Here is a 72089-nt window from a genome sequence, read left to right on the forward strand (position 1 = left end):
GTGTTAGATTTTTACTGCACTGTTATGAATGCCTCTCTGTCATTCACCTTGCAGCACAAGCAGCCAACAATCTAGCAAACCAAGGACTTGAGCATTAAATACGTACATGAATGGTGAGATCACATAAATGAAGGCAAATCATCCAAGGCTTGAAGAGCATAAAGACACTTGCAGTATTTCCTGTTGCTGGAGTGTGGCTGTAAGGTCCAAAAAACCGACAGCTGTGTCAGTCTGGCATTGTGCCTATCCTAGCAAGCATCCCAAAAGGTGACATGCCGGTGTTGTCTCTAGAAGTCTGCTAGAGGTCTGCATGGAGTGACACAGCTTTGCACAGAGTTGGCTATCTGGCTGTCATGTCTGATAACCTGGAGATCTCCACATCAAATACCAGTGTAAGCAGCAGTGTAATCACAGCTGCTTGGCTGAAAACAGTCACATCCAATGTAGTGTGGTTCTTCTAGTGAAATAAGAATTATCAAAAGTGCCCATTGCCTTCCCATTTAATTTTAATGCCAACAGCTGAAAAATGTTGTCATAATCAAAACTTTTGAAAAGCTTTAAAGAGTGTCATGTAGTTCTTCACTATATTTGGAGATTTAAGCAGAAAGTATTATTATAGCTCAAGAATGCATAGTGTTTTAAGAATGTTTTCTCATGGTTTAAGCAGCATAAACATTTGTTTGCCTGACTTTCTCTACTTTACTCATGTTTTTTCATCTTTTTTTTTTTGTCAGCAACCTCTCTACATGTTGCAGTTACTCTCTCTGTCCCAGTTGGATGGGCAGTACTATACTCCTAATGTTATTCCTTTCCTGTACAGACATCGAATTTTAATCCACTGGAATTTGTTATTACCAAGCTGACATATGTAGCATGTTTCTTAGCACAATGGAAGGCAGCTGCTCCAAGGTACAGTCTCCTGACTCTGGGCAGCCTAGGACCTAGCTTTATGGTTTCATCATGGCTCCACTCTGTACTCAGAGTTTCTGAGAACCCAGTTTTGTCCACATCCTCTTCTAAAACTACGGACTGTGCTTCACCAAGAAGAGAACTAACAGATGAGGTGGCAGATAAAGCAGAAAAAAATGAGAAAGTTATAATAGACCACTTACTGACTGATTTACTTTAACAGTAGGATACTTCAGTTTTTCCTGTGCCACTGTACGAACAATGGAAATATCACATTGGATTATGACACAGGTCCTGAAATTTTAGACGCTGTAAATAGTTGCCTCTTGAATCAACTTGTCAGAGAACTCATACAATGAGAAACAAAGTTGAGTTAGCTATAAGAAAGCCATGCATCCTGACTCAAAATATAACCCTTAGATTCCCATAGAACTTACCACAAGATGCTCAAGTGAACTTTTCTTACAGGAGGGGAAAAGATCTGCTGAATTAACATTTTATTTAAATGGTCTGGGTGTGGGTGCATTGATAAACATAAAAATAATGAAACTTGTTAGATGGAAATTGTAAATAACAGGTCGAAATATAAAACATTCGCAAGCATCATGGATATATGTTGTTTAATAAGCCAAATAAATGTGTATGGCAGATCAAGAAGGACTGCAAAGACCATGCATGCAGGCATACACAAAAGCAGCTGGGTTCAATGGCCAAAAGATGGTTATCAGATGTACGACAAGGAATTTTTTAACACAGGAATCAAGCCCAAATGAGAGTCAGAGTCATCATAGGGTGTTATCTCTTGTTCTCAAAATAAACCTAAGCAATGACTGTGTTAACTGTGAAAAATAAAGGTTTCTAACTGCATGAAGAAAACTGACATATTTTCAGTCAAACCAGCACACTGCTGAAGGGCAAGTTTCTTAATTTTCATTTTGATACTGTGATCTAATCAGGCTTACCAAAAGTACTTCACCAAATGAAACAGGCATAAGCATGAACTCATTTATGTGTTGGTTCTACGTAGCCTTGATAACACTAACTTCATAGTGAGTGCTTAAAAAACTCAGTCCTTGACACAACTATATGCATTGTGACGATGTTATTTCAAGTAGCCAACAGAGTTAGGCTAAATCCAGCTCAGGAACACTGCTGCCTTCTGCAGCCACCCCAGGAGCTGCAGTATTATTCCCTTTTAAACCAGTGCCATAGCTCTATCCTCAGCTATGTTATAGGGGCAAAGTCAACTTTAGAGACTTTTAGGGCTTGGTTTCTCATTTTTTGGTGGTAAAGAACAAAAATAAAATAAAACACAAGGTGACTAGGTTTGACTGTGCAATACCTGGGCTGATAGGCTGCAGTTACACTGAGATAACTACAGTCTGGACAGCTATACCCAAGTTAAACATAAATTAAGAGATTAAATACTGCTTATGTAGCAGCACTGCAAGCAACACTGAATACAATCACTTTTCAGCCTGCAAGTACAATCATCTCACATGTTGCATATGTATGCGTTGGACATGGCATACGTAAGTGTCTTCCAGAAGATGTTATGGCAGTTCAAGTGTCCCATAAGGGCCACAGTCTGTGATCTTTTAGCTTCTTCCAGCTGTTTATGGAAAGTTTCATCCAACACTACTTGATGCGATAGTCTGTAAGGGATACCTATCATGTTGTGCTTCCCTCAGGTTCTGACTTCTAAGCTCTCAGCCAGGCACTTGTAGCAAAGCTTCTTGTGTTTGAGCCCTTCACCTTTACACAGAGTACATATCCATCCATACACACCAAGTATAATAACATACTGCTCTAATAGTTAAACACAACTGAAAATTAACATATTAACCCTAGAAAATAAGTCATGAGGGAGGGGGAATGGCTTGTATATACTTCCTTATGCTATTACTTCTGTTGATTTCCACTGGATAAAAAGTAAGCCTTATTCTGACACTTTCTAAAGTACAATAGCTATTATTAGGATTGGAATAGAGCACTTGCCATTGGTTTCATTCTTACTGGTGACAGAGAATGTGCTATATATTCACATGGCTTTAGCTCATGTGTGGGACACATTCTTTCCTAAATTGAAAAGGTATGGCAGATTGACATAGAAGTAAAGATAAAAAGGAAAATAATGGAGAACCTTTTCAACTAGTCACATATGTATCTTCTGTTGAAAACAACTTTTTGAAGAAATTAATGGATGCCTTCCTAATACCTCTTTAATACAGGTAACATGAGATATTTTATAATCTCAGTGATTTTAGAACCCATTTGGTTTCCACTCCTAAAATACATTAGCGTTCCAATGGCATGGATTCTTTTGCAATTTCTGTGCAACAAGCTTTGGAAGATCTGTAATGAGAGTTATTTAATAATCTGGATTCATTAGGGTCTAGTTTTGTTCCTGTTCCTAAAAAATGATAGCTTGAGAATGGTATGCTTTCTTTTGTAATGCCTTCCAGATAAACTTTTTAAGACCTAACTCTCTTTCCAAATAGCTCATGTATCTGTTGTGCGGTGTTAGCAAGTGAGGTTGAACACAGTCATTTGAGTAGTTTACTAGCTAGGGTGTAAGATACCTTGTGATTTCTATACATAGAGTGTCATCAGCATTTTCTTTCCCTTTCTGTGCAACTACAAATTAATTTGTTATAAAAAGCTTATCTGGAGTTATCTGTAAAAATGTAATTAAGTCCACTTCACTGAAGTACAGTAATTCCCCATTAGATTTGATCCTTAAGAGTAAGAAAGAACAGATCTCCTTCATAAATTGTTAACTCAACATGTAAGATGCAGAATTTAAACATTAGATCTAAGAAGTTCGAACTTCTTTGAAAAACCTCATGAAGCAACATTGTATCATGGACTTCTTAACCTCACAGCTGGACTGTTTTGTCCGAATCCAAGAATTGTGATACTCATAATCTCATTTCTGATAAAAGCACCCATGTCTGCAAACTGATGGAAGACAATGTCTAACCTTTTAAAATTTCTTATTTCTTCCCAACATTTAGCATGATGTACTTGGATGTCTGCCGCAACGCAGGATGAGAGAATGTCTGAATATATAATATGTGCATTCTTTCCAATATAGTAGCATTCAGACCAGTAATTGCTCAGGCACACACGTGATCTTCAGGGTCAAAAACTAAAGGAAGACTCAGAAATTATATTTTCAGTTAGCTGCATTTACTTCTAAAATCTAAGTGGGAAAAGTGTCCTGGAAAATATTTTTCATCCTATCCAGTTGATCCAAAACATTTCTGTGGTTGGTTACATATCAAAATAGTGTAAATTTATTTTTTTCATTTACTATTATAATTAGCATTTTGCTGTATGAACACAACCTGCATACACTTAGAGTGGTTTTGCCAACTTTTCTCAAACTTTACAAAGGATTTACCCAAACCACAACAAATAACTCTGTCAGAAAGGTATAATCTATAATGGAGTCCTTTCTGGAGACCAGCTGAGGTTTTTAACCATTGGAAACAGTTTGAGATCTCTGATACCAAGGATTAATTTTGGTCTCTTGATTTCCTGCTTGTCAGAAACTGAAGATAATTGTGTCTCAAACATTGTGGCAAAAACAGTTACTCCAGCCACAGAAGATGGGACTTTGTCAGAGACTGAAAAGAATCATGTCTCAAACATTGTGGCCTAGTGCAGCAATGAGGAACAATTCATAACAGACACAGAGATGTACAGACACAGAGTTCTTGTTAGCAGCGAGAGCAGAGCCAGGTAGAGCTGAGCCCTCTTTTGTTAATAGTTCTCAATTTCTAGGTTTACAGATGTGGGGCTGGACCAAGAGGTTAGACAGTTTTTTCAAAAAATGTTATTATAAACACACCACACTCATGTTGTGACTGTTTTCAGTCACGTTCCCATGTGTATCTTGTTGCCGGTGTTCAAACCACTCATTCACACACCCAGGTCCAGCATTCACACATCTTACATACGGGGGTGGCTTTCCAACCTGAACTATCATTCTCACTGGCTTGGACTATCACTCCTTACACTCATAAATACATACTTCTGTATAACCTGTCCAAGGCTATTTAGCTGGAACCGCACATCCTGCCATTCCCACAGCCTCGCAGCAGGATATGAGACATTCAGTATAAGGTGAATTGCAATTTACATGCCGACAACATGCTAAGGAGCCACAGGCAAAGGCCGGCTGGCTGACAGTAGGAGGTGGGCTACATACTGAAGGGCACGTAGCTCCATCTTCTGATAGGCCCAGCATGGCACAAAGGGAAAAGCTGAGACCCTTCAAGATGGCCCGAGACTTGTCTATCTTTCACAATCAGCCCCCAGACATTTCTATCTTTCACATTAATACCTTCACAAAAGACAAAAAAATTACACAAGCAGGCAACCCACAGGGCTATAAAAAGGCTCACCTATCTCCTTCTATGACTACCACCTAGTAGCTGAGAGAAAGGCTGTGAATGTTATGCACTCAGACCTCAGTAAGGCCTTTGACACCGTATCCCACAACGTTATCCTGGAGAAACTTGCAGGTCATGACTTCGACAATCACACTCTTCACTGGGTAAAAAATGGGCTGGATGGGTGGGCCCAAAGAACTGTGAATGGAGTCAAATTCAGTTGACAGCTGGTCACAAGTGGTGTTCCCCAGGGCTTGGTATTTGGGCCAGTTCTGTTTAATCTCTTCATCAATGATCTGGACAAGGTGATTGACTGCACCTTCAGTAAGTTTGCAGATGACTCCAAGCCGGGCAGGAGTGTTGATATGCTTGAGGGCAGAAACATTCTACAGAGGGATCTAGACTTGGTGGATCGATGGGCTGAAGCCAATTGTATGAGGTTCAACAAAGCCAAGCGCTGGGTCATACCCTTGGGTCACACCAACCCCGGGCAGCGTTACATGCCTGGGGAAGAGTAGCTGGAAAACTGCCTGGATGAAAAGGACCTGGAGATGTTGATCAACAGCCGCTGAACATGAGCCAACAGTGTGCCCAGGTGGCCAAAACTGCCAACAGCATCCTGGCTTGTATCAGAAATAGTGTGGCCAGCAAGCCTAGAAAAATAAACATCCCCCGTACTCAGTGAGGCACCACCTTGAATACTGTGTTCAGTTTTGGGCCGCTCACTACAAGAAAGACATTGAGGTACTAAAGCATGTTCAAAGAAGGGCGATAATGCTGGTGAAAAGTCTAGAGAACAAGGGAACTGGGGTTGTTTATCCTGGAGAAAAGGAGACTGATAGGAAAACTTTCTAAAACTATCTGAAAGGATGTTGTAGCATGGAGAGTGTTGGTCTCTTCTCTCAAGTAACAAGCGATAGGATCAGAGGAAATGGCCTCAAGTTGTAGCATGGAAGGTTCAGATGGGGTATTGGGAAAAAATTTCTTCACAGAAAGGCTTGTCAGGCATTGGAACAGGCTGCTCAGGGAAGTGGCTGAGTCACCATTCCTGAAGATATTTAAAAGATGTGTAGGTGTGGTGCCTAGGGACATGGTTTAGAGGTGGATTTGGCAGTGTTAGGTTAACGGCTGGAGCTAATAATCTTAACAGTCTTTTTAAACCTTAATTGCTCTGTGATTCTAAGTATGGAGACTCCAAATGCTCTCTGGGCAACCTGTGCAAGTGCTCGCTCACCCTCACAGGAAAAAAGTGTTTCCTGAAGTTCAGAGGGAATCTCCTGTGTTTCAGCATGTGCCAATTGCCTCTGGTCCTGTCACTGGGCACCAATGGAAAGAGCCTGGCTCTGACCTCTTTCCACCCTCCATTCAGGTATTAATATACACCAATCAAGTCCCCCTCCGAGCCTTCTATTGTCCAGGCTGAACAGTCCCAACTCTCTCCTAGTTAAGGGAGAGTCTCCAGTCCATCATTTTTGTGGCCCTTCATGGAACTCTCTCTAGTGTTTCCACACCTGTCTTGTACAGGTGATCCCAGCACTGGACACAGCACTGCAGGTGTGGCCTCACCAGTGCTGAGTAGAGGGGAAGGATCACCTCCCCTGACCTGCTGGCAACACATCTCCTATCGCAGCCCAGGGCAGCATTGTCTGCCTTTGCTACAAGGACTCATTGGTGCTAAAGCATGTTTGACATGCTGCCCTAGCAAGCTAATATCTTTATGCATTTTGTGTCCTAGAAACAGACCAGATAGATATTTCATACCTCCTCAGGAACTTCAAGAAAGCCTACATGAAGATGTTATTTAAACACCGGAGACATCCAGGCAATCAATAGGCATGCTGATGAAGTGGCAAAATTTTAACAAGACTAACCCTGATATTTACATTACGAACATTTGAAGTGTCTTGGGATCCACAAGCCATCTGACTTCTCCACGTGCTAATTGATGAAAGAAGTTAAACTAATTACATATCACAGCCAGGGTATGAGGAAACCTGTGTTTCTTTTTTGTTCCAGATTTCAGCAAATATTTCAAAGAAAATTGTCACTTGCAAAGTATGATGCTGGGATTCTGAGAAAGATCAGTGGCAAAATCCTTTTAGAGAGCTATACGACCTCTCATGAAACATAAAGCTTTTCCTCCCATCAGCCAGGAAGAGAAAGAAGTGCTTTCCAGCGCATGTGATGGAAGACAACTGCTCTGAAACCTGAGAATCCAGGTTTGTGTTCAAAACATGGGATAGAATGGAGAATGTTTCTCTTACCCATGGCCTTGTTGGAGTTTTTTCATTAGATGTGGTTTGGAATCCTGAGAACCATGCAGACATAGGAAGAATAGTTTAGATAAATGCTATGCTGGCCAGAAAAGACCACAAGAAAAGATGAACAAACTTGAGAAGAAGCCAGAATAAAGTGATCTAAACCAAGAACAGAAAACCAAATCATCCAAGTTTGAGAGTAAAACATTTGGCCCCTTTTATTTACATTAGACTTTATTAGTTAAACAGATACCAATTACTGAGAGAGTAGTTATATTTGTAAAATTCATGAGAATTTGTAAAATTCACAAGACTATCATGTACAATCACTTAGGTTAGATATGTCAAAATGGTTTAGAAATTATTTTAAATGGGCAAAAATCAGGTTTTTGAAACTGACCTCCTAGTTGCTTTTATGCAGATATTCCCCCTGAGATGGCATTTGTACCTGTTCATTCTGGGAAATCATGTGCAAAACTTGGCCCTCAATTTGTACAAAATGCCAGAGTTTACATTACTTGTTCTAATGAAAATTTGGACTTAAATGCAGTTAATAGATAATGTATTACATAGCGGAAAAGTGTTTTAGAAATTAAGTTTATGGCTATTTTCTCTGCAAACAAAAGTGAATGAAATAGTTCAAAAGTAGCTGATTCATGGTGAGAAAATTGCTCCAGTGCTGAAGGCAAAGTATTACATCACCAGCACTCAGCAAGGGAGAGGGGTGAAGCATTAAAACCCACTTTGCAATTTCTGTTTGGAGAGCTTTAGTTATAGACATTCTTCTGTACCTGAACCACACTGTCATTAATTTCCTGAGTGTTTCTGACAATTCCAGCAATTGAAATATATTGAGGAGAAAAAAAGGTTATAAAATATTCTATAAGATAAGATAATCAGGGACAGGACTAACAACAGATTTAAATATCTACAGGAACAGTTTCAAAATAAATTCTGCTGTACAAGTACCAAGGAGAAAATGTATGTCTATTAACAAAAAGAATATTGAAGCTGTGCATGATTTACCAATTTTCTGGGCACTCCTGAAACAGGGTTTTTATAGGAGTCCATTCATAATATCTGCTCTTGCTACAAAACATTTCAACAGGGTCTCAATAACCACTTGGACGGCTCAAACTAATTTTGATTCTACCATTTCAAAAACTGAAAACAGTATTGGCGATTACTCTGAGCTTAATATTTTCTTTTCTAAAGGACATTGAGCAGGACTGGATTATTTTCAAAGTTTCAAGTCGGTGGAGTTAGCTTTCCAGGACATTAAATCTAAATCTGCACATAGTTAAGTTGACAAAAAAATTCAGATCTGCAAACCACTGGGAATGTCAACCTTACAGTTTAAAAGGAAAAAAAAAAAAAAGGAAAAAAAAAAGTTGGGATAAGATATGATATTACAATGACTTTATAGTCATTGCTGCGATAGAGTTGGCTCTTAGTACAAAATCAGAGGGAGACCTGCTTCAGCATTTTTCTCTGAGATTCAAGAGAAAAATATGAAGTTCTGAGACAGCTGGAAAACTAACAGGTTCAGAATCCGGCTCTGACCCCTGTCATGAGATAAGAGAACAGACTCCAGCAACTCTGCCCTTCCTTCCACACCTTTCCACAGCCCTCAGGCTGTGACAGCAGAGGATACAGGTTTACTCAGTTGTATGTCACACAGGCGTTTTTGTTACATGTCACCCATCAGGCTGCATGCAGTCAGCCAGTGTTGTGCTGCCGCATGGCTCCCATCATGCTTTCCATGGGTCTTCAGGGATGGTGTTTGTGTCTTCCTGCAGGGAAGAACCTTGTCCCTAGCACCACTTAAGCACAGATCTAAATCCAATTCTCATTTTCCTGTCCTTTCCACTTATTTCATACCCTGCTTTGAATGCCCGGCACCTCCACCCTGCAGCTGTTAAGACTGTGAAGAGACCTGAGATCTTCATTGCCTGAGCTCAAGGTTCAGCTCCTCTGCTAAATTAAGCTTCTCTTGAGTTCAAGCTTCGTTTTGATGCCTCTACCACATGCTGTTTCCTAATCACACAGAACTCATGTGGGAAACATTTTGCTCCAGTCAAGCCATGACTGCAACCAACCCACACCAACAGCAGGTCTGTGGTGGTGCTTCAGGCTTGGGAACAGGTGCAAAAGCCACAGTGTCCCCTACTCTCTGCCCATTCCCCCTGGCTTGTGCTAACAGGTGGCTGGGGCACAGGGGGTAGCTCAGGGACAGCAGGCAGGGACTACACAAAGACGTGGTGCATGCCAGGGGATCAGCATGGATGCGAAATTTCTAACAGCACATAATGCATGAATAAGGTGAAACGGACACATACATTTTACAAGGACTCCAGCTTTGTTAGCCTCACAAAAGCTACAGGTTACTGTATCCAATGTAATACTCCCTTGTCTTTTGGGACAGGTGTATCTTGGAGCATGCTACTAGACCAGCTAGCAAAGGAAGTGCCAGCAGGAAGGGGGGGTCTGGCAGGAGGCAAAAACTCCATTTCCAGGCTTCAGTACCCCCGCGAGCCATGCCAAAGAAGCCAACACGCCTGGAGGTGAGGCAGCGGCTCCTAGCATTGCTGTGCTGAGCTCCAGGGTGGGTGGGAAACACTGTTGCCCTGCTTAGGGGTGAGAGACAGCCTGCCTCTATCTGCTGTTGGGCTGATGAGGGAGGGGGCCATGAATGCAGGAGCAAATAAACCAACTGCTGTGCTTTCAGTGCGGATATTCGTTCAAGTCTCTCAGTATGACATGCAAGGCAGTCCAAACCAGCCTCCTGTAAGGTGGTGCCATGTGCTGTATCTTCCCTGGGCTGCCTTGAGACCACAGGTTATTTGCAGTACCAGGTGCAAATCCAAAGCCATGAGATGCAAGGAGTCTTTGACATTAAGGAAAACTTCTGGGCAGAGAGCTTCCTATAGCGAGTGAGTATCCATGGGATATGCAGTAGCTGAACAGCAGCACTGAGGATTGCAGTTCTAAGTGAAAGTACTTTAAACCAGAAGCAAAGTGAGAGACATCCTCTTGGTCTCATTAGCAGGAATTTCAATTTGCTTTCCCTGAGGCTGTACTACATCTATCCATTACTCTACTTGGCTATCTTTCCTGGCAAAATATAGCTCAGTGTTATTTACATACAGAAGATTTATGGCACATTGCTCTGTTTGAGAACCAGGGGAGAGAAAATACAGCTAAATGCCAGGTTCCTTCAACAAAAAGCAGTGCATACTGTAGCTGGGTACAAAACTGATCAGGTAATTATGAAAAACCTTACTTCTTATCATTTCTGCAGCCCTAGAAATACAAAAGCTTAATCCTGTGTTGATCTGAACCTTCCAAGTAACTGGCTAGACCTGCTCCAAATTTTCACTGAATCAGCATAAAGGCACAAGCTTGTCAACACTGCACTTCAGTCAGGAATGGCAAGATAAGGAACTGTTTTGTAGCATGCTGTTTGTAATATTACGGTTATGTTGCTCCCCATAGTGAATGGATATGTCAGTATTATTACTGCTTAATTTAGGACTTATCTTTTCATTCAGTCATATGTGATTTAAATCATTTACTAGCACCTCTGATAAAAACATATAGATTTTTTTTCTTTACTGTACCCTTTATTTACACTGATAATGTCAAATTCAGAGCAATGTTTGACTGACTACACTCTTGTTCAACAGTGTGCAACTGAAATGTTAAAAAACATTTTATAAAATGGTCATTGAGTAAAGTTAAAGTAAGCAACAAAGTTCATGGGAGAGTAAATACAGGAGAAGGAACAGGCTACTGTTGCTTTTTAAAGATCATCAGTTGTGTATCAGAAAAATGAATGCTATTTGGCAATCAGCGTTTCCACTTGGATATATGTCATTCTTCAGCTTCTTCAGAAGTTGTGGATCTGGTGACTGATCAAAGACTAGGATATCCTTTCAGTTTCAGTGCTTTCAACAGCAGTGAGACTGACTTTCTCAAGAATTCGGAGTTTTTAATTCGCCTTACTGAATAAGAGCCTCAGGGTTTCTCCCTTCACAAACCATGTCAACAATCCAGCTGGGATTCTACTGAAATAATTATTGTATGAGACAAACCTCAGATATTTGGTGAAATATTTCAAAAGTAGGAAACTGATTTTTCCTGATCTTAGCTAGCTGGAAAATCTTTGACCAACCTAGATAAATACAATGGTTTTGAAGCTAGAGTTTGAAGGAAAAAATGATTGAGTAGTAAAAGGTCAGTTGAGTTTCTTAGCCCTGCTTTGGTGACTTTAAAAGTGTTTCTCACATGGTCAGACATATCCAGTTGTAATGACAGCCACTGGATATCCAATCTGGTGCAAGGCAGGTTCATTACACTCCAGCAGCACAATCAGAGTTGTTTTGTTATCAGTTTGGAGTTATGTCTTCCATGTGTTCAGATTTTGCATGCACTTTGGACTTGGTTGAAGCACTTCCATATGCTCCTTTTCAATTTCTCCTTAAATACTCAATTTCAAAGCATAGGGAGAGTTAAGTTGCAGTGCAAGTATATTAAATTGGAGACAGAATAGCAGAGTTAAACTGGAGTACTGCTGAAAGGAAGTGGTAAAAAAATGGCAGCACTGTTGTAATGACCATTCATTAACTCAGTAAGTGCCAGCTATGCTTCAAATGAAGTTAAACATGTTAATAAAGCACATATAAGTCTATAGTGTCTGAACAACTTTAACTCAGATGAGTTGAGAATCCCCGAAATCATGATATAGCAACAATTGTGGTATATTAGCATTTGTGAAACAAAGTACATGCAATGAATGTTGTAAGATGTTTGTTTATAACTTCTCATGGGATCTCAAAAGACAAGGAGTAGGAGAAAGCAAGGGAGGAGTTTGACAGCAAGTAGACTCCTCTCTACCTCGGAAAGATAAAAGCTTAAAAATAATAATTTAAAGGTGAACTTGAAAAATGGTCAGGACTGGATAAGAACAGAAGGGTAAAAGATTCAATGGCGGGCACTGGAGATGCAGAGGCAGAAGATCTGTGGACATATTAAATGGAGATGGCAAAAGAATAGGGAATGGCAGTGGTTAGAACAGTAAGGGACAAATGTGTTTAACACCCAGACCACAATCTCTTACAGGCCTTAATATGAAATACATGCGTGCGGAGTCTTTGGAGTCTTCTTCTGGCAATGAACTGGTGTCACTCTTCCTGGGAATGTGTATTTTCTTCCTTCTAGCAACTGACCTGCACAGACAATAACAGTTCCCCACTGCTGTGATTAGTCAGCCTGGGCAGAATGGACTTTCATCAAGGTACTGCGAAAGTAAGATGGCCATCAGTCTGGCTGCTGGTGCTGAAACTTTTCTTCCTCATTATTGTTTACTTTCCTAAAGAGCCAGGAAGTTAATTTTAGAAACAAATAGTCTTAGAAACAATGTTAAGGTCTGTATGAAGTTCTTAAAAGCTAGGACATGCCAGCTGTTGGTGTTGTGAGACTTAGACACCTTGGTGCTCAAACCTCAGGTTTTCTACATGCTGTGTAGAAGACACCAGCATTGGGAGACTTAGGAGAATGGTATTCTGCATTAATCTCAGGACACACACACCTGAGTTCTGTTGATGTGCTGAGGGTCTAGTTGGCAGCTACCCAAACAAATATCACCACGATAGCCTAATTAAATCAAAAGCGTTAGATTTTGCTTCCAATAATGTGGACATATTGCTGTGTTTTGGTGCCATGTCTTTTGATCTCAGAGAGCAGCTGAAGACTACCAAAGGTAACAGCTGCTATACTCTCTAAAGCTGTTTCATTCATTGCTAGCCATCAGCCAACCCCAGGTGCTCCTGATGGGGATACACACATCTCTTCCAAATGGCACGTGGAGATCATCGTCAGCATTAATCTGCTGCATGTGTTTGAGAAGGTAAACTCATAAACACATGTAGAGACAATCAGACAGGTTTCTGTAACTGGGACCAGGAAGAGCAGTGTCCAGGCATTAGATGGGAACATGGAAAATGTGACCTAAACTTTTAATTTCTGTTATGGTGGAAATGATGATACTTCGAAAAGAAAAGAAAAGAAAAGAAAAAAGAAAAGAAAAGAAAAGAAAAGAAAAGAAAAGAAAAGAAAAGAAAAGAAAAGAAAAGAAAAGAAATATATATACATATAATTTTCTGAAATGAAACTGTTTTAACAAAAACCTATTAAAAAGTGAGCTTTTATCCAAATGCTCTGTGCATGAAAAGTCTCTCTAACATCATCTTAATCTTCTCTTATGTATGTGTTTCTTGATGGTGACGTTCACACACCCAACCTGCTACAGGTAGGGCATTTTTGGTTTGCCAGCTGGGTGCTGTCACCAGTCATTAGACAGTGTGCTGGGCACCACAGAAGTGTGCAGTGCCTTCTGCACCTGCGGAGGGGCTAGCAGGGAACTCCAGCTCAGACAGATCCATGAAATGGAAACCTGAATAGTGTTTGTACAGGCAGATGGAGGATCTCCTGTGCATGTGGTTGACAGGAAGGGTGGGCAGGTCACAGACAGGCTGTGTGCACCTGCCTCACCCTGAAGCAGTCTGTGCTGGGCACTCAGGATGTGACAAACTCTATGCATGTCCTCAATCACTTTCTTCCCAGCTACTCAGCTTCCCTCAGGCAATCATCATCTCCCTCCACCTCTCCTTTCCAAGTACATAATTTCATAATTTAAGAAATTCCAAAATCCTACATATCCACAGTGGAATTATGTTAAACATCCTGGATATGACAGCATTTCCATGGCAGTGATGTATTATAGGCAGGAATATATTCCTCATGTGTACAAAAAAAAAAAAAAAAAAAGCATAAGGTTTGCCTTTCAGCCATATGTACCAAGATGTAACAATCAAAAACTGGCTTGGCAAATATGAGTCAAACTGACAAATTATGCCAGTAATATAGCAATATTGATTAGAAATGTCTACCGAAGTCAGCGACGTGTTGGCTTTGAACTCTTCCTCTCCGAGTGAGGGCTGGCAGCAGTCCCACCCACACAGATACCATCTCGACCTGGAGCAAAATAGCAGAAGCTCTTTCTCAATCCCATCTTTCTGCTGCTCAAGCATCATCAAAATTGTGAGGTCTTCAAGACAGAATAAGGCTGCCAGGTGGTAGGTATTAGGCAATAATGTAGATGTGCTAGAACCATGAAGTTCCATCAGAAAAATGCCTCTGGTCACGAGTTATTTCTCTTAAGGGAAACCACTTCCGAATCCCTCAAATTTGGCCAACTGCTCAGGTCAAAAGCCGATGCCAGAAGTGAGGCCTCAGCATTCTCATGGCTGGAGCAAGCAGAAGTTTTGAATTGCCATCATTATAAAAATGGACAGATTTTTCTGAATTCCTCCTTTTTTTCCCCCTGCCTCTCTGGTACATATGTGAGTATGTATCTCTGTAGAAGTTAAAATAGAAAACAAACTTTAAAATGTATTTATCAAAATTTGCCATTCCTGATGTTGCTGCTGGGTGGAAATTAGAAACCATCAAAGTTGTTGACATATACTATTTATTTGCAGAACTTTCCATTTTGGGAAAAAAGTGATTAAAGACAAAGTAAGTGAATTTATTTTTTCTTAATATTCCATTTGAACTTACTTTCAAGCATGTCTTGAATGTGAGATTGTCTTTTATAGTGGTAGACATTTCTGGTTCCTTTAAAAACATATTTTTCATTTGTTGACCTGATTATATTGCCAGTACCTACTGCAACTTTGCTCTACTGCTAACTTCCAAGACATACTTGAGAAATTAAAGCATTATTTCAGCCCAGTGTCACTTGCATTAAAACAAGTTGTACCCTTTAACTATACACAGGATTACTACATCCTGTTTAGTAAGGACAGATAAATACCTTTATTTAACTGTTCACAGGGTTGTTGTGTCCTGTCCAGTGAAGACAAATAAACAACGGAAAGTAAAAAAAAAATAAATAAAAAAAAAAAATAAAATAAAATCCTGGTCCTGAATTCTTTCATTAGATCAGTATTACACTGAATTCATGGCAGGAGCAGGTTTATCATTGGTTATACTACTGCTTTTCAGGAGTAAAATAAAACTGACCTAAAGTGACTTCCTTTACGCTATGGTGCATCTTTGTTTATGCAGCTGTAAAATGAGAAACACAAAACTACTTAGAATTGTGTTTTTATTAATTTACTAACTTCCATGAAGCCTATTAACAAAAAGCCCTGGAGAAAGCTGAAGGCACACGATTTTGCAAGTTAAGAAAAGCACAACAGCTTCTCGAATATGAGAGCAAGACACCCCTTAGGAAACTGGGATTTTGTTGGTTTGTTTGGCAACACTGGGAGAGTGATGAAGGGAAGCATCTTGATAAAGGTCTACGCTGTGCTGTCTGGCAAAGGACTAGGCATCGTCAGCTTTATGAAAAGCCGATACACACAACATGTACGGTCGGCATCTGGGTCTCAGTACTGTGCCCAAAACCGGTCTATCGGATAGCCAATCTCCGTTTTTAAGGGCTAACGCTCAATGCACCTGCTCTGCAACAACATCTCAATTAGTGCAACAGATTTCAAGGCATCGGTATTAAAAAGTCAGTTTTGACTAGAATTAGATTTATATCCACGCACACACACGGGGTTACAGGACTGATCCACACTTTGAAACACTCAGCGGCGAAGCCAGAGAAGCTCCACGCCTCGCTCTGCGCTCCCCCGGGCGGGACCGGGAGCCTCCCGCCGTGCCGCTCCGGGCCACGGGCAGGGCGGCAGACAGCACCCAATTAGGCTGCGGGCTGAAGGGCGGAAAGCAAAAAAGACAGAGAGAAGGGAGAAATCCGGGCGGCGGGCGGGGAGAGGTACCCACTCAAGCGGACAGGCATGCAGTATTGACTAATCTGCTTTGGCTGGACCCCAGCTCAGCTGGCCAAAAAAGCCCTTTCTCCCGCGGTGGTGGGAGTCTACCTGGGATTCCCTAACGATTCGTGCTGAAGAAGGATTCCCCGAAAACGAGCACGAACTTTCTCTGAAACTGAGCTGAGGCTGGGCTTGAAACTTCGGCAGCCGTGCCTGAGGCGGGACTGGAGGCGCGCCGAGGTGTGGCTCGGCTGGGCTCGGCTCAGCTCAGCTGTGCAAGTGTGAGCCCCATGCCCCTGCCCCGCCGCGCTCCGGGCGCCGCCGCCGTCCCGGCTGGGGCTTCCTCAGAGGCTCCCGGGGCACCTTCTGTGAAACACTTTCGCGGGAGCCGGGAACACCTGATAGGGACCGTGGCAAAGGCGCCGTTGTCGTTCCTCCTCGGAAAAAGGGTTCCGGGGGCTCCTCGGGGCGAGGGAGGCAGCGAGGCCATGCCTCCTCCCACCAGCCTCCCCCAGTACCCCGGGCATCCTGGTCCTCAGTGTCCGGGTTAGCCGGCTGCTCCGTCAGCTAGGCTGTCCCCACGGCAGAGCAAATCACCCTCTGCTGCCCATCTCGCCTGCACTCCCTGCAGCCTGCGCAAGCGAAGGGGCTCCCCGGGGAAAGTGGTTTATTGGGTAAAACGTTCATCTTCGAGAAAACAAACAAAAAAATAACCAAACAAAACCACCACCAACAACAATAACCTCTAGGCGGCATAAGGAAAGGACCACCCGCTCCCGCACTAGCGTGTTAAAATGACGCACTAGAGATGTCCCCTGCCACCTCAGTATGGAAGATATGAGCGTCCAGCTCGGGTAGTCCATCTGCAGGTGCCCTGAAGCATTTTGTCTCGTCTTTGGGAGAAAACTGCGTGTTCCTGCAAAAGTCCACACTGAAGGTGGACCCCACGCAGTTATGGGAAGGGCTATTCACACTTAATTCATGCAAGATTGACTGTTGTGGAGTTTATTGTTTGCTTTTGTTTTGTTTTGGCTTTGGATGCTGCGGTTGATTATTATTCATTATCCCGGGTTTCTTTTTGAATCAGTGACACATCTTCAAGTCTGAATAATTATTATTTACAGTTCTGGAAAGAGGTGCATGAGACGTCCAAATGAGCCCCGGTTATGGAATTGGAAACCTTCATTTCCGTAGGCGTACAGGTACATATATGAAGGCAGCAACGACCTGAAGCCCAGCAGGAGAAAAACGTGTAAAGACACCATGTATAATCACAAGGGTAACCAACCAGTTTTTCTAGTGCTCCCTAAGCACCAGCATCCCTTTCTTCAGACCTGTCCTCCGTGCCTTGCCGGGTCACGTAGCGGTGCAGGAGAATTAACCTTTGGCTTTTTCTTACACAGTCTTTTGTGGTTTGATCATCTTTCTTGAGATCGCCGATTTACCGCGGGGATCCACCTACAATTTCAGCCTCTGTAACCACGACGAGATACAAGAGGATCTCCTAAACGTTTTGGATCCACACATGACCTTTGAAAAAGAGGTTGGTGGTTTCTCTGGTGGCATCGTAGGGAAACTGTCGGGACGGCACTGCCTCCACGATTTTACCCTTGACCGCTGCTAGCTACTTTCTGAAAATCTCGATTAGCAAGCCAGGCGTCGGCTAGTTTAGTAAACCGGTGCCTGTGAAACCGGACGGGGAAGTTCTCTCTTACTCTCCTCCGGCGACCTTCCTAAAATGGGCTTCGCTGGAGCTGGGACTGACAGGGACGGAGAACAAGAGCCCGGGCGGCTGCTGCCAGAGCGCTACCCGACCCTTCCCGGCCCCTTGCAGACCCGCCCGTAGGACTGAGAGTCGCTTATGTAATGCTTCACCGGTGCTGAAGATGGTATCACGGTTGCAAAGGTGATGAGCAGTTTAGAAGCTACGCGGATGGTTCACACGCGCACCGGCGCGCAGCAGAAGGATCAGGCGGCGGCTTCCGGGGCGGCGGACCCTGTGAGCAGCCCGGCCGCGGGCTCAGGCGAAGCAGCGCAGCTCGGCCAGCGCAGCCTGGCACCGGCTGCTCACCGCCGGCGCCGCCGAGTCCCGTCGCCGCGCACAACCTGCGCGGCCCCGGGGGAGAGTGGCAGCGCGCCGGGTCAGTAGGGACGTCCGTTAACAGGATGTCCGAGGCGACCGGGCGACGACGACGCCAGGCGCCGTGGCTTTAACGAGCATTCCCTGTTGTTATTTCTCTCCAGGAGCTACAACTCGATTTTCACACCTGCCAGGACGCGCCTCCCCTGCCGGCGGGCCTGCAGCAGTCCGAGGTTCGCCCGGGTGCACGCGTCCCCCGGCGGTTACGGGGCATTCCCTTTCCATTAAAAAAAGAAAGGGAGAGAAAAAGAGGGAGAACGGGAGGGAGCGGAGAAGAAAGTGGAAAAAAGGGGGAAAAGGGTGGGGAGGGAAAAACGCAAAAAAGGGAGGAAAGACGGGAAAAAGAGAGAGAAGATAAAAAACGGGGGGGGGGGAGAAAAAGGAAGGCGAGCAGGGAGAAGGGGGCGGGGATGGGGAGCGAGCGGGGAGAAAGGGTGGGAAACCTTTTTTTAAGCATGCGTGGGAAGGCGCTGAAGGAAAAGGGGGTTGAGGGCTGACGGCTCCGGCAGGGCTGGGGTCGCGGCCCGGGGCCGTGACCGCCCGTCTGCCCGCAGGACTCCCGGCGGGCGGAGCGGGCGGGCCGACTGCTGCAGTGCGCTCTGGAGCGGGCGTGGGGCTGCGGCCGCCGGCCGGCGCTGTGGCGCAGCACCCTCTCCGTCGTGCAGCGGCACTGCCCCGGCTACCGGCCGCCACAGGTGGGTGCGGGACCCGGGTCGACGGCGGGGCAGCCCTGCCGCGGGGAGCCCGGGACGGTGCCGGGACGCTAACGCGTGTGCGGTGGCAGGGCGCCGCGGCCGGGAAGGCGAGCCGAGTCCCGTGCGACGAGAGCAAGGCCCACGAGCTGATGGCGGTGTGGAGAAGCTACATCAATTTGGGATAGGGGGCTTTTTATATTTTTCCCCTCCGTCGGACTTTGCTGAATATTTATTGCCGCCGTGCAGTCATCGCAACGAAACCATCCTGCGGGTTGTCTTTTGTTATTTTTTTTATATATAACTTATTAAACACAAAACACCTTGGGAAATCCAGAGGTTGTTGGTGCGGGTGGCCGGGGCGCCCCGCGGCCCCGACGGGATGGGCCGCTGGAGGCCGGTTCCGAGCGCTCCGCTCCCGCTGCGGCGGGGCTGGCCCCGCACCCGCAGCCTGAGCCGGGCCTGGTTCTTTGTGAGCGGGGGGCGGCGAAAAAAAAAAGGAGGAAAAACGATCACTAGGTGCTTTAGGGCTCTGCAGACGCGCTGGCGGGTGGAAGCCCCTGCATGCGCTGGCACCGCGCCCGTCGGGCTGGCAGCGCTGACGCTCCCGTGCGCGCCTTGCCGGGCCACCCGCGTCCGAAGCGGGCACCGGGGACAGCGTCTCAGCCACAGAACATGGGGCTGCCGGGCACCGCCGCCCCGGTAGCGGAAGTGGCGCGGCGGCGGGGACAGCTTTCGGCGGAGCGCCGGGGCGGGTGGCCGGAAGCGGGCGGGGGGTGACACGCTTCCTGTGCACGGACGGCGGGCGCGTGCAGGCGCGATGGCGCGTGAGGGTGGCGGGTTGTTCGCAGGTTTCCGCGTGCTCGGCCGGTTCAGCGGCCACGTGCCGCACGTGCTGCGCTACCACGGCCGCCACCGCGAGTTCTACTTGGCCACCGCCGTCGGGCGCAGCGTCCACACCTACAACGTGAGTATGCGGCCTCCCGGCCCTCTCCTTTCCCCTGCCTCCTTTCGTGGCCCGCGTTGGGCCTTGAGGAGACTGGGGCCCAGCGGGCGACCCGTCCGGGCCCCCGCCTCACCCCTTCCCTGCTGCTTCACCTGCCGCCGCCTCGCTGTCGTGAAGCGGGAGCGTGTGCGGAGGGCCGCGGCGCTCGCCGGCAAGCGGGGCTGCTCGCCGGTAGGAGGCGGAGGGGGAAGCTGCTGAGGGAACGGGCCTGTTCCGCAGCGCGCGGCTGCGCGGCCCGGCCTCTGTAGCGCGGCCTGTCCGCCGGGCGAAGGAGCAACCAGGCGCTGAAGCTTTTTCTTCGTCGCTGGATAAACCAGACCTCGCCGGCGGTTTGCCGTTCTGAGAGGCAATCTGTTAGGCTGTGTTAAAACTTCTGCTGTTTGGAAACTGATGAGCCTAATTCACTTCTGCAAGTGAGAGCTTGTGAGATTGATTCACTTATTGCTGTATCACAGAATCACAGAATGTTAGGGATTGGAAGGGACCTTGAAGGATCATCTAGTGCAATCCCCCTGCTGGAGCAGGAACACGTAGATGAGGTTACACAAGAATGTGTCCAGGCAGGTTTTGAATGTCTCCAGAGAAGGAGACTCCACAACCCCCCTGGGCAGCCTGTTCCAGTGTTCTGTCACCCTCACTGAGAAGAAGTTTCTTCTCGAATTTAAATGAAACCTCCTCTGTTCCAGTTTGAACCCATTACCCCTTGTCTTACCATTGCTTGTCACCGAGAGGAGCCTGGCTCCGTCCTCATGACACTCACCCTTTACATATTTACAGACATTAATGAGGTCACCCCTCAGTCTCCTCCAAGCTAAAGAGCCCTAGCTCCCTCAGCCTTTCCTCATAAGGGAGATGTTCCACTCCCTTCATCATCTTTGTTGCCCTGCACTGGACTCTCTCCAGCAGTTCCCTGTCCTTCTTGAACTGAGGGGCCCAGAACTGGACACAATATTCCAGATGCGGTCTCACCAGGGCAAATGTATGATAAAAGAATTTTCAGTGTATGGAAATATCAACAAAGAACTGAATGAAGTGATTATGTTGAACAGCAGACTGCAGACAGCACAGATCTTCCTGTGCCTCTGTGGTGGTCTGTTAAGTGTTCACTCTTGTCAATCTTGTCCACAGATATTGAAATATAATCATCATCACTGGTCAAAGATGAATGTAATTGAAGCAAATTCTGTGTGAACAGAGATAAGATAATAACATAGTGTGATTGTAGTGGAAATAAAGTTGAAGGAAAGATAATGTGAAAATTTACCCAAGCTCTGCAAGGTGTCTAAATTTGTGCTTCATTTCCTGTGCATTAGCGTGAAGTACATCAAGAAGTGCAACTTATTCTTGCTGAGTGGTTCTCTTTTGGCAAATACATTTCCCCATTCCTTTTGACTGTTGTCTGTGGGTTTTCCAGTAGATACTGTTGAAATCAAAGATGAATAGTTTTTCTGTCTTGTGAGGCTTACAAATTGATTTTGTCATCTAGGCTGATTCCTGGAATTTTGAATTTCTGTTTATGGCAAATGCATTGCAACCAATCACTAAAAATGCCTTTTTAACATTATTGTTGCAGGTGAAGAAGCTTGGTATTGTTGCTGTGAGTAAGTATGCGCAGATCATTCATTCTTGATTTTCTTTTTTTAACGTGTCTGACATTTACACTCAATTCTCAACTCAAAAAAAGGAAGATTAATTGTATCAGTATTTGCACTGAAAGATGTTGAAAAGAGTCTCAGAAATATTGAATATCATTTTGGGAGTTGGACTGCTGTTGCAACTGTAGCTTATTTCTAATAGGGATATACCTTGTGAACCTCCTGTGCTTGTCATCTTGTTCTTCCAAGAGCACCCCTAGGCCTTAAGGAGTGAGCAGTGAATAAAGCTGTCAATTCCAGATCCCTCTTTGTTGTTGTTTTTGTGGTAACTAGAAGGCTATGTTACCAGAAGAAAATAATTACAGGAACGAAACAGGTGTGGATGGGACTGAAAGTCTTCAGGGAGTGTTAAAAATTGGCTGGTCTGCTAGATACAAAGGATTGAAATGATGGCTTGACATCCAGTTGGCAGTTGGTAACAGAGTGGTACCCCGGGTGTCAACAGCAGGGCCTGTGTTGTTCAGAACCTTTGCCAACAGCCTGGCTGATGAGACAGCGTGCACTCTTAGTAAAAACTTGTAGATGATACTATGTTAGAGGGAGTAGCTGACACCCAGAGTGGTGCACCTCACTGCAGGGAGGTGCTGCAAAACACTAGGCCTAGGCCAACATAAACCTTGCAAAGTTCAGCAAGGGCAAGTGCAGAATCCTGCACCTGGGACAGAACAAGCTGGGAACTGACTGGCTGTGTGGCTTCTTGCTGAGAAGGAGCTGGGGCTGTGCTCATGCCAGGTTGAATGTGGACCAAAAATGCAGTAACTGTGATTAAGGCAAGCCGTGTTCTGAGCTACGTTAGGAATGCTGCCAGCAGATCAGGGCAAATTGTTATTCTCCTGTACTTTGTGCTGATGAGGCCATATCTGGACTGCCATACCCAGTTAGTGTGGTTCTCCCCTTCCCACCACTCGCGTTTCTCTTTTAGGAGGGAAGCTGAGGAACTGGGGAGTGCCAGGGGCCTACACCACTCAGTATGACGGGAGTCATTGGAGTAACTGGAGTTGTTTAATCTCACAGAGGGAAATATATGGGGCAGTTTAGAGGCAGCCTGTTACCTCAAGGGCTGTTATGAAGCTGGCAGACCTGAATTTGTGGTGGTAGACAGAGTAAAAAGGGGCAGCGGCCACAGTTTGCAGCTTGAGGAGGTCACAGTGGAGGTCAGGAAAAATGGCCCTGAGTAAGAGGGAACTGTAGTACAGTGTAGAGCTTGAGTGATCTCCTTCTCCAGAAGTTTTCAAGACTCAGCTGGGCATAGCTACAGTTAACCTGATGTAGTACTGGTGATAGTCCAGCTTTGGGAGGAGCTGGATGGGAGCTTGAACTAGATGATTTCCAAAGGACCCTTCCATCTGACATTTAGATGATACAGTGAGATGGCACGCTGTCTTCAAAAGTAGGTTTACTTCTGTATACCACAAAGTTTTATGCAGACATCGTAAAATATTTTTCATCAGCAGAGCACCTATAAACTTGAGAATAAATGTCACACAACCGGGACTAGATCTAAAAGGTCAGCAGTGAATAGTTACAGAGGTAAACACATTAATGTAACTTCTGGTTTCAGTTTACAAAATCATAATAACATTGTATATGCTGCGAAATCCATTTTGGTGGACTACATCTTGTGACAGACATACTCATTTAGGGGTTTTGAGAAACTGAGGTATTTCCATACAAAATTGGAATTGGAAAAAATAAACAATGTGCCTCTGTGGTGTTGTTGGTTTATTGATGTTATGTGGTTGGTGCTGTGAACTTTTAGCTGGGGTGTGCCTAAAACTCTTTAGGCCTAAGCAGATTTGCATACAGCTTGTGTGGAGTACCGGGTATCTGTAACCTGATTGTAGACTTAAGTCACTTCAAAGTCTCTATGGGAAGGTGTCTAAGGTGTTCAAACAAATGAAACCTCTCATGAAGTGCAGTCTTTTTCATTTTCTTAGTTTAGTTTTTCCCATTGAAGCTCTGCTGCAGTACAGCAAAGGATACAGGATTCTTTGTGTCTGATAATAATTCGTAATACAAAGCATTATTGTGGGGAATGCATGTGTGATCATTTGTATCATAGACGTACTCATACAGTGACTGATTTTTGATCTAGTATTTCTCCATACAATCATTAAGTGCATTTTTATATTTCCCTAGATTGAGAGTACTTTTCCCTAGTGTATTTTTTTCAGTTTTCTACCATTTGGGACCATACCAGCAGCTTCTCAGTGTGATCTGGAGCTTTGACTCTCTTGCCATCTAAGCTAGTAAAGCAGCAGATCACAATAAATAGTAGATAGTCTTTCTGAACCATTCACAAGGTGGAAAGTGAGATCTGTTCTTAGAACGGTAAATTCCTCGTGTCTTCAGATATATTCAGGAAGTGTGTGCAGTAGTGCATCCAGGTCTGCAGAATGACTTCACATAATATGCAATTACTAATGCTGAGACCTTGATTTATCATCTGTCTTTCCGGTACAGTGGGCTGTGGGGCTCCGGTAGTCCACGTAAGTGTTATGTTGGGATAACTTCTTTATAAGCCCCCACAAAGCTAACACATACTTTTACTTACCATGATAGTTCAGTAATTTGTAATAGTTTTTCAACACTTTGTCATGTCAATCTGATGTTATTTATGTTGTTTTTACCAGCACGATGTTGTTTACAGTAGTATTTTAATTATCTGAAATGTGTGCATTTCTCTAAGAAATTTAACAGAACATTCAACAGGAGAGCTTTCTTGGTGGGTCACCATGCTAAATAAATACACTGTCAGATTTTCTCTTCAGTTATGAACCTGAAACTTGTTGAACTTTTCTTCTCTTTGATTAACAGGTAATGCTTTGCCACAAGACATTACATGTTTGGCAGCAGACCGCATGTTGATATTTGCTTCATATGACAACATTCTCCATGCTTTTGCCAGGAACAAAGAGGTTGTTATTAGTTTACTTGTTGGTTAGTAGTACAAAACATTGTGTATTGTTTGTTTTTCCAATATGGTTACTTTTCTACAAACATCTATTTTTGCAGATGTTTGGTACTTTCAATTTTAGGAAACAAAAACTGTGGAAGAGGGAATAAAAAACTTAAAACGGGAATGTAAGAACAAATTCTGTAATGGCCGACCTGTGTTTTCTATATTAATTATAATAATAAAGTGGTTACTTAAAGATAAAAGATAAATTGATAATTCACATAAATGTATTAAAAGTAAACTAAATAATTACAAATATTTAGTTAAAGTATTTTTGCCAACAGTTTTAGATATCAGAGGAAATGATGTGTCTTCCGCTTGAAGTTGTGTGGCATTTCCATGTATTTTATTTAAACTTGTTGCTGATGTGTTAGTGGTCCTCAGGTATTATGTTAACATGATATGCTACCTGAACAGCTTATACTGAAAACATTTCTATTTTGAAATTGTAGGTGGTTCATACCTATGAAGGTCACAAAGCAAAGATACACCTTCTGCAGCCTTTTGGTGATCATGTTATCTCCGTGGATGTTGATAATGTTCTTATTGTCTGGAATATAGAGTCAGAAGGTAAGAGACACTTTATTTTTGTTACTACTTTATAGGATAGCATTGTTAAGCATTCAATAATTTTAGAAAAATATTCTTTAAAATGCCCATGTTCAGAGTAATTTATTCCTAAAAAAGAAAAACATCCTTAAGCGATAGGGCAACTTAAACAGTCATCTGAAGTCCTAATCCTGCAATAATTTTTCAGGAATGGATCCTGCAACACGTGCAGAGACCCAGCAAGGTTCCATATAGGTGTAAAGAAATGTGCTTGTATGGAAATTGTGTTTTAGTGTTCCATTTTCTGGGAAAGGCTGTGATATAGCAGCTTTGGCACCATCTCTGAAATCCTGTAGTTCCTTGATATTTACCAGTCTGGGTAAGACGAAATTCTTAAAAATAATCTTTTGATGGTGTCACTATCTCTTCATGCTTTTGTAAAATACCTTATGAAATCCTGCTTCAGTTTCCTGAATCTTATTCTTTAGAAAGCATTCTCATTGTTTTGACTAGTGTCATTCCCTGGATGCTGGGTTTCAAAAGTGTCCGCAAACAGGGTTTAGAGATCTGGAGTTGCTATAACAAGCAAAAGCCATGCTAATCAGATGAGGTGTTTTGCCTAGGCAGGAGCAGGAATCCTTCAGAAAGATATAAATCACTACCATTTTGCCAGCATTGTTGTGCTAGATAGGCTTATAAGAAAAAACTATACCTTCAAGGTAGCAGATGTTGTAATGTAAACAAATTTAGCCTGTCCGGTTACTCATTAGCTAATCCTTTAATGCAAGAAACACCACTTATGAGATTTGTACAGGGTAAACATCAGTTCTACCTTTACATTTGCAAAGGGTGGCACGCCTGCAGATTTATAGGGGCAGCTGCACTAACATAGTTTCTTACTTTTTTCCAGAGGAGTATCTTCAAGTGGATTTTGATAAGGCCACTTTTGCAGTTTCTGCAGTTCTGCATCCCAGCACCTACTTGAATAAAATTCTCCTTGGGAGTGAACAAGGAAGCTTGCAGCTATGGAATATAAGATCCAAGTAAGATTCTTAGTAACTTGGATATCATTCATGCTCCAAGTAGTTTCATATGCAACAAATAATACTTTTAAGGACAGTAGGTTTTGAATATGGTATCTTTTAATGAGTCCTTTGGCACAAGTTTTCACTTGGTCTGTCTCCAGGAACAAAAAATGCTGCTGCTCCCTGAATGCTGATGCCTTTCAAATTGTGCGTTGTTTACTCTCTCTGCAAAATGTCAGGGATTGTTCAGGAGTTCTTTTTTTTTTTTTCTTTTAATTTCTTGGAAACATGTAGCTTTCCCATTAAAATAATTAAAATAATATTAAATGCATGTTTAGGCTTTCTACCTCCCTCCTTCCAAGCTTAATTTTTTTGTCCAAGGAATTGCTGGCAGGTAGTGTGGAGGTAATTACTAGCATTTGATCTTTGTACTCAAAAAGGAGATGTGCAGGCATGTAGTTGTCTCTCATGAAAGTTTGAGCTTCAGTGAACTTCTTTGCATGTTAATGTACATACTTCAAATAGGTGTTAGTTTAACCTGCATAGTTCAGTTTTGTTTTCATAACTATTGTATACTCTAAATGATGTCATTGCTGTTTTTGTGTTTTATATTCTAATGTTTTGGAGATGCCATATATGTTATGTAAATCAGGAAGCAGGAATAACCTACAAATACAGAAAAGTAAATGTATCTACTTATAGTACTCTTACATCTTTTCAATGCCTGTTGCAGCATCTGAGATGCAATACATCCTAGGTGAAAAAAAGTCTTCCTTATATGACTTAGTTTCTCTTCTAATTGTGTAAAAACGTATGAGACTGTTACTACTCTCTTAGCAATGTTGCTGTGTTAAGCAATTTCTATTTTTGATTGTTTGTTTCCTGCACAGATTATTTTGTATGTAGGCATGGACATAATTAGACAAATAAATTGAAAGAACTGAGGTTTGATGATCTTTGGCAAGAAAGGAAAGTGAAAGGTGGTAACACATGGCTGCAAGCTCTCTTAAGAGTAACAACCTGTATTTGTGGTGATGGAATAACTTTTTAATTCTGTCTGTTCTTAAATACTGTTTTCACAATTTTACCTTTAATAAGTACTGCATGGCTGCATTGTTGGTGGACAGTCCTACTGCATGTTTTGGCTGTTACCATTTCTGAAAGAAACAAGATGAGGTGTGCTTATGCTTTAGTGTCTTCATTTAGGGAAGCTACTCTGCAAATGAAGGATTTGTTTTTATTAGAAGTTGGACCAAGACTGTTTTTTTATGTTGATGTTAAGAATTTTGAAGAGGTGTGTTAAGAGCAGAAATGCATGGGGAGCAACTGGTGTAGAGAGGTCTTCCTCCCTATTCATATTATGTAGTTATGTCACCTTTGAGGTAATGAGGGTTAACTGATTTATGCTTTTCATTTATTTCTTTCCAGCAAACTCTTATATTCATTTCCAGGATGGCACTTAAAAGTCACAACTCTTGAACAAGTTAGTATTTGCTATATCTTTTTTTCTGACATCGCTGGTCAAGAATAGCAAGCAAAATAATGTTTAGAATTACAGCAATAAAGATGGCTTGTATTCTGTATGGTAATTTTAATAAACCTCTCTTGAGCATTTTAGACATTGAAGAGAAGTAGACTTGAAGGCTTAAGATCTGCCTTTCCTCTAGTCCTAGTTCTGCTGCATTTAGCATCTTAACTGTTTTGTGTTCATCATGTCCGTTGTCTTTATTCACTGAATGATATAACAAATTAACAGGAACAGTTGGTTTTCAAGTCTCATGTGTATCGTGTAATTTCCATTACACTGGTAGCTTTTTGCTAAATTTATTTTGCTTTGGAGGTTAATCAAATGTAGATTTTGCTGGTTCAGTAAAAGATTTTATAATTGTATTTGCTGTAGTTTTGTAGATATAAAAATTAATTAAAACTCATATGTAGCATTGATGACAGCTTTGAAAATGGTCTGCAGTTGTCCTGGATGAAACTTGTAAACATGTTGGTGTGTGGAAGGGTGCATAATAGTCTACCAGAACTACTGAAAACTTAGCTGTTTTTCAAAGGAGTTCCAGCTTCTGGGAACAGAATTGTTTCCTCCAGTGGAGACAAAGAGCAAAATCTTGCATCTCTCATTTTTTGTTTAGATTTATCAGTTGTGTGTCAAGGTAATATAGATAGAAGGTCTTATGCAAGTTACCTTATTTCTTTACTCTTTGTCCTGGACTTAGATACATTATTTTGTACGTATAGATATTACTAGTGTAGCAACAAGCTTTTCCTTTTTCATTTCAGTTCGTGTTCAATTTTTCTTGCAGGCTCCAGCAGTGGATGTTGTTGCGATTGGTCTTGTATCAGGTCATATAATTGTACATAATATTAAGTTTGATGAAACTCTGATGAAATTTCAACAAGACTGGGGTCCCATCACAGCAATATCTTTTCGTACAGGTAAGTCTTAGCATTTTTAGTGAAATTACGTATATAATCACTAAAACTAAAATATGTTTTGATAAGGCATTTCAGAAGCAAAATTTGGGCTAGGAGTTTTGGTTTTTAAGTGCCACAGATAATCTGGAAAATTTACCAATAAGTGAGGGAGATCATGCGTCTTCATCATAGTGGCTGTTTTATGGTGGTTTCTTGTGTAGTGACTCAGTGGACAGGAAGTGTGTCCTACAGGAGTCCTTTTTCAAAGAAAAGAAAGACAGTTTATGTTTACAGTGTGCCAAGAGCTAGCACAGTACAGAGTTACATCAGAGTTAGTGCAGAGTAGTGAGTACACCGGAAGTTAGTATCCAGCACTACTTCTCAGTAGTGTCTTACCTCTCCAAAACAAGGTTACAATGTTCATAGTTGAGTGACTACCAAATAGCTGTTACTAGGGTACCCTGTTTATATTCAGAGCTTTTATTTTTATCTAACAAGTGTCAACTAATTACTGAAGCTAGTTATTTTAATATTGATCGTGCCTACAGAGCTGGTGATATTGAATCTAATATCTTATTTGAATAGAAAAAACATACTAATCTTAACAGAAAATAGATTTTAGACCCCATTGAGGAAGAATGCTACTGGAGAGGCTTGTGGAAAGGCTTGGGAGAAATGGAAAGAGTACCTTTTTTGTCAGCCATTTAGGTTGAAATGTTAAAAAGGTTAGATAATTTCCTTGCCTGCTTGAATGCGTGGGTTTCAGATGTCCTCTAATCTCCCTTTCTTCCTGTCTTTATAGTTAGGAAGTCTAGTGTAATTATAACCTGATTGTTTTGAACTCATGTACTCATGTTACTCTTTGATTAAATAAAATGAACTTGGCATATTTCCATATCTGGGAAGCTTTACTGGAAAAGAAAACCCCAGGACGGTCTGATTTAGTTATCTATGATGTGTGTAATTGCAAATGGGAAACTACCTTCTTCTTTGGTTGGAGTGAAAAGATTATTTACCAGTTATGCATGATATTTGGTGGACTTCTATCTGGATATGATGTTTTAAAACTTACTTGAATATTTGGAGTATGTTTTTAGGAGTTAGTATGATGTGTCTATCTCCTTAATATTAGCCAGGATAGAGCAAATAGAACAAAATTAGAAATTCTGTGAATTGAGATTTTAATTATTGCTTAGAATGATTGAACAAACCTGTAATCAACTTCTGGAATTTATTTTTGGAAGCTGTTGAGCCAAAAACTTTAGAAGACTTTAAAAAAGAACTGATAACTTCTAGAGTGGTGATACAGTAGCTCTCACATCCTGAATTGTGAAGGCTAATAAGTTTGGGGAAGAATCTGGGGTATAGAGTACCGTTTGAAAATGGTACAGGTACAATATCTCTTGTGCTTTCAAGCAAAACATCTAGTATCAGTTGCTGAATGTAGATACATTTGTTGTTATCTGATATGAAAAAATCCTGTTTTTATTGTCAGTGAACTTTGTTTCTTTTCTGTGTGAAATACTAAAATATTTCAGTTAAAACATCTTATTTTTATATTCAGCTTGAGATTTTTTTTTCTTGTGATTGTAGCCTTTCCTTACCTTAGTTTTAACATTTGAGAAGTCAGTAAGGATAATAAGCAAAGCTTTTGAACTTCTTTTTTTTTACAATTTTTTTTTGAGCAGATGGACACCCAGTAATGGCAGCTGGTAGCCCAATTGGACACATTGCTTTGTGGGATCTAGAAGAGAAGAAACTTATGTGTCAGATGGAAGATGCCCATTCCACAGCAATAGCTGGTATGTCGTTTGTCCCTGGAGAGCCACTTCTTATTACTAATGGTGCTGATAATGCTATACGGGTAAGTTACAATAGCTGCTGTTATGTTTTTTTTATTCTCATGTTGTCCTCCAAAGTGTAAATGTGTAGTTCAGATTGAAGTAACAGTTCTCAAGTGAAACAAATACAACAAAACTCAAGTTACTAAAGTTTCTGACTTTGAGTCGATCTGTAGTGGGGCAGTTTAAGGATTTACTACCATGTTGTCATTGCTTCATTTATTGCTTTGTGATAGCCTTGAAGAACAAAGCTTTGGATCCACTTTTCGAGAACTACACTTGATAGCCTGGTGTACTATCTTAGATCTTGGAACTATTTTTATAATGTTCTTGGTTACGAGTGGTTGCTGTTGATAAAAATCCCTTGTGCTGTGTGTCCTCTGATGCCATTAGCTTTCTGTGAAGCAGAATGAACAGCAAGAAGCAATCAGCTGCTATGGTGGAAGTTTCCAGAATTTTAGGTTCAAGGATGAAACCCAATGTGTGAAGTTGCTGTGCCAGCTCCCAGCTTTGCCTGTTCCACTGCCAAGAGGTGTTGTTATTGGCAAGGCAGTGTTTATCAGCTTTCTGTTTCTGCTTTTCTTTTTTGGGAGACAGGTGTGGATTTTTGATGGACCTGGTGGTACAGGACGTGTATTGAGAAGCCGAATGGGACATAGTGCACCACCAACAAAAATCAGATACCATGGGCAAAATGGAGAGCAAATTCTTAGTGCAGGTATGAATTCTCATTCTTGTTCTTCAGTCTGATTTTCTGCTGTAATAAACATGCAGAGCTAAGTGTCTTTGTTTTATTAATACAGTATATTGTGTTTCATGTGTTAGATATGTGTATTTTTGAAACACAGTAAATGATTCATGTCAACAGTGTCATTTATTACTGTATCAAATTGTTTCATGGTTTCCCTAGAGGAATGTGTATCAGCGGGTAGGCTGAAAAGTAGTTACAAGCAGAAAAACTTAAGAGGTACTTTTATCATCTGTATTTATGTGTTTGATGAAGAAAAATGTTTCCTTATCCCTAAGGAGCTATCAGTTGATCAAAATGAAAACTTCTAACAACTAGGGAAGTTCTGTTGTGACAGGGAAAAATAAACAGCATAATACATTAAGTAACTTAGGGGAGCCACTCCACTTTTTCCGGTAGTTTGAGCAAGCTTTGTGGGTTGTAGTGTCTTTGCAATTTGTTACAGCTCAATTATGTCTGTAATATATACTCCCAAGGTCGCTTGTTAACAATATATTAATCTAAAAATGTAAGAATGCGCAACTGCCCTTCCTTAGAAAATAGTGTATTTAAAAATCTATAAATACACCCCTTAGGAAATTAAGTAGTAGATCAGACTGGTTTATGGCCTGGAACAATAGAGACTCTTCACCTAATCTTTAATTACAATAGAGACTCTTCACCTAATCTTTAATTACTCTCAAGTAATGAAATTGTCTACATGGGCAACATTTGAAAACATAACATTTTGTTGAATATTACACCTAATATGGCACAGCAGTACACTGTGCTAAAACCACCTGTGCTAAAATTTCTTACTGGTCATCCAACTAGTAATTTGGATTCAGTAACTATTTACTTGATAGTAATTCAGCTTGCACCAGGTGAACCATAGTAACGATCAACAGTTGCTTAACAAATCTTCACATTGGCATTGCAGTTTACTGCTTCATTAACTGTACTGGAACGTATGGAGAGGGCACAGAGGCAACCGCTAAAGTAAAAAAGATCTCCAGCTTTGAGATCTGATGTATCTGCAGTGTAAGAAGACTGACTTTACATTCCTTTTCTGAACCAGTCGTAAGACTTTGTGCCACAGAAGTGAGGTAGCAACGATGTGGGGTGCCTTTCAAGTGCTGTTTGCTTCCTCAGGGCGGGCATCTCCACAGATTAACTTTCATCCTGCTCAACGTTTCTCTCAGTTCCCAGTACATACATCCTGCTGTACTTCTGTATCACAGCAGCAGGGAGAGGTTGCTTGAGCACCATGATTGTTCCATTCTCTTTCAGTTTTTTTTAAGTTCACTTTCACTGACTTTTTGTTTCCTTACTTGTTTGGCCTAGTAAAAATGTTTTGTGATTCTTCTGATTTTTAAAAATCATCTCAGTGACTTAACTTTGCATGCATTGTGCAGTTTCCTTTACTATTAGTTTCTGGTTCTGCTTTGTCCACATCTCCCCAGCAAAGTGCACCTCCTTGCTAGTTTCAAATTCGAGCCTTATGTCCCTCTATTAAATTAAATTCCTATTGGTTCAGTGAACATTTGTCACTGGGTAGAGGTGGGAAGTCCCATTAATGTCCTGATTTACAGGAAATATGGACAACTCAGCTTTTACCAGTTTTGCTTGGGTTAGCTTACTGGCTAACCTAGGCATAGTTCTTAACCAGCAACAGCATATGTTCTTTAGACAAAGGATACAGAAAAGAATATTGTAGTTGGTAAGGGAGTTTATGGTGCCATGGGAAAGCACTGTAAGTATTATGGAGGTATTTGCAGGAAGTATTAATAACAGTTTATTTAAGATTTTAATCATAGAAGTTTCGGAACAGCTAGATACTGTGGTGGAGAAAGGAGTGGGGAAGAGGAATTGAACACGGAGAAGATGTCCATAAAAATGGTGTTATTCTGATCATGTGTGAAGCAAAGTAGTTGGAATGGAATTCAGACCATAGAAAATTAGGCTCCATTAGGACTGCTGCTTATAATGTTTCTGCATTTTTTTCCTGGACTGGAATTTTTAGGAAATACTTTATTATGGTGTTTGACGTTTCTTAGTGTTTATCTTCTGCTTTTCTTGCTCAGATAGCTTATGAGGAAAGAGAAAGTTTATTTTTGCCCTTCACTGCTCTCTGCTAATATTTTATCAGGTCAAGATGGAACATTGCAGTCTTTTTCAACAGTGCATGACAAGTTCAATAAAAGTTTAGGACGTGGTAAGTATTTCAGTGAAAGTACAAATATTGGTGAAAAGTGCCCTAAGAAGTAATTGTGCAAACATGAGGTAAAACATTAGGCCTTATTTTCACCTGACTGTTGCATGGAAACTGTTCACCTCAATTGTTCTGCAAACTCAGTCTTTTCTGATGTATATTAAGTGTCTGGATTTGTTTGTATATGAAGTGTACAGATTTGTTTGTATTTAATAAAAGTAATTTATGTAGCCCAGCGCTGTATGTTATTTCACTTTGGGAAACGATAGACATGATTTTTGTGTTAAAAATGTATAAAGCAGTAATTGACATTTCAACATGCATAATTACAGCTTTTTACCCTATTCCTTTTCCATTTAAGTGACTAACTAATTAGTTAATTCATATTTATGGACTTTAGTTCTTTTTATTTAATGTAGAGTTTAATTTTAAAACACATTGTTCACGCAGTGCCATGGTTAAGGGACACTTTCTTGTACAGTTCAGAGAGCCTGGCATGACTAAAATAATTCTTATTTTTGAAAATCTATGTCTATATATTGATATATGTGTATTTAGATAGACTTGAATGCACAGCTGTACATTAATTGATCCTTTGGGCATAAATTTGAAATTCTTTACTCTTTGGTTATTTAAAGGGCTGGGTGTTATATATTGATTTATATAGTCATATCTGTATGACCCTGCAGGATGTCGGCACAAGATCCTGTTTAAGTGGGTTGAGTAGAATATTTGTGAATGTAATAGGCTAGTGATTTGCTCAGCATCACATGAACTTTGACAGGAACTCTATTAATAATGTTCTTAGCTTTTCAAATGCTAGGTAGCAGCAATGCTGTGTTAATGCAAGCCAAATTTTTCTAAGTTTAATGGCAACTTTACATTTAGTAAATATTCCTTTTTAAACCATTATTCTCAGATCTAGCCATGAGATTGAGACAATTTCTTTTTTAAGGTTCAATTAACAAAAAGAAATCAAAAAAGAAAGGTCTGAAGCTTGATACGATGGTACTTCCACCAATTACAGTCTTTGCTTCAGGTAAGTAGTCTGAGATACATTACAGAGCTCATCATGTCTTCATTTTTTCTTTTAACCGTCAAGACACTACTGTTTTGAAAGCCTGTGCTCTATCAAGATGACATTACTGAGATTCTTTCACCCTTCATGCGCTCTTGAGTGATAATTTAAAATCCCATTTTACCTCGTAAAGTTTTCTGTTATTGGAAAAAAAAAAAAAAAAGAGTTTTTTATTTCAAATGTCTTTATGTTTAAACTGACTCTTGGCTTGAAAATCTTCAACATAGGAGCCAGAGTCTTCTGATATATGTATTATTCCAGGCTGGAGAACCAGCTGTTAGGGAGGATGAAGATCTTTGTCAGCTGAGGAAATCTTAGTTATGGTGGTTGATTTTGATTCTCCTGTTTCTTTATTTGAGTTTTCGAAGTCAAATTTCAATTACTTTGTTAATTTGAAATTCAGTATGCAAATACAGAACCTAACCTTTTAAAGCAGAATTGCAATTATTTGCTTCATTAAAATGTGTTACTTTAGACTAATGACCTCCTCTTCAGACTTGAATTTTTTTGTCCTAAGTGTAGCTATTCTTTTGTCTTCCAAGGATGGATGGTTGATTGTTTCATATGTTGAAAGGTTTGGATTTACGATTTTGTGTAGCTGTTTAACTACATAAAGTGTCTATATTTGCAGACTTCTTGATACAGTACATACTTGTTGCAAATATATGCGTGTACATATATATATATATATATATACACATATATATATATACACTTTTAAAATTAATGTTAGACCTGCCTCCTTGATTCAGGGTAGTAGAACTACCTTGAATATGTTTGGAGACATAAGAAAACATTTATTTTAGTACATTTTAATTGGAGTTGTTTCTTTTTTGCTATATTGTCTTCGGTGAAGTGATCCAGTTTGTATCTGGTTGTTTTATTCTTTGAAGTTCTAGGTATACCCAATTTTTTGGTAATGTATATATTCCAGAAAAAAAAAAGGAAACTTGCTCATTTAGATCCCCACATATCGTATCTGACTACAAAGTTTGGGTACAGAGCTTTTGAGGAAGGATTTCCTTGAAAATGCAAAAAATGTGTTTTACTATGTGAAGCAGACTTAGCTCTTAAACCCTGCTTTAAATTTTTAATCTAGAGGCTTCTACTGCTTCAGCAACTGAAGAAGCAGTTAAAAAGGCTCAGCTGGAAATATGTATGGATTGAGCAGTTTACATAATTTAAGTTTAAATATGCTTTTCAAACAGCATAGACTCAAATATACAAAGACATGAAATATATCAAAAAATGCTTGTAGTTTTTTTAGCATTTTAGTTGCACTAGTATGTGCGCAACCGTTTGCCAGGTGATTTTTTTTTTTGAGTGGTAGCCTTTTGATTGTCCAACAAGGACACTAAATATGAACTGTTCTCCCTAAAAGTATTTCAAAGTTCTCTTTCTTACAATATCAGAAGAGCTGTTTGATTTTAGAATGATTGTTTCTAAAAGGAGTGTGTTACTTTGCAGAAGTGGCACATCAGAGTGACTGGGATGGTATTGTTGCCTGTCATCAAGGGTATATAACCTGTACAACCTGGAACTATCAGAAGACTTCCATGGGAGCTCATAAACTGAGACCAGAAGAATTTAGCAAACACAAACCTATTGATATATATGCAACAGTAAGTTTATTTAGGATAATGTTTCCTCAGCATTACAGTGTATGCTATTTTGATTTCTATTTGTACAGAATCAATATATTTAGGATGAAAAAACACTCTTTAGACATGTTCTAGTTGCTTTGCAAAGTGCTTCTGCCAGTTCAGTGTCCTCCTAGCTGTTTTGTAATACATATGGTCTTAAAAATGCTGCATGTGTATTTTTTCCTTAAACATCTAGGTTAAGTGCACATTTCATTTTCTGATTCAGATAGATGATTGGTGTTTACCTTTAATCTGTTATAGTGATGTAGAGTTGACTATGACTGTGAAGATAAATTTGATCTGTGAATACAAATTGCTGAAGATTTTTTTTTTTGCCAATACAGAAAAATGTGTTTCCAAATGGCTTTTCAACTTGAGCTGAACACAATGCATGTCAGATACTCAATGAAGAAGATATATATGTTTACTAAGGTTTATGAGGTTGCAAGACAAGTAGTCACTGTGACATACTTCGTATGTTAGGCATTCATACTGCTGTATCTTGTGACAAGTTTTTTTATGACCTTATGCTTAGTAGTTAAGTGGTAGACAAGATCAATTCACTTGTAAATACTTGGTTTGCTTTTAGCTACTAGACTCTTTAGACTATATCTTTCTACAGTCATCTAGACCATTGTTTCTTTGTTTCTTACTATGTAAAGTCTGCGTGGAACTTATCCTGTTTTGAGGTGCTGTTGGCAACGTGGGCGTTCAAAGAGGTTTGCAGCCAGCATGCCTCGACTTTATTTAGGAATTTCGTTTATTGATGTATTGGTTATATATGTTAGTCATTTAGGTTACAGAGTTGATACTATTAGATATGATTTCTGATGGATGTCACTAAGTATTTAATTATCCTTTGTAAGTGTGCACTGCTGTATTTATTACTTGTTGACGATTATCCAATTTTAAGAGCTCCTCTCTCTACTTTTTAGAGATGTAATCTGTTCTGTGTAGTTTTCCTTGAGGAACTCTAATGGAAACATTTTAGTATTTTCTATTCTTGGTACGTTATATATCTTATAACAACTTTGGTAATTATATATAAGCTTAAGGAGTTGTTTTCTTAGATGTTTTGGTTTTTTCTCCTTGAAAGGCAGTGGACATTACCTCATGTGGGAACTTTGCTGTAATTGGGTTGTCAACTGGACAGGTAGATGTGTATAACATGCAGTCTGGCATTCACAGAGGGCGTTATGGCAAAAAAAGAGGTAAGAATTGCTACACTTTTAAAATACTGACTCTTAACAGAACAGCAACAACTAGGAAATATAACATAGCTTCTCAGTTGAATTGGGGAATTTTCAGTTTCTCTAATTATCCTACACTGTCCTATCTTTCCTTGTAATCAAAAGTAATTTGACAGCTACTCTGAAGGACAGGATCCCTGCTATTTTAACATCTTTCGTGTTAATATGTATTTGGTTTTAATTAACACAAAATTGTCAGTTACAAAATGGTTAGCTCTAAAATGAGATCCTCTGGCCTCGGCTCTTTTTGAGATAATCACATTTCTAGTACTTGGCTTCTTGTTATAGGGTTCTATCTCTGAGATAAATTTTCCCATCTGTTTTGTGCTCTTTGCTTAAAAATGGAAGAATACTTTAGATGCATGGGAAACTGAAATTCTAAGCAAGTCCAGTTTTTTGCATATGCTATTATTTTCAGTTGCCCAGCTGCAATCTTAGGACTTAATGCCATAGTTTTCAGACTTTACTCTTCAGTCATTACATACATGAGTATACATGAGATTAAATTTACATGTATGTTTGCTGCTGCTTCATTAGTCTGCAGCTGTGATCTGAACTTTTTTGTTGTAGAAACAAGGAAAGTGTCCTGATGAACCCTTAAAACCTTACTGGGTTTCTGAAAGCCATCTAGGATAGCAAACATGAAGTGATCTCCTAATAACGTCATTGCTTGGTAGTGGGATGAATTTTCTAAGTTTGATTACTGGCCAGTAACCCTAGCCATAGATTAAGAAATAAAATTGATCCAAAACCAGAGGAGCTATGCTTTATCTTTACACTGCAGCGTAAAGTAGCCTAGGAAAACTTCCAGACTTTGTGCCAGAACTGAAGCTTTAAATTCTGTCTGGAGTGGTCGGGCCCCCTGGTGGCATTCCGTAAGTGATTCAAAAAGTCACTCAAATTTCACATTCAAAAGAAGCTGTTCAAACTAGGAGTAGAAATAAAAGCTAGTATGCATCTTCAGTTACTCACAACTTTTGTGTTGTATCCTAGGTGCTTGCTTGAAAGCAGTTTGGTTTCTGTATTGATGAAGAAACTCCTAATATGCAAGCAGTCTTCTCAGGTGGCTTTAGAATTGTTTGTCACATGCTTACCATTCATTTAGTGTAGTTAGGTGAAGACATGGAACAGCGTCTGGCATTCTGCTGATTTCTATGCTGTTTTTGAATTCTAAAATACAACTTTCTGTTCCATTGATTTGCAGCACATGAGGGGGCCATTAGGGGGATAGCAGTGGATGGACTAAACCAGCTGATAATCACAGCTGGTAGTGAAGGATTAATTAAATTTTGGAAATTTAAAACTAAAGATCTAGTTTACTCCACTGAGCTTTCTTCTTCTCCAAGTGGAATACTACTTCACAGAGACAGGTAAGAAACTGAAGCTATTTCATGTGCATATTGTTTTGCTGAAAGTATGTAAGTCTAGGGTGACAACCAAATATTCTAATGAAGTTTAAATTTCTGATGCTTTGAAATACAACTGACTACTAGTTGACAAAACAAAATGCAAGACATTTTATTAGACTGAAGGAATGTAATACTTTTTATCTGACATCTCAGGATAAAAGATTTTTGGGATGATTTTAATACGTTTTTGGGGGTTTTTTTTGTCTCTGAGTATTCACTATCATCTGTGCTAATGATTCTTGGCAGTGGTATTCTGGGAATTGCCTTTGATGACTTCAGTATTAGTGTTTTGGATATAGAAACCAGGAAGATTGTCAGGACATTCTCGGGACACCATGGACGGATTAATGACATGGTAATTGTTGATTTGTTTTCTGTAACAGGTGACATATACAAATACCTAATTAATTTTAAAGATGGTTGATTTCTCTGCCTGTATTAAGTCACTGAGTATTATTCAGCTGTGAATAGTACAGTTGTAGTTCAGCTCTACAGCAGTTTTGGCCATGTTAGTTTCCAAGTTAATGTGTAGTGTTTGAATGGCCATGTATTTTTAGTGTGCTTTGGGATTTTACCATAACTTTGCAACAGAATAAAGCATTAGGAATAATGAAAACCACATTGAGGGGCATAAATGCAACAGGCTTAACTGTGTATATAGAAGAGATGAGTCAGGTAAATAAAACATGTAAACAGATGTGAGATTATGCAATGCACTGATAATTCCTTAATTTACATCATGTGTAGTAATACTGTGTAGTATTGATTTAAATAGTTTTAGCTTCTGGTTTAATTCTAAGTGCTTGTAATTAAGTATTTATTTGATTTCTTCAGTTTATGTTCAGTGGTTTTCACCATTAATGTAAAAGTGAGGATCAAAGTGCTTTTACTAACAGCCAGATGTATCCTGTGTCATATATTTAAACCTGTTCTGAAATAACTTCCATATTTGTCCTTTTCGCACTTTTAATAGGGTGATGTCAGTTTTGTTTTAAAATTAATTTGGTGTTGGGGAGCAATCTAATATTGAACTGTGTAAAACAGGAATCCTGTAGGGACTGACTTGTCAGTTGTGCCATTAAATTGACTATTTTATTTTAGACTTTCAGTCCTGACGGTCGCTGGCTGATAACTTCATCAATGGACTGTACCATTAAAACTTGGGACCTTCCCTCTGGATGGTGAGTCAGTTTAAAAATATAGAACAGAAATGTATTGTAGTTCCCTTTCTGTCTGTTAAATGGCAAATAGTCCTCTTGCTTAATTATCTGTAGCCAACCTGTACTTTATGTCCATGGTGTAACAACTCAGTACCCACTATTCTAGTTGTGTGTGATGCAAGCAATATTTGCCTTTTTCTAGGTATACAGAATAACAATATCCTGAAGATTTAATGATGAAACCTGGAGTTTTCATGTAGCATGAATGGCCATGAATTTCTTTTTTTTGTCTGGAAGCAGCACTATAATACAGTTGTCAAGAGATTGCTTAGGGTGAATTAATGTGTGATATACTGAAGTGTTCATAGAACCATAGAATTGTTTGAGTTAGAAGCAACTGTCAAAAAGATCTATTCCAGCCCTCCTGTGGCCAGGGGCACCTTCCACTAGATGAGGGTGCTCAAAGCCCCATCTGACAGGCCTTCAACGTTTCCAGTGGTGGGACATCCACAACTTCTCTAGGCAACCTGTTGCAGTGCTTCACCACCCTCATCATAACAAATTTCTTCTTTATACTTAACCTAAGCCTACCCCCTTTCAGTTCAAAACTATCATTTCCCTTTGTCCTGTTAATACAGGCTCTGTTAAAATATCTGTCTTTCATAGAAGCCTCCTTTAAGTATTGAAAGGCCACAAGAAGGTTTCTCAGGAGCCTCCTGTTCCCCAGGGTGGACAAACCCAGCTCTCTCAGCCTGTCTTCGTAGGCGATGTGTTCCAGTCCTCTGATCATTTTCCTGGACCTGCTCTAACTTCATGTCTGGGGGGCCCCAGAGTTGGATGCAGTTTTGTAAATGCAAGCCCGTTCTCACTTCCATTGATTTTAGCAACACAATAGGGCTTTACTTCAGTTATATTTCTCATTTGTGCATGCTTGCAACTACCAAAAATACTCTTTCATGATCCACTCTGAGTAGTCTTCTCCCATAATGATATTTGGCCAAGAAATACACAATTACACACAAGAAGGTCAGGAGCCCAGAAAAAAACATGCCAAAAAGTAGCTTGAAGTTGTGCCTGTGCATTCTTTTAGCAGTACATCAGACAGATTTTTAGTAATTTAGATCTGAATGGTTTCATTTTGATGGTTTTTTTTGTTGTTGTGATTTGATAAATAATTTGTATACTGTAAAAGTTTTCATTTTACTACGAAAAGTGTGTTGAATCTCAACAGTTGACCTATTCTTAAATGATGAATGATACTAGTCCGAAACAGGACAGGATGGGCAATAACTGTATTATTTCCAGTGTAAACAGGAGGGAAATTAACTCTCTGTTTGGACTTGTCTGTCTAACCATCTTTCCCTTCCAAAATGATAGACCTACAAAAAATCATGGCATTAATTATAAAACTTCAGAAGTGTTACTTGTATCTTTATTTAGTAGCAACACTTTGCAATAAGAATCCATTCATACTGTTTATAAAAGTAACAGTAGTTCTTGTTTGCATGTAATACATAAGTAAGTATATTGTGTCTTTTCTCCAAGTAACTGCAAGAAATTCTGGTCATGCCGAATTCTAGGCAGGTACCTGACAAACTCTGTTTTTGAAAGTGATTAGGTTAAATTGTTCTTCCAGAATTTAAAAGAAAATTTTCCTCATCACTATAGGCAGAGGAGTGTACTGAAAAGGAAGAATGACTTTTAATAAAAATCCTAGTGTAGTATATTTACTCATAAATAGAAGAACCGAATCTTGAACTGTGCATTCTAAAGACTCAGTTTTGATATTGTCTTTATGAAGCAAGGAAAATATGGTTTTAGATGACTTAAGTCCTGTGTTATAAAAAATGCCAACTGACTTTAATAGTTGTCATATGATTTACTTACTGAACATCTGTTTTTAGTTGGGAATGCTGCTTAACTGTCCTTATATAATGTAACAATTGATTCATACTGAGGCATTATGGATTTAGTGTTTGTATATTTTATGTGAAAATGATGAATGATGTGACTCTTACCTGATTAATTTTTACTTATAATGTGCCTCTAACAACATGCAGAAAGAATAAAACATTCAATTCAGGGAAACAATATCTTTTAACGTGGCTTGTCAGACTGTCTCAGGAGTGCTCAGTACCTAAGAAAACACATGCCCACAGCATTTTACATTTTAAACTGCTTTGTTACATCGATATTTTCTCTATTGTTAGTGAACAGAACAGGGTTGCAGAACCAGCTGCTCTCATCACTTCTCACTTTGCTTTTGATTTTGGTCTGTAAACAAAGGCAAGGTATTCAAACTTACCATTTGTTCTTTTTGTTTTTCTCAATTAACTAGTTGTCAAACTCAGCTGCTTCTTACAATTTGAAGTAACTGAAATTTATACCTCAACAAATGACAAACAATGCTGTGAACCTGGACTTGAGTGGAAGTCTGCTAGGGTGTGCATCTTCCAGAAACTGTGGCATCATCCAGAACTCCAGACTGGCTTATTGTTAAAATAGTGAGAAACTACTTTTTTGTATAGTATTTTTCAGTTTTCTGCAATAGTGAGAGGAGTGATCAAGGAATGTTATATTGGGCTAAATATGTGGTAGTGTCAAAACCAGCTGTTGCAGATAATCAGTTTTTGAGGTGTACAGTTCGTTCTTAAGTTTAGGAACACTAGGTACAGGTGTTAACCAGGTGTATATGAAGTATCTCAAGAGAGAAAATTGGCAATTAATGGCAGAGCATAGAAGATGAGGTCAGAGCAGCGTGGGGCTGATAAGACATGGGAAATTTACGGCCACTAAAAACATTAGTGTTAGATGTAAGAAGTTGAACATGGGCAGAGACTGTATTTTCCACAGAATGTGGATGTCTAAAGAGGTAGCATAAATGTACTAGCTTTAGCTGATTTTTAGAGCATTTTACAAAGGTAAGTAGTTTGTTGCACAGTGCCATTCATTTGCAAAGTTTCTGTGGTGTGTTTGAATACTTGTAATACGGTTATTTGCATACATACTTCCACTGTCCTGTTTGCATTCAGTTGTATTTGTGCAGTAATTCAGATATACATCGATAAATAAGTTCATCTTGCTGAGATTTTCTCTGTGTTTTCTCTCCTTAGCCTCATAGATTGTTTTCTGGTAGACTCTGCAGCTGTGAGCCTTACTATGTCTCCTACAGGAGATTTTCTAGCTTCAACACATGTGGATGATCTTGGAATTTATTTGTGGTGAGTATGTAATATATCTGTTTCTACACAGAGTTTCAGATGGGGAAGAATTCTTTCAGACACCTTTTAGACACCTTTATTGCAAACAGAGAATTGTTCTGCAAAATGTCATCTCCAGGGTTTTGTTTTCTCTGGTTCTAAGTGAGACAATTCTTCTATATTGGTGTGATTCTTAAGTCTTGAAATGTCTTGCAGTTAAGATATTTATTCTGACAATTAAATGGTTTTTTTTCAATGTTTCTTACTCTAAAGAATTCCTATTATGCTATTCCTACAGTTTTTCTTTGACTCTGTTTTTTTTGTACCCCTTTAAAATGTCAGGGCTCATGTAGTGTTACTTTCTGAAGGGCTTGTCTTCTTATCCTGGTATACAAGGTTGTCTGAGACTTCTGAGTAGAATTTGGAAGTTGCAATTATTTCCGTTTATTAAATATAGATCATCACAGATGTAAAATTTATTTTAGTTCCGTTTCCTCCTGATATGGTTTAAAGCAAATAACTGGTTAGGGGAGGTACTGAAGTAACATACTTTTTAAGTGGTTTGGACTTTTTTTTCCTTTTGATAGATATATATAGATCTTTGAGGTCACATTTATTGCCTGTAGTTTTGCCTGAAGGGTGTTCAATTGTTAGACTTTTCTGTGCTTAAGTGAAAGTGCTTCATTGTGAATAATGACAAGCGTTTTTACCTAGCCCTGGTTTTATATTGACAGACAAAATGATTTGTCAGAATGACTTGTATGGTGTCCTGAATCTCAAGAAAATTTCCCAAGAGTACTACTATGAAATTCTGTGAAAGCAGGATGAATCATTTATATTTGCATAAAGTATTGTGCATATTAAGTACAAAGCAAGGTTTTACAGATGCAGTTTTGCCATTTCAAGTAAATGCAGTAACTGGCAATGATTGAAGTAATAATACTTCATAGTGCCATATATATTAAATGTTCTTGGCAATAATACTTAAGCATAACTTTTGTTTCAGACTTTCAGATGCTTTAAATCGCCACATTTCATTTCTTGTTTGTCTGGTAGATAAGAAAAACTAATCTTTAATAGCACTGGTGAATTGCTGTAGTGCAGTTGTATTAGACTGCAGTAAAAATTATGTCTAAAATACCTGTTCCCATTCACTTGAAAACTGCCTGTCTTATTTTTCAGGTCAAACCGTTCTCTGTATTCACTTGTCTCCTTACGGCCACTTCCTGCAGATTATGAGCCTTCTATGGTAACACGCCCTAGTACCTGCCCTGTGCAAGGTAATCTTCAGATGAAAAAGTATTTTATTTTCAGTTTGCTGTTCTATTTCAAATAGAAGATGATTTGCTTCCTCAATGAAAACTCAGTCTTAGCATTCTTTCTCTGAACTGTTCCTATTGTTCCTACCATTTTTGGCATACTTCCTCGTATGCTAATATTGTTTACCAAAATCTAGTCATGTTTCTATGTTCGGACATTAGGAATTACATTGTGATTATGTCCACATCTCCAAGGATATTTTGTAGGTAATAAAAACATCTGTGCTATTTGTTGATTTTCTTCAATCACAAACTTGTGTAAATACCTTCCATCTTGATTTATGTGAGGCCAATTTGAAATTAATGTTACTGCTTGGCGGTGGGAAGAGTTCTTTGTTCCAATTACCACCAACTTTTGTCTCTGCCTGTATGCCATAGTAGTTTCACTGCTGTATATTGTCTTGGTGGCAAGAGAATTGGATTCAACTGACCTTACATGTCCCTGTGATGGATTCCCACTGGATGGAAGGCCTGAATTTCATTTTTCATACATTTAATGGAAATGGTTGTGCTTCTGAAGTCCTCTAGATGGAGATCTTGTCTGCCCAAGTTTAGCAGTGCTATATTTAATTCTCCATCTGGAGGATAAACACACCTAGCTACTGACCTCATGAAACAGTGAGGAACATACTTGGTGATGACTGCTTTATTAAGAACATACTTATTTTAGATACTTAAATTAGGGAGACAGAATTTCATCCCAAAAACTTTGAATGGTTTAATCCTATAAACTTATTCTGGTTGAATGATTTAGCTCACTTCCTGTCTTTGGCAAATGTAAAGTTCCTGTTTGGATGCTCAGAGCTTTTAATGGTTTACATTTCTTTGTTATTTTGGGCTCTTCTATCACTTTCGTGGTTTCAGACACATAATAATTTGCAAAAAGGAAGGGGAAGTATAGGTGTTTTGTGAAGACCACATAGGAAGTCTGGAGGAAACCTAATGACAGACTGCATATCTTTGTTTGTGTGGTGCTGTGCTTTAATGTTGAGACTTTCTTCATTTTAATGTGCTACTTCAGTCATACCTATGAACAGGTTGTGAATATTTGTGTGATGCTGTGCTTTAATGTTGAGACTTTCTTCATTTTAATGTGCTACTTCAGTCATACCTATGAACAGGTTGTGAATATTTTGTGTATTTAAATGCAAAGATTTTACAGATTTGTAACTCAAAACTATAGTTGTTGTGTATATATTTTAAAACAGTTAACAAAATTTTTAAAGTAATCTGTGGTTCTTCCTTGGAACTCTATAAATTGCTTTTATATCTTTTCAGTCAAAGTGGATAAATCTTGTTAAGTCTTTGAAATCTGGTTTATTGAATTCTGCATTTTAGTTATGATCATTCAAAATTTAAATTTAATATTTTGTAGGGTTTCTAAAGATTGTCTCTGTAGCTTTTTAGCCATATGTTGTGCTAGCACCCACATGTATAGTTGTTAAGCATGTGTACTTCAAAAATTGCAGAAGAAATAATCATGTTTTAATTTAAAAAAAAATAAATATGGAGTATGTATGTTTATAAAAGATATCTGTTCTTGAAAGATGTAGATATGGAAGGAGATGAAGAAATGTGTGATGAAATGATAGAATATGTCTCGCCTGAGCAACTGGGAGAGCAGCTGGTGACCCTTTCCTCATTACCAGAATCAAGGTGGAAAAATCTCCTCAGTCTTGATGTTATCAAGGTAATGATATTGGGCACACCATTGCTTATCTGCTGTAGTATTTGGATTGTGTTTTTTAAGGAGGAAGTAAAATAAGGGCTATTTCTCTGTAATGTAGAACAGACAGTTGTCTTAACTGTTCTGTTGGATATTCAAGAATTCTTGAGAAGGAGGACCTGTTGTAACTTTTGCCATTAGTATTCCTGCAATATGCAAAATAGCTGTCTGAAGGCAGTATTTCCATGCCAATGCAGCTAATTAGTGCTTGTAAAGCTGTTCTGGGTTATGCCTCCATATCACCATTGGGCATTCCTGGAACTGAAAAAAGAGGGAACACGCAAAAAATATTTGTATACAGCAACATACGTTTGCTCGTGTTCTATGAGCTGCATTTACCTAGTCACAAAATTTGGTCCCAATCTTCAGTTTTTTTCAAGACCTTGCAGTAGAAGCTTTTCACAATTTCTGGGATTTGGGTTAGGGGCTGTTTTTCTTCTAAATAGTAGCTTCATATTGAGTGGTAAAACTTTTTACCTGTTTATGTATTTTTCAGTTAGTTCTTACAGTTTTCATAGTATTTTAAAAATATAACTATTGACAAAGAAGATTCCCACATGTTCTTAATATAATGATAATTATTTTTATTCAAATATCTAATTAACAGAAAAAAAATAAACCAAGAGAGCCACCAAAAGTTCCCAAGTCAGCTCCTTTCTTCATCCCAACAGTTCCTGGTCTTATACCCCGATACAGTGTTCCAGAGGAAGAAAAAGATACACAGGTAAAACCAAAAATGAATATGATAGAGTGTATCTAGTGTATTTTAAAAAAAAATCTCAAGTGCTTTTTAATGTCGAGTGAAATCTTGCTAAAGACTTCAAAGCACCAGTTTTAATGTATTTACATTAATGCTTGCTTTCTTAAAGTCTGTTATTCTGTCAGTAGGAAAAGAATCTAATTGAGATGGAATAATACCGTTGCATATTCATGTACACTCTCTTCTGCTTTCATGGTCTAGTCAAAGGTAGTAAACCTTGGAGTACTGGCACAGAAATCTGATTTCTACATTAATCTTGAAGAAGCCCTGGGCACTAATGAATGTAAGTTAACAAGACATTTCACTAAAAATGTAGACGCTAATAATATTTTGATATACATTTGATTTCTAATGCCAGAATTGTAACATGTGGGAGGAAAAAATAAGCATAGTACAGTAGAAAAGGCAAAGAGAATGACTTGTTATTTATAAGGCTGGCTAATAGATAGCCATTATAGATCAAAGATGCATTGGTACTCTTGCTTGCCTTCAGCCTGAAGCCCAGTTCTGGCTAAAACCATGTAAAGAAGATAACGTTCCTAAGATGGATAGACTGTTTTGGAGACTATGATGATCTCACCCAGAAATGGTGCTGTGTGTTATTTGTAGGGTAAGAAAGAAAGGGAATGATCTGGTAAGGAATAGTCTGATGATTCACAGAAACATGAAAAACATAATTTGCCCAGCAAGTTCTATTTTCAAGGCTACTTCACTAAATGTTCAGTAAACCAAGAGCTTTAATTGATTGCTTTATCAGTTAAAGCTTAAGAAGAAACAAAAGCTATAAAATAGCTTCTTGGATTTCTTTTAACATTCAGTTAATTTTGAAATTCAGTCACTTAACTTGCCTGTGGAATGTACCTGATATTTTCCCTGTTTAGCTTGTGCTACTACAAAATCTTTAGAATTTAGAGTTTTGGAAATTATTACTGATGTAGCTGGCCTGGAAGTGTAAATGGATAGTCACTGGTAGCTTGTCCACAAGGCAGTTCTTCTGGGAATTTTTCTACCCCTTCTTAAACTGTTTTAAGATGACCAGCTTACTCAAGGTCATGTAAAATATTTTGTGTTCAGAACTTTGTTATCTATCACAAACAAAGTGTGTTTTTATTCTGTGGTTTTAGTATTTCAATTGATAGTACTTTATTAAACTGTTTCAGAGCTGTTCAGAGAAGAATGAAACATGATGTGCATATTTTAAAACTAAACTAAGCACCTGGAAACTGGCAGTATCAGGGAGTAAGTGGTCCCATGGGCCTCCCTCAGGCCACCTCTCTGCTGTAAGGCAGGTGTGCTACATGGTCTGTGCTGTCATCCCAATTCAGGGAGTCTGCTTATCCCATCTCAGAAACTGCTGGGGTGTAGCATGGTTCTGGGCTTGGTAGTTTACAAGCATCTCTTCTAAAGGTGACTAAGCTACATAAATAAATAGGACAATACTAAAAGCCATCCTGGTTTACAATTAGGATGGAGACAGGGTTTCGTACCTCAGATCAGAACAGTGGAACATAGACTGAGCTGGGCACCTTTTCCATGTTTTATGTGTACCAACTTCATAGTGCATTCCATGCTTGTTTTTATTAATGTCACAGCACAAAAATGTGTTAATGCATCTGTTTAGTGCTCTTAATATCACAATTACATTTAAAACTAGCTAATGATTTTCACAGGAACCAAATACGAATGGAAACAGATGTATGTCACTTACGGAATATTAGCCAATGCCTGATACCATTAGTTGCCATGGTGTAGGAGTATAAGAAGTTGATCTTCTTAGCCACTTCCTAGCAAAAGAAATATGAATTACAAGACATTGAAAAAATGTTTTTGCCAACAGCTGTGTTTCCAAACATAGATATTTTTATTTCTGCATTTTAAAAGCAAATGGATGGAGTTCTAAAAGATCAGGTAGGGTTGCAGAAATCCTGAGGAAGAACATTTATGAAGAGGAGGAAAGAGGTTGTGAATTTCATTTATTTCTACCACGGAAAAGATTTTCTCCACCCCACCAACACCAAGGTCCCAGGAAAAGCAGGAAGCATTCACTTAACAAGAGTCATAATTACCTTGGATGCACCAGGTGATTCTCAATTTAGCCTTGTGTCAATAAGAGTAAACACTGTAAAGATCCCTGGTAAAAGTAGTACCCTGTCTCTTCTAGGTTGTATTTGCTGTAACAGCTTGAAGACAGAAATATGTATGTTGTTCTTCCCAAGAGATGTAAAATTACCATGTTGTGGTTAATAAGAAATTTTGTTCAGCTTAAAAGACAGAAATGGGAATCCAAATACAAAGGTGCTACTTGTATTTTTCAAGACAAACGTACCAATAAAATGCCATTGTCTTATTAGATATATACTTCTCTTTAGTATGTGATGGGACAATAAATTAGAGGCAGGATGGCATTTTGTGGAAAACAAAAAGGTAAGAGCAGAAACTTGAAACATATAGTCAGTGCTTAAGAGTTTTGGAGTAAGCCCATTTACATGAAGAATTTTTAAGATTCTTTTCTGCAAATGTTACTGATAATGTATTCAATGCTTTAACACAGATACAGCACCACTTAACTTACTGAAAAGCTTTGGACCATCAAATATTGAAATAGAACTGAGGGGTTTGGCCCCTGAAGGTGGTGGCTCCGTGGAGGTGATGCAAAGCTTTTTGAGAATGATTGGAATGATGCTGAAAAAGAAGTACAACTTTGAACTTGCTCAGGCATACCTTGCATTATTTTTAAAGGTAACAATTTTATGATAAAATTTTATGTTAGTCCTATTTAAAGTTATGGTTGTCCAGTAAAAGTATGTAAATTGTCTGTTCGAAATAATTATCTTAAGTGATTTTTGTTTGGTATGGTTTTAAAATGACTGAGTGTATTGGACGATTTGATAGTTCATCTGATCATAGTAAAGAAAAACTTGCAAAAAACAAATACTGTGAAGAGGAACCATCCAAACAGGTTTTATTCTAGTATTCATTACTTAGAATTGTTTTTGGTTTTCGTAACATACTTAACTTCTTAATAGTTGTTAATTGCTAAGCTAAGAAATGCTGTGTCTTAAGTAAGAAAACAATTCAATGCATGATGTTTGGGGAAGTAAAACTGGCATTTTGTTGAACTTATCACTAGACATTGCAAGCCTGAATTTACTTTCCATATCAGTGAGCTGCCTTTTTTTTGTTACATGTTAAGCATCACAGAGCTAATGGAATTCTTCCCAGGTGTGTGGAAGTTAAAGTTATTGGGATAAAATACAGTAGCAATTATGCTTAGAAATTGGTTTTGCAAAAGATTGAAACTCTTCTGTTGTACAAATTCTTATCTTGTTAGGATGCTCTGATTTATGAAACAGTGAGAAAGCAATTCATTACAGTTTACTAGGAAAAAGTTCTTTTAAACATTCATACACATATGATACTGTCTATTTAACTGAATATTTCTTAATAGCAATATTGCAGGGATTGGTTTTAAAGGTAAGAATGTAACACTGGACAAATACAGCTTGCTCTTTTCCTTTTGTTAAATGGAAGGCATGGGGCAGCTTCCACAAGAACAAGTAGTGCAGATGAATAGCAGTACATCTGTAGAGTGAAACACTAAGGGTTGAGGTCTTGATATTCATTCATGAGTGGCTTTTTATCATGTTGATTTATTATTAGTCTGTTTTTCATTAGTCTGGTCCCAGAGATTGGGTATGATTAGGTGTTAGGCGTTAGGTGTTAGAATTAATCTTTCTGCTTATAGTTCCATACAAAGGAAATGTAGCTCTTGCAGGGTAGATGAGGGACAGCTAGGAAATTTGCCTCAGAAATGTACTCCTGATCCAAACTACAGCAGGATACTAAAAAGTCATCCTGTGACACATGAACACCAGTATCTTTTGTTGTAGGTTCAAGTAAAACAACTCTGAGCTTAGCAAGTCTCCTACATTTAAGTTGTAATCAGGAAAACAACTATTGCATCCATTAAGTGACAATAATGTACTTATTGCCTCTCTACAAGATTGAGAGGGTTTTTTTCTTTATGCTTTACCAAGGTTACTTTTTATTACACAGAAAGACATCATCTCCCTGTATCAGTGTAGAGTGTGCTGACATAATTCTCCTTGCTTTATGCAACATGGATTATTAAAATAATAATCCTGATGAACCTCAGGGCATCTCTTTAGACTTTCAAGCATATAGAGGAATTTGTGATGCAGGTTGGAAAAAGGAGAAAGTTGCCTTCTAGAGACATGTGTGATTAGGATAGATTCAGCAGAAGCAGTAGAAGATCTAGTAAAACAATAACATATTTGAGACAGTTTTTTGCCTTATCCTGTCTAATACATATGTGGGATTAAAATGGCTTGTAAAAGACTAGCAAAAGGTAAGCAGCATTGAAGAGGGGGTGGAATTAATTGGAGGAAAAGAGTCCTTCCCTTACTTGAGACATTCCTGAAAGCAAAGTATTGGAATTGAATGAGGAGGCTGCTCTCTGAATTATTTTCTCACTAATTGCTTGTTTTCATTTTCAGTTACATCTTAAGATTCTCTCATCAGAACCAAACCTATTGGAAGAAGTATCCAGATTGTCAACGCAAATTGAGGAAACTTGGATTCATTTGCGGACTCTCTTCAATCAGAGTCTTTGTGTGTTAACATATATGAAAAGCGCTTTGCTGTAAAATACTTAAGAATGTTGTCTGCAAAAAATTATCAGAATAATGGTACAATTTATTACAAAAACTTCTGAATTCAAAGAATTATGTTGAGGCTTCTGATGCTGTATTTTATGCATCTGTGTGTGGTGAAGTATTTTAGAATGTGCAAGACTGAGTATTTACTTCAGTCAGACCAAATATTAATACACTCAGCTTAAATATTAATGTTGTATTAGTTTGTGCTCTTAACAAACAGTTGAAGAGCTATAGGTAATGTAGCCTTATGGTTTCATGACCAAAAATGTACATCAGAATGAAGAAAGGACTTGCAAAAAAAAAAGTGGGAATACAGTTTCTGTGCAGGAGACCAAAACCTATGTTGTGCTTCAAAAAATGATTGTTGTTGATGCAAAAATAAAACAAAAATTCTGAATTAATAACAATTCATTAACATTGGTTTAAAGCAAATTAATATGAAAATTATTCCTCTGCAATCAGAGCACTTTTCCTATAAACTTTGTAAAGGTTTTCTTCTCACTTTGGCAAGCTATGTTGTTTTGCCTCACACAACTATTTCTGAAAGCAAAGATTTCTATTTGCACTACAAATGATGGAACTTTAAAAAAAGAAAACAACAAAACCTAAACTGAAAATACCCACCTGTTTTTTTATATCCAGGTTTCTTGCTCTACTTTTGGAGGCTCAATTTCTTAAAAAAAAAAAAGAAAAAAATTTTTTATTACTGATATAAAACCTTTGAGTTTGGGGGGAATTTTTAGTTGAATAAGATATTATTATGAATTCATATTTAGTTTTCAAATAGTAAGGTCTGGGCAGAGCTTGGGACCTCATTGATGGGATTATCTTAAACTTTGCTGTTTAAAATACTGCCTCACAACAGAAGAAACTCCTGAACAAGGCTTTTGATGTATTCACATGCTTCGCCTACAGACAGAGTAACTAATACAAATGTGCGCAATTTTTATTAAAAAAACTTGAAAGATGGGTTCATTGTGTTTGGCATAATGTGGTTTTGTTGTGTATGTGTATGTGGGTTTGGGTGGTTTTTTTGATGTGTGTGTTGGTGGTTTGGTTGGTTGGTTGTTTTATGCCATTGCCTTATGGATCTCTTCTTAGTCCATGTATCCTGGAATATATCATCTGCAAATATGTACATGCAGTGTGAAGTACAGAATGCTGCCTGAAACAAGCCACAATTCCACATCTGTCATAAGTTCAGCATCCCTTTGTCTGCTCCAATTTGCAAGAAAACTCACCAAAACTATCAAGTGAGTGCAGAGGTGATGGGAAGGCAGCTTTTACAGCTTCTCTGCATTCTGGCTGTTCTTTTTCTGTAATTTTGACTTGTGTCTGGAAGAGAGAAATATTGACTGGAAGAGAGAAATATTATGGAAGTTTACAGACTCTGGTGTTGTAGCCAGTCAGGACTGAAAATGTGGAGTCCATGGGAATGATGTACACCTGAGGTTTTTTACAGAATCACAGAATGGTTGGGGTTGGAAAGGACCTCTGGAGATCATCTAGTCCAACCCACCTGCTAAAGCAGGTTCACCCAGAGCAGATCACACAGGAATGTGTCCAGGTGGGGTTTGAATGTCTCCAGAGAAGACTTTACAGCCTCTCTGGGCAGCCTGTTCAGTGCTCTGGCACCCTCAAAGTAAAGAAGTTTCCCCTGATATTCAGGTGGAACCTCCTGTGCCCGTTGCCATTCATCCTGTTGTTGGGCATCACTTGAAACAGTCTGGTCCCATTATCTTGACACCCCCCCTTGAGATATTTGTAAACATTGATGAGATCCCCTCTCAGCCTTCTCTTCTCCAAGCTGAACAGACCCAGCTGTCTTATTAGAAACATTGCTCCAGACCCCTCATTATCTTAACAGCCTGCCACTGGACTCCCTCCAGTAATTCCTTGTCCTTCTTAAACTGAGAAGCCCAGAACTGAACATGGCCTCACCAGGGTAGAGTAGAGGGAGAGAACCTCCCTCGACCTGCTGGTTACGCTTTTCCTAATGTACCCAGGATACCGTTGGCCTTCTTGGCCACAAGGGCATGTTACTGGCTCATGGTCAACCTGTTGTCCACCAGAACTCACAAGTCCTTCTCTGCAGTGCTGCTTTCCAGCAGACCATCCCCCAACCTGTACTGGTGCCTGGGGTTATTCCTCCCGAGGTGCAGGACACTACACTTGCCCTTGTAGAACTTCATCACGTTCTTCTCTGCCCAGTCCTCCAGCCTGTCCAGGTCTCACTGAATGGCAGCACAGCCTTCTGGTGTAGCAATGCTTCTTCGTAGTTTGGTATCACCAGCACACTTGCTGAGGTCTCTTCATCCAGGTCATTAGTGTACAGACTGAATAGGACTTCACCTGGAACTGACCCCTGGGCAACCTCACCAACTACAGGCCTCCAAACAGACTCTGCACTGTTGATCACAACCCTCTGAGCTCTGCCTTCCAACCAGTTCGTGATCTGGCTCACCATGTGTTCATCCAGCCCACACTTCCTGAGCTTGCCTGTGAGGATGTTGTGAGAGACAGTGTCAAAAGCCATGCTGAAGTCAAAGTAGACAACATCCACTGCTCTTCCCTCAACTACCCAGCCAGTCATACCACCATGGAAGGCTATCAGGTTGTTCAAACATGATTTCCCTTCGGTGAACCCATGCTGACCGCTCCTGTAACCTTCTTTTCCTCCACATGCTTGGAGATGATGTCCAGAATGAGTTGTTCCATCACCTTTCCAGGGACGGAGGTGAGGCTGACTGGCCTGTTCCTGGGTCCTCCTTCTTGCCCTTTTTGAAGACTGGAGTGACGGTGGCTTTCTTCCCATCCTCAGGCACCTCTCCTCCACAACCTTTCAAAGATGATGGAGAGCAGCTTAGCAATAATACCTGCCAGCTCTCTCAGTACGCTTGGGGCCCATGGATTTATGGATGTCCAGATTGCCTAAATGATCTCTAAACTGATCCTCCTCAACCAAGGGAAAGTCTTCCTATCACCAGACTTTCTCTCCTGTCTGTACGGTCTGGGATTCCTGAGGGCTGGTCTTAGCAGTAAAGATGGAAGTGAAGAAGGCACTTGGTAACTCTGCCTTCTCTGTATCATCTGTCACCAGGGCACCCACCTCATTCAGCAGTGTACCTATAATTTCCCTAACCTTCCTCTTACTGCTGATGTACTTGAAGAAGCCCTTCTTGTCCTTGACATCCTTGGCCAGATTTAATTCCAAGTGGAGCTTGACCTTCCTCACCTCATCCCTGCATACTCTAAGAGCTGCCTGTATTCCTCCAAGATGGTCTGTCCCTTTTTCCACATCACATAAATGTCCTTCTTCCACCTGAGTTTTGGCAGGAGCTCCTTACTCATCCATGCTGGCCTCCTACTCCCTCTACTTGATTTCTTCTTCCTAGGGCTGCATCGGTCTTGAGCTTGGTGGAAGTGGTGTTTGAAGTTTTAATGAAGTTTACAACTGAGACTTAAGAAAATCTTTTGTACCATAGAATGATTAGTTTCCGGTGATACAGTTTTCAAGAAGCCATTACTCTGAATTCCTTGAACGGATCTGAAGCAGTCCCAAATCCCTCAAACATAGATGTAATAAATAATAAACCTCTGAGCTTATAGGTTTTAATATAATTAATTTAGAACATCTTAAAGAATCATTTTTTTGAAGCGAGACATTAGAATATTAAAAGATGAGTAAATCTGTAATCGTGGACCTGCCTCAGTAGAAAAAGGAACAATGGATAAAATACTTTCCTCTTGGATCAGAGCAAAGGTCTGTCAAGCCTAGTGTTTTGTCTCCAGCTGGTGCAAGGAATAGATGCAAAGCGTCCACTAAACAGGTCATATACAAAGGGATCACACCACCTTTCAGCAGACAGCTATTTAGACGTTTCATGACCAGCTGTATTCTCACAGTTGTGTTTCATATTCTGTGACAGACCTGCTTGTTCTCTGTGAGTTCATCTAATCTCTTTTAAAACCCATTTATCCTTAACAACATCCTGTAGTAATGGGATCTACAATTTAATTAAATACCAAGGGAAATAATGTATTTCTGTTTGTATACACCAGACCTGCTCTCTTCTAATGTTGTATGCCCCTCCTACTTCTTTAATGTGAAAAATAATAATTGTTCTCTAGTCTTCAAGGTTCACTGTCTCTCAGCCACAGAGAGGCTGTCAAATGGTTTCTACTTGTGAAGTAGATACTTCATTTTATGGAGTGTGCACATGTTTTTCCACTGACATCCAAGAACCTTTTTTGGGCACAGATGTTTAAATATGTATGTACCAAATTTGTCTACAGAACTTGTAAGATTTGTAAAGGAGGTTTTTTTTTTTGTTTTTGTTTTGTTTTGTTTTGTTTTTTATTGTTGTTTTTGTGGGGTTTTTTGTGGTTTGGTTTGATTTTGTTTTCTGCCTTTTTTTCTGGACTACTTTAAGTAATCAGGAGAAAGGAGATATAATTTTTCCAAAACAGGCCATTCTTCTGAAAGCAGAACCAGCAAGCTAATTTTTATGAACAATTAATATAACACTGTTGACATAATATTTGCAATCTGGATGATCTCATTAAATGTGTTAATGCAGTTTTTTATATCATACACAGATGTGTGTTAACCTGGAACACTTCAGTCGTTTGCTTCAGAAAATAGCCTTTAGATGTTAGTGATATCCCATATCCTTTATTCTTTTGTCTTTTCTTTGGCATTCCTAGTCAACACTGCTATTTCAGGAATGTTTTACTATTCTTAAAGCTGACTCCAGTCTCACACCGATAGCTCTGATTGCTTCCTGTTCTTACTGTTTTATTTTGCCCTTTTTCCCCTGCACATCAAAATGGTGAGCAACTTTTTACCATTAATATCCACTTCAGAAATAAAAAATTATTTCCACTTTCTAGTGGATGCAAGTGGTATTTCACCTGCTACTTCCTGTATTAGTCATTCACCCAAGACATCAAGGACAGTAACTTGTCATATTAGTCAAAATTTGTTGATTACAAATGGTAAGACACATAATGATTGAATTTGATAGACTGGGCTTTGTGTTACTTGCAAGAACTCACTTTAGCCTATTGGCATTGAAATAGCATACACAATAGTTCGTGAGAAAAATACTTAGCTGGATTAAGGGATATAGTATTTGTTAACCCTAGGTTTTCTCCCAAGCAGGACAACTACTGAAGATTTCTCTTTTCTTACACAATGCCAAGCCTGTTCTAGACTAACTCTGGCTAACAGCTTGCTGTTAAAATTCTCCATCTTACTGGGTGTCACAGCACTCATCCCAGCTTCTTCTCAAGTCGGTTACTCACCTGTACCTGCCCATCTTCCATTCTCACCATTATTTTCTCTGCTCTTTCAGCTTCTGAGCATAGCTGCTCCTCTTCACAACTCCTGTACACAGCAGGTTAGGTCTCAGTACTTCCATTATTTTCTTTTGACTGTGTTGTACATTCCAAACTGATTTGGTACTCACAGTTGTTTTGACACCAAACCATTTAGTTGGACCTTGTTCCCTGAATTTGTTGCTGACTGGATTCAAACTCTGAAGAGTGAAGGTTGCTCATCTCTGAGCCACAATAAACCTTCACTGAAATCTTTACTTCCTTTTCCCTTCAAGTAAAACAGAGGAATTATGAGGAAAAACACGCAAATGTGAAGTGAGAGTAAACAGATGCAGACGTTTACACATTGCTCAGCAGCCAGCATAGACCACTGACTTGAAGCACTTGAACATTTTGTATGTTTCAAATTTAACTTGCTTCTTCAAAAGGAAAGTTACAAAAGGTCTCAAGTCTATGCAAATTGTGCTAATGCAAGTGTCATTGTCCCAGAGTAAGGAAAATGGAAGATACTAATTTTCATCCTGTGAAGTAGAAAAGCTAAGTATCTGTTGGCATATTTGAACTCTGTTGATGGGCATTGTTTAAAGATCAACAATGGAGAGCTTCAGTTGGAACTTGAGAATGAAAGGAGATTTTATAACCATTGGAAGGGGTAGGCTACAGAAGAGGAATGGAAAAATGCTATGAAGTTATGCAGGGAGAAAACTAGAAGGGCCGAAGCCCCACTAGAGCTGAGCCTGGCTACTGCTTTAAAAGAAAAAAAAAAAAAAAAAGCTTTTATAAATAAATTAGCAACAAAAGGAGGGCTAAGGAGCATCTCCACCTGCTAGAGGATGTGAGGGGGAACAGGGACAGAGCATGAGGGAAAAGGCTGAGGTACTAAATACCTTCTTTGCCTCAGTCTTTAACAGTAAAACCAGTTGTGCTCCATGTACACACCTCCTGAGCTGGAAGACAGGGTTGGGGAGCAGAATGAAGCCCAAATAATCAAAGGGGAAAAGGTTGGTGACCTGCTACACCACCTAGACACATATAATTCTATAAGTCCAGATGGGATCCACCCATGGGTGCTGAAAGAGCTGGTGGAGGTGCTCACCAAGCCAGTTTCCATCATTTATCAGCAGTCCTGGCTAACTGGGGAGATCCCAGTTGACTGGAAGTTGGCAAATGTGACACCCATCTACAAGAAGGGCTGGAAGGAGGATCCAGGGAACTACAGAGCTGCCAGTCTGACCTCAGTGACAGACAAGGTCATGGAGCAGATCATGGTGAGTGACATCACATGACACAGGCAAGAAAATCAGGTGATCAGGCCCAGTCAGCCTGAGTTTATGAAAGGCAGGTCCTGCTTGAGCAATGTGATCTGCTGACCAGGTGACCCACTTGGTGGATGAGGGAAAGGGTGCGGATGTTGTGTACTTAGACTTTAGTAAAGTCATTGACACTGCTTCCCACAGCATTCACCTGGAGAAGCTGCAGCTCATGGCCTGGATGGATGTACTCTGCGATGGATAAAGAACTGGCTGGATGGCTGGGCCCAAAGAGTCGTGTGGAACGGAGCTGAATCCAATTGGTGGTTGGCCACGAGTGGTGTTCCCCAGGGCTCAGTATTGGGGCCAGTTCTGTTTAATCTCTTTATCAATGATCTGGATGAGGAGATTGAGTGCACCCTCAGCAAGTTTGGAGATGACACCAAGTTGGGTGGGAGTGTTGATCTGCTGGAGGGTAGGAAGGCCATACAGAGGCATCTGGACTGGCTGGATCATTGGCCTGAGACCAAATGCATGAGGTTCAACAAGGCTAACTGCTGGTTTCTGCACTTGGGTCACAACAACCCCAGGCAGCACTACAGGCATCCTAGTGTGCATTAAGAATAACATGGCCAGCAGGACTAGGGATGTGATTGTCCCCCTGTACTGAGTGCTGGTGAGGCCCCACCTTGAATAGTTCTGTTTCAGGCCCCTCACTGTAAGAAAGACATTGAGGTGCTGGAGAGAGTTCAGAGAAGGGCAATGAAGCTGGTGAGGGGTCTGGAGCACAAGTCTGATTGGGAGCAGTTGAGGGAACTGGGGCTGTTCAGTCTGGAGAAAAGGAGGCTGAGGGGAGACGTTGCCCTCTGCAACTACCTGAAACGAGGTTGTAGCATGGAGGATGTTGGTCTCTTTTCCGAAGTAGCAAGTAATAGGACAAGAGGAAATGGCCTCAAGTTGTGCCGGGGGAGGTTTAAGATTGGATATTAGGAAAAATATATTCATGGAAAGGGTTGTCAGGCATTGGGACAAGCAGCCCAGGGAAGTCATTGAGTCGTCATCCCTGGAGATGTGTAAAAGATGAGGTTCCTAGGGGCATGTTTTAGTGGTAGAGTTAACTTATGGTTGGACTCTATGACCTTGAGTGTCTCTTCGAACCAAAATGATTCTATGATCAGCAGATGTTTCCCGAGCGTGGTATTTTAGCATACCAGTCTCTTCAGGACCTCATCAGCTTTAAAACTTGTGCTTCCTTGTTTAATGAAAAAGTTTATTTTAAAAAAAATAATTTATCTTTTTAGAGATTATGAATCCCATCAGTGTCTCACTTTATGTCAGTGCAAGTAGTCTGCTTTACTTTTTTGATGGGTTTGCATTATATATTAGAGGAGAAAAAAAATACTATAATTAAATGTCCTTTGCGGCTGGGCTTTTCTTTTTGTGAAACAGTGAAAAGTTGAGGAAAGAAAGATGAAGGACAAAATAACCAAGATCCTTCTACCCTGGTTGTTATATGTTCCCCAGAAGGATTGCATGACGTCTTGTATTTTCTGTTGCACATAATGGAACTTTGCTGGTTAGTGGTGGTCTCTGGAAGATGCTAGGTTTACCAAAACATGTATCTGGTTCTCCAGGAAAATGCAGCTGATATGAAGGCTTTAGCTGGCAGGCAAAATTCACTAAAAGAGAAACTTGTTTTTTAACAAAACCAGGACATTCCACCCCTTATAATATGACATTCACTGAATACTTAGACCTTATCAGTACAATCTATCAATACAATCTAATTAATCACTACTACTATATATATATACACATATCTACATATATACACAGGAATAATTAATCTTAATCAGTGGACCATCCTTTGAAAAGTTCATTAAGTTCATTTTGTCACAACAGTCTCCCAGGGCAGGAAAAATGGTACAAGTGCATCTCATGACCACTGTTTGTGGGTCAAAGACATCAACTTCAAATCAGTTGTCAGGCGCCACTCGAAGAAGCTAGCTCTGGTTTCATCATCACTGTCTTGATCTGAAAAACACTTATTAAACACTGTTAGTATGGAAATTCACATCATGCAGTTCAGTATTGCATATTTTCACCTAGAATCAAATCCCCTTGAGGTACACACCGAACTGCTCCATCCTTAAGCATCACCCACCAGGTGCTGCCAGGTCCCCGGGCAAAAACAATCCCACGAATAGGTTTGCCTTTGCCTGAGGCAGGAGTAACCCAGACTGCCTTTCCTAAGATATTTTTCATGTGTACTACAGGGACTTTATCTCCTTCTACAGTCTGTAGAATTTCTGACTGGGCAGGCCCGGCTCGACTGGTTGATCCCCTGGTGTTGAGCAACCAAGTGGCTTTTGCTAAATGTGAATCCCAGTTTTTAAAGGTTCCACCACCAAGTGCCTTTAGTGTAGTTTTTAACAAACCATTGTAACTTCCAATTTTCCCAGAGGCTGGTGCATGATATGGAATATGATATACCCACTCAATACCATGTTCTTTGGCCCAATTGTCTATAATACTGTTTTTGAAATGAGTACCATTGTCTGATTCAATTCTTTCTGGCGTACCGTGCCGCCAAAGGACTTGCTTCTCAAGGCCCAAGATAGTATTTCGGGCTGTAGCATGCAGTACGGCATATGTTTCCAACCATCCAGTGGTCGCTTCCACCATTGTAAGTACACAACGCTTACCTTGACATGTTTGTGGAAGTGTAATATAATCAATCTGCCAAGCATCTCCATACTTATACTTTAACCATCACCCCCCATACCATACAGGCTTTAACTGTTTCGCTTGTTTGATTTCAGTGCAAGTTTCACATTCATTAATAACTTGTGAAATAGTGTCCATAGTTAAATCCACCCCTCAATTGCTAGCCCATTTATATGTTGCATCTCTACCTTGATGCCCTGAAGCATCATGGGCCCACCGAGCTAGGAAAAGTTCACCTTTATGTTGCCAGTCCAAGTCCACCTCAGCTACTTTAATCTTAGCAGCTTGATCCGCTTGTTGGTTGTTTAGATGTTCCTCGGTGGCTCGACTTTTGGGCACATGAGCATCTACATGACGAACTTTCACAGGCAGGCTCTCTAGCCGAGCAGCAATGTCTTGCCACAGTGTGGCAGCCCAAATGGGTTTACCTCTGCGCTGCCAGTTGCTTTTCTTCCATTGCTGTAGCCACCCCCACAAGGCATTTGCTACCATCCATGAGTCAGTATAGAGATAAGTATTGGCCACTTTTCTCGTTCAGCGATGTCCAAAGCCAGCTGGATGGCTTTCACTTCTGCAAACTGACTGGATTCACCTTGTCCTTCAGTGACTTCTGTAACTTGTCGTGTGGGACTCCACACAGCAGCTTTCCACCTTCGATGTTTTCCTACAAGACGGCAGGATCCATCTGTGAACAGTGCATGCTGCTTATCAGTCTCTGAAAGAGTATTATACGGTGGTGCTTCTTCAGCACGTTTTACTTCCTCCTCATCTGGAGACATCCCAAAGTCTTTGCTTTCTGGCCAGTCTGTAATCACTTCTAAGATCCCTGGGCGACTGGGATTTCCAATTCGAGCCCGTTGTGTGATCAGTGCAATCCATTTACTCCATGTAACTTCGGTTGCATGATGTGGAGAGGGAACCATCCCTTTGAACATCCAGCTCAGCACAGGCAGTCGAGGTGCCAGGAGGAGCTGTGCTCCAGTACCGATCACTTCTGAAGCAGCTCGAACTCCTTCATATGCTGCTAATATCTCCTTTTCAGTTGGAGTATAGTTGGCCTCAGATCCTTTGTATCCTCGACTTCAAAAACCTAAGGGTCGACCTCGGGTTTCTCCTGGTGCTTTCTGCCAGAGGCTCAAGGTAAGTCCATTATCTCCGGCTGCAGTGTAGAGCACATTTTTAACATCTAGTCTAGTCCGAACTGGTCCAAGGGCCACCGCATGAGTTATCTCACGCTTAATTTGTTCAAAGGCTTGTCGTTGTTCAGGGCCCCACTCAGACTGGTTCTTTTTACGAGTCACTCGATAGAGAGGGCTCACAATCTGGCTGTAGTCAGGAATATGCATTCTCCAAAAACCTACAACACCCAAGAAAGTCTGTGTCTCCGTTTTATTAGTAGGTGGAGACATTGCTGCAATTTTGTTGATCACATCCATTGGCATCTGACGACGGCCATCTTGCCATTTTATTCCTAAAAACTAGATCTCTCGTGCAGGTCCCTTGACCTTGCTTCGTTTTATGGCAAAACCAGCATCCAAAAGAATCTGGATTATTCTCTCACCTTTCTCGAAGACTTCTTTCACTGTGTCGCCCCATACGATGATGTCATCAATATATTGCAAGTGTTCTGGAGCTTTACCTTGTTCCATTGTGGTCTGGATCAGTCCATGGCAGATGATAGGACTGTGTTTCCACCCCTGGAGCAAGTGATTCCACATGTACTGGATGCCCCTCCAGGTGAAAGCAAACTGCGGCCTGCACTCTGCTGCTATAGGAATAGAGAAAAATGCATTAGCAATGTCAGTTGTAGCATACCACTCAGCTGCCTTTGACTCCAGTTCAAATTGCAGTTCTAGCATGTCATGCACAGCAGCACTCAGTGGTGGTGTAACTTCATTCAGGCCACGATAGTCTACAGTTAGTCTCCACTCGTCACTAGACTTACGCACTGGCCAGATTGGGCTGTTAAAAGGTGAGCAGGTCTTACTAATCACACCCTGGCTTTCCAATTGACAGATCAACTTCTGGATAGGAATCAAAGAGTCTCGATTGGTGCAATATTGTAGCAATTGGCACCTGCTGATCATCAACCATCAGCAGTCCTACAACAGAAGGATCATCTGAAAGACCAGGCAAATCAGACAGCTGTTCAATTTTCTCAGTGTCCACAGCTGCTATACCAAATGCCCACCTATACCCTTTTGGGTCCTTAAAATACCCTCTCCTGAGATAGTCTATGCCAAGGATGCACGGAGCATCTGGACCAGTCACAATAGGATGCTTTCGCCATTTTTTTCCAGTTAGGCTCATTTCAACCTCTACAACAGTCAGTTCCTGGGATCCCCCAGTCACTCCAACAATATTAATGGATTGCATTCCTTTTTAATTAGAAGGAATTATTGTGCACTGAGCACCAGTGTCCACTAAAGCTTTGTTCTCCTGGGGGTGTGTTGTACCAGACCATCGTATTTGTACAGTCCAATAAACTCTGTTATCCGTTTCCTCCACCTGGTTGGAGGCAGGGCACCTCTAATTCCTGTTTTGCAGAGTCTCTGGATGTGAATTAGAGGTTCCTTCAAGAGCATCAGAATCTCTTCTGCTCCTTTTGTGAACTGGAGCAGTCACCTTCCTAGGAGTTTTTCCTTTTATCTCATGTACTCGTTCCTGAAGCTCTGAGGTAGGTCTTTCATGCCACTTATTCATGTTTTCTCCCTGCTCGCATAGGAAGAACCACAGTGATCCTCTTCTTGTGGACTGCCTCTGTCCTGTCTCTTGAGATTGGAAATTCCTTCTCCTAACAGCTGAAACATAGGTTTGTGCAGGTTGTGAATGGTATGTGTCTTCTCTGAGTTCTTTCATTTCTTGCAACAGCTTTTCAAACCGGTCATCAGATTTTTCACACAGTTTCTCCACAGCGGAGACACAAGCCCGTAGAGAAACAGCAAGGTTGTCCTCAAAGTTCCGGAGCTGCTCAATCACTTCATTAATTTCTTGTACACCTCTAGCTGACCAGACCATTCCTGCCAAGGACTTAGCATACGCAGGTGGTGCACTTTGTACAAATCTGCACCACATAGGTCGTGTACAATTGATTCTATCTGGGTCTGTCCCCTCTTGGTTGTCTGATCCAAAATAGATAATCTCTCGCACAGCTAATTCTCTCAGGAACTGGATACCTCTCTCCATAGTATTCCATTTCCCTAACTTGGATATACAGTCTTCCTTGTAGGGAAATCTGACTTTCATAGCTGCCAGGAGTCGGGTCCAGAGAGTAGCGGCATTAGACTCTCTTGAAATTGCCCTATCAATGGTGGAATCTTTTGACAGAGATCCCAGCTGCCTGGCTTCACCACCTTCTAATTCAATTGTTTCTGCCCCGTTGTCCCAGCATCGGAGCAGCCAGGTTAAAATATTCTCGCCTTCACGACGACTAAAGTCTTTTCGCAGATCTCTCAGCTCACCTGGAGAAAAGGACCGAGTGGTGGTCACTTCATCTCCTCCCTGTCCTGATGGTGCCCCTTGGGTTGATGTTGGCCCTGTGCCATCACCTGCTGCACGGGTAGTCTTTCTAGTGACTTTCTTACAACCAGCAACTGATGCTGATATAGGTTCACCATCATTTGATTCATTTTCAGAGTCTGAATGACTGTCACAGTCATTGCTGTGGTTACAGTAGCAACAGTGCCCAGTGTGTGAAGACGGGGGGGCTGCCTTGTTAGCCTTTGAGGCTGGAGAAGTAACGTTATCTGCAGCGACCTTGGCAGAGGAGCTCTGCGGAGGAGCTGTAGCTTCAGCCTGTGAAGCCGCGGTTGGGGGGGCAGTGGCTGCAGCAGCAGCTTTGGCTGTTTTGCCTTTTCTCGAGCGGCTAGGAGTGCTTTTTGCTAAAGCTTCCGAAGACGCACTGCAAATCTCAGGACTAAAAAGAGACGCAAACCTCCTATTGAACCTAATTTCTCTTAACAGTAACACAAACTGACACACATTCAGCAAACCAGATAACACCATCACAGTTCTATCAAAGCTCCAAGGATATTCAAAGTTCTCTAACACATTTGCAAACTGTCCTAGCGAAAAAATGAAAGTATTGTTAGTCAGCCTTTCTAAAGATTCGCTTGACCAGTTAGCAAATACAGAGCCATTCTGCTCTTTAACCTCTCTTGGAGGTTTTTCAAGGTAAAGCAAAATTGAGCAGAAATTCATTAACGGCTGCAGTATAATGAAATAAACCAGTGCCAAACCACACAGAATCATCATGACCGCTGTCCAGTTTCTTGTTGTTATATAATGAATACTTCGATTTAGAAAGAAACACCAACACAGATATGGGATCAGCGAGCACAATGTAGAAAATAACTGATACAACTTATGCCACAACATCCTTAAATCAATGTAATTCACTTTGCCTTAATACCACTAAATAATATCCAAAGCAAACAGACGCACGAGTATCACGACTCTACGAGTTGGCACCGTGCCAAGAAAATTGAAAGGTACGTCAGAGCAGTAGAAAAGCCAAAAATCTCCAAATTTACCCCTTTCTCTTGCCCGATGTTGGGCGTCAATTATCTGTCAAGGGTTAGATTGCGGAGATGACAATCAAACCCTGGCAGATGTATTGTTAACCTCCTCTCCCGCTGCCCACTTCCCCCTTTTGCCCATCCCTCTCCCCCCTTCCCACTAAGGACAGGCGATCGGGAGGGAAAGAAGGACAGAGAGAAAAGAGTTGGAAAAAAATTAAAGATGTTTTACTAATGCTACTAATAAGAATAGGGAAAATAATACAAAATATACAAAACCAATCTTGTAAGTCTCAGCAACTGCAGAGCCAGCACCCAAAGTCCTGGATTAGACTCTGTAGCCAACCGGAGCTGGATTCAGTCTCTCACTAGGCCTCAGTTCACAGGGACAACCAGCGAGGTCCTCTCCTAATGTCAGCCATGAGGAAAAAGGGAAAGGAAAAAGGGATGAGATCCTCATGATCTCCCACTTTTATATGAAGTATTCACGTGAATGGAATGTTATACACCGTTGGTCAGTCTGTTGGTCACCGGTTTCTCATTGCCCCTCTCGTGAGATGTCCATTCGTGCTTATCAATAAGTTCACATTCCATTGCTAGGTTTACCAAAACATGTATCTGGTTCTCCAGGAAAATGCAGCTAATATGAAGACTTCAGCTGACAGGCAAAATTCACTAAAAGAGAAACTTGTTTTTTAACAAAACCAGGACAGTACTGCTAGTGCACAAGACAGTCCCTGTGGCTAGGTAGAGGTATTGTCCTGATTCTCTAGTGTGTTAAAAGGGCTCATGTGCTGGCTCTGGGTGTTAAGAGCACATCAGTGTTAAGGGATCAGACAGCCTTGGTGATTGGCAGTTACCTGAAGTCACCCATGGAATAAATCAGAACAAGGTAGAATAAAATGTGTTTGTAGAATCCTCTGTTGCTATGTTTGTAAAGGTTATGGAAATAAAAAGAAACTTACCTACTTAAATTAGGTCCAGAAGATTCCTTCATCCTATGTCAGCCTGTAGCCAAGTTGCCAGTTACCTTACAGCTATGTAGCTGAAGACCTAGCATTTACTGTCTCTTGAGTTGCCCAGTGTTGGTCTTGGAATAAGACGTGAATTTAGCAACTCATCCCATCTGTTATCACTGGAAACTCTCCTTGATGCTTATTCAGATTCACATGTCTCAAAAGGTTTTTGTAAATTTAGCCACTAAAAAAGTGGTTATCACATTTCTCTCTAACGAGTGTTGTTATCTACTGTTTTGGAAATATTAGTATCTCTTTGGCATGCCTGGAACTGAAAATTCATCAGACTATTGTAATGCAACCTGTCCCTTCCTGTCATGTGGAGCAAAGTTTAAGGCCCAGGCCTTAAACTCACAGTGTATGAGTTTACATTTTCTGTCGAACTTAAGGTTTGATCACTGAGTGTTGTTCACATTTGACACTAACCTTCGTATTTGCCCATTGCTCTATGTTGATGGAAGAGTGAGGAATGACTGCCCAATCCTCTTTGAAGAATTCTATTTCAACAAAATCAAAATAAATGTAAGATATTTCAGCAATGCTGAAATTACATCAGTGGTGCTTAATTGAGATGGTTCACTCCTGGTGCTAAAATAAACGACATAATCTATAGAGAAATCCCTGCAGATCCCTTCATGTTGATTTCTGAGGATGACATCCTACTGGTGCATATGGGAAGTGCAGAAATACTTGATGCCTTTTTATGCTTCATTCTTCATGGACAAAGCTTGCTTCCGTTTTCTGTGTGTACCAGCATACATTCTGAAGGAGAGGAGCTGCCAACAATGGGGGAACAATGGGTCAGGAAGACAGTGCCCCAAAGTCTCCTTATAACCATGGGACTGCTTAGGACTTATACACAAATGCTGTCCAGTACAATAGCATTGCCTATCAGAAAAGCACTGTAATTGAGGACTTCCCCAGCGACTGGATTGAGGCTGTTGTGCCCATTTTTAGAAAAGGTGGAGGATTCTGGGAGCTATTTGTTGACCCAACTTGTCTCAGTCTGCACACCAGTCATGGAGTGTGTGCTACATGTGCCTTTGGAATCCATCTCCAGTACACAAAGGGCAAAATGAGCAACCACCAGAGAGTCATGAGGACAAATCATGCTTGACCAAGCTGGTTGACTTCTAGGGTGAAATGACTGGTTAGGTGGACGAAGGAAGAGCCATTAATTTAATAACAAAATTCAGTGTAAATACAACAGTATGTAATTACTTGATAGTCTATTATTAAACATTGTAAATTGCCGATATTATAGTCAACAGGCATGCTATCAGTTAAGATTTTGCACATTTTGGTGCTTGTTCATTGCATTCTGTGTGTCATGTACCTTCTCTACTCTAGAGCTGGCATACGTGTGGCGTTGGATCTGCAGTATGGAGGTGTAAATTACTTTTGCAGTAATCCGGTATAACTGGCATTACAGAAATCAATTTAGTCACGTTCTAATTATGCCTAATGCGTTATTGTTTTGTGAAATATCCCATATCAAAGAAGTTCAATAAATTAGATGCACCAATGTTGAATAGTGATACTGACATTCGAGAGATTTGCAATGAAGTATAGAAGAATTAGAGCCAAATGAGTATTTCAAGTGACTGTCTGATAAGAAAAATTATTCTAAAATTTGTGGGTGCCACAACACATTTGACCGGTTTACAAGTTCTTGCTTTTTATCCCTGGAAGTTTCATTTTCATGTAGTACTACCATTTTATGTCCCGTGACGAAGCTTTAGGTCATTCTTCTTTGGATAATAGCTTCTACAGACTCACTATTTTATAACCATTTGGTAGCAGAATTTGTGCTTGAGAAAAGACCCTCTTCCTAGGGTACAAGGTACTTAGTCTGGGAATGGCGAGAGGTCCAAGAAATGCTGTTAAGAGGCAGCATGCACCCACCTAAGAAAGAAATAGAAAGTGCAGTTGTCTTAGGGAAAAAGTATTAGAAATGTAATTCTGGAGCAAGACTTCACTGCTTAAACTTGGAAACAGCAGGAATCTCAAAATCATACAAGAAACAGACTGGGATGTATCTTTTTGGGAGGTGGGGACTTACTGTGATTGAATCTCACTCTTTAGCAGGGAAAATGCCTAAGGTGGTGTAAAGAACTTGAACAGTCAGAAGTACAAAAGTTTGTCCACCCTCAGGAAGAAAATGGACCCCAGTATACTGGTACTTGGCCCAGGAGAGGATGTCAGCTCTAGGGATAGTGTCCCTTTTGCAGCTTCTCCGACAATAATTAATAAAAATATCAGAGCAGATACCTGAATACCAGAACAGCAGTTACAACAACAACAACAAACTCTTGGAAAAGAGGAACACAAAGCCTCTTTTTACACAGGAGGAATGGGAGACAGCGAAGTAAATAGCAGTGATCCTGCAGGGAAGCAAGGATGTGATTGCTGAAAGCCCATAGTGGGTAGAGACAGGCATTCACATGTTCTTGTCTTCCCTGCCTAGCAGTGGGAGCACTGTTTTCCCTCACAGAAAAGTGACTGCAAGGTCTTACCTTTATACCTTACATAGTTCCTATGGGCCATTCTGTTTAGACAGGAGTTATTTCCTCAGAAGTAGAGGAGCGAAAGCTGTAATTCAGCCTCTTGAAGAACTGTACCTCATTTTCTATATAAACTGAGATTTGTGTCTCTGTGTTGTGATTGCCAGTGTCAAGATCCTAAAGGGTAACAGAAATGATGTAGTGGGCAAAACCAAATATATTGTTGAAGCATTTACTTGATAAAATTATGTGGAAAATGCACCACTTTTTTTCCCAGCTGGAATCCATTAGTGAGATACACAGAATGTTTCTAAGGGTTGTCAAGACCTGAGCAGATTTGTGTTTGCAAAATAGAAGGTTAGGGTAAGATTTATCTTTTCATGAAAGTATCTATTTCTGTGAGCATGGAAAATTTGTTAATGTACTTCTAAAGTATTTGATTCACTTACTCTGTAAAGAAAGAAAACACTGAAATTGTCAAAATGAAAGAAAAAATCAATAAAAAATTAGCGGTAGAATAATGAAGTAAACCTTAATCCTAAGGGATAAAGATACTGAAAACAGTATGTGCTAGTGAAAGTTTGACCATGTTAGATTCTCTGCCTCATGTGTATGAGAATGTTTTTTAGTTGAGCCTAGTGCCTGTCATTTAAAGAATAAATTTGATTATAGCACACACACACAAAACAGACTATTTCAACATGACTGCATTAAGGTGTGGTTCTTCCAGCACATACCATTCATTTCATGCTGAAAGGCTTTGAAAAAAATCTCATAAATTTTTTCAAGCAGAAACATGGCACATTTCAGATGCTTCAGCTTATTTATCATCTTTATGTGTTGGAGGAGGAAAGCCTGAGCCCCAGTTCATTACAGATTTTACCAGTAATCTTAAAGTAACCTGCTTTTATCACCCCAATTTCACTTAAATCTCTGGACTGAGAAACAGAAATGGAGCTCTGGGATTAGCAGAAATTGGCCCTGTAGGTTGGCATGCAACTTAAACATGGACCATGAGCTCCTTGATGTGCCTGGTCAGCCTAAACAGAAACATACAACACAATGACCGCAGTGTCAGATTAAAATCGTTCAAATAAAACAAATCTAACCTCACTTTGTTAGTAACAGAATCAATTTTAGAAGATGTTCCCTTCTATGTTCCCTTCTGGAACAGCTACAGGATGGACCTTTGCTGGCTCTGCCCTGGATATCACTGGATCTGTTACAGCTGGATTAACGTCAAGATAGCAACCAACCTTGCAACTATAGAATCTTTGTATAAGTAGACCTTGTAACCATAGAATTCTTGTATTCAGTAATCAAACCCTATTCTTAAAGCTGACATAGATTTATGGTATATTCTTATGAGGCGGGTAACTGTAACCGAGCTTTATTCTTAAGGTGGACATAGATTTACGATATATTCTTTTAAAGTTGGTACCTTAGAAAATAACTGATAAACATAGCATCTTTTAGATAGGAAGTTTGTGTTAGAATAGGTGTGGAATATGCTAATGGTTGTCAGGGGTTGTAATGAATATGTATGTGACTAACTTGTATAATAAGATGTAGTCTGAGTCAGCTGTTCGAAGCCAGCTTTGGGTGCGAACCCCTGGTTTCCCAGCACTGAAATAAAGCACCGCATATAACTACGTCCATGGCCATGTGTCCTGATTTCTAACAACTTGAACTAATCTAGCAAGACCTGTGGACTGATTCCTTGGAGCGGGGTGTTGATGTTAAGATGGTGGAGAGGAAGCCAACCCCGAACTGTGGTGGTAGAATATTCTTACCTTCTCAGTGTGTTCCATCAGCAAGAGGGTGGTTACAACAGCCCCTCTTTAAGTACTGGTTACAGTCCTAAAAGAGATGCTATTAAGCTGTGTTAGCTCCCTGCTTTTAATAACTGACAGCCCTAAGTGAACTGTCAATTAAAATGACAGATTCCTGTTGATTAGAGATATCTACGGTGAATCTCCAGCCACTGACAAGAAACAGGCTTCTGTGCTACAAGACAGTCTGCTGTAATAACAGGAAGAAAAATATAATTTTTATAATGAGCCATAAATGAATTTTCTACCATCTTTCTATAATAGTGCATTATTTGGAAAAGGGATTTTGGCAAAAGCTTTAAGTAAGAGAGACTTCTGCAAAATTTATGAAGACAAGATTGCTAAATAAAGTCCTTGAATCTTAATTAATCAGTATTGAAAAACACATTAAGAAAAGCTAAGCAACTGTTTTGTGTGCATTGAAGAGTATTAAAAGAAATAATCCATTGCCTTGAAATAGAAAAAGACAACTGACAGTTTTGAATGGTGTTCCAGACTCTGTTGTTCTGTTAAAATGAATCTGCATGGCCACAGGCCTCTCACAAATATTAACCTAACTAGGTATTGGAAATATGTGCAGATATCAACAAATGAAAACAGATTTTAAATCTAATAACATATACTTTTTTTCCTTCTTCTTCTTTTTTTTTTTTTTCTTTTTTTCCCCAAAAAACACTCTCAGGATCTTCTTCTCAGCTACAACTATCATCCAAACCAGAAAAATAAAGGATTAGAAGCATTAATTGATGACCTTTCAAATTATTTCTGCCTATCCTCTCTCAATTTCAGTGAAATTGTTCTTACAGTATTCACTCCACCGATTCCATGTATCATCTACAGAATGTTTAAGCATATAAAAACATTGTGGAGACATATGGTCAATTCAGCATTTTATCATCTATGTTCCATATTTCTAAAGAAGACTCTCTCTTTATACTGCTTAGTTATGCTTTTCTCCTTTTAATTAAAGGGAGAGTGTCTTCATAAAATGACTGGATCGTTTCTCAGCTTGTACTAAGATAACAGAAAAATCTAATTT

At 40.2% G+C, this 72089-nt stretch overlaps 2 protein-coding genes across 2 annotated transcripts; both read left to right on the top strand.

Annotated features, from left to right (window-relative positions):
* The first annotated feature begins 18099 nt into the window (after positions 1-18099).
* Positions 18100-19574, top strand: LOC139826584 (uncharacterized). Its single transcript, XM_071802871.1, has 4 exons — positions 18100-18551; positions 18655-18723; positions 19105-19245; positions 19335-19574. Exons 1-4 carry the CDS (start codon positions 18320-18322, stop codon positions 19544-19546), a joined length of 654 nt encoding a protein of 217 aa, XP_071658972.1. The 5' UTR covers positions 18100-18319; the 3' UTR covers positions 19547-19574.
* A 431-nt stretch (positions 19575-20005) lies between these two features.
* Positions 20006-52839, top strand: WDR36 (WD repeat domain 36). The gene is made up of 23 exons (XM_065861068.2): positions 20006-20209; positions 21822-21849; positions 24721-24821; positions 25315-25432; positions 26322-26454; positions 27865-27919; positions 28749-28881; positions 30549-30724; positions 31299-31419; positions 33578-33643; positions 34596-34679; positions 36186-36340; positions 37458-37572; positions 38816-38981; positions 39267-39375; positions 40122-40201; positions 43294-43401; positions 44563-44660; positions 46247-46389; positions 47033-47149; positions 47387-47468; positions 49737-49924; positions 51703-52839. The coding sequence occupies exons 1-23, from the start codon at positions 20063-20065 to the stop codon at positions 51850-51852; spliced, it is 2673 nt and encodes an 890-aa protein (XP_065717140.1). The 5' UTR covers positions 20006-20062; the 3' UTR covers positions 51853-52839.
* The last annotated feature ends 19250 nt before the right edge of the window (positions 52840-72089 follow it).

This window comes from Patagioenas fasciata, chromosome Z (assembly GCF_037038585.1).
Source record: "Patagioenas fasciata isolate bPatFas1 chromosome Z, bPatFas1.hap1, whole genome shotgun sequence".
Lineage (NCBI taxonomy): Eukaryota > Metazoa > Chordata > Aves > Columbiformes > Columbidae > Patagioenas > Patagioenas fasciata.

Coding starts and splice junctions, on each gene's coding strand:
- WDR36 (XM_065861068.2), top strand. CDS start 20,063: ATGGCGCGTGAGGGTGGCGGGTTGTTCGCAGGTTTCCGCGTGCTCGGC. Junction 20,210..21,821: donor GCAGCGTCCACACCTACAAC/GTGAGTATGCGG, acceptor TTATTGTTGCAG/GTGAAGAAGCTTGGTATTGT. Junction 33,644..34,595: donor CAATAAAAGTTTAGGACGTG/GTAAGTATTTCA, acceptor TTCTTTTTTAAG/GTTCAATTAACAAAAAGAAA.
- LOC139826584 (XM_071802871.1), top strand. CDS start 18,320: ATGAGCAGTTTAGAAGCTACGCGGATGGTTCACACGCGCACCGGCGCG. Junction 18,552..18,654: donor GGAGAGTGGCAGCGCGCCGG/GTCAGTAGGGAC, acceptor ATTTCTCTCCAG/GAGCTACAACTCGATTTTCA. Junction 19,246..19,334: donor CCGGCTACCGGCCGCCACAG/GTGGGTGCGGGA, acceptor GTGCGGTGGCAG/GGCGCCGCGGCCGGGAAGGC.